At 38.3% G+C, this 72,089-nt stretch overlaps 2 protein-coding genes and 1 long non-coding RNA gene across 3 annotated transcripts; 1 reads left to right on the top strand and 2 right to left on the bottom strand.

Annotated features, from left to right (window-relative positions):
* The first annotated feature begins 26,579 nt into the window (after positions 1 to 26,579).
* Positions 26,580 to 59,737, top strand: LOC146482450 (uncharacterized). The gene is made up of 21 exons (XM_085107298.1): positions 26,580 to 26,805; positions 32,195 to 32,232; positions 33,138 to 33,225; positions 45,983 to 46,150; positions 46,911 to 47,144; positions 47,709 to 48,026; positions 48,585 to 49,115; positions 49,379 to 49,540; positions 49,846 to 50,061; positions 50,461 to 50,874; positions 51,892 to 52,050; positions 52,545 to 52,688; positions 53,634 to 53,795; positions 54,086 to 54,764; positions 55,121 to 55,320; positions 55,679 to 55,718; positions 56,069 to 56,140; positions 56,634 to 56,697; positions 57,211 to 57,303; positions 57,969 to 58,166; positions 59,169 to 59,737. The coding sequence occupies exons 2-21, from the start codon at positions 32,203 to 32,205 to the stop codon at positions 59,307 to 59,309; spliced, it is 4,113 nt and encodes a 1,370-aa protein (XP_084963424.1). The 5' UTR covers positions 26,580 to 26,805; positions 32,195 to 32,202; the 3' UTR covers positions 59,310 to 59,737.
* Positions 35,344 to 42,299, bottom strand: LOC146482451 (uncharacterized). The gene is made up of 3 exons (XR_014864148.1): positions 42,097 to 42,299; positions 41,486 to 42,004; positions 35,344 to 40,709 (listed from the first exon to the last, which is right to left on the bottom strand). It is a non-coding gene; the product is annotated as an uncharacterized LOC146482451 (long non-coding RNA).
* A 1,477-nt stretch (positions 59,738 to 61,214) lies between the features above and the next one.
* LOC146482449 (uncharacterized) lies at positions 61,215 to 64,518 on the bottom strand. Its single transcript, XM_085107127.1, has 2 exons — positions 64,361 to 64,518; positions 61,215 to 63,212 (listed from the first exon to the last, which is right to left on the bottom strand). Exons 1-2 carry the CDS (start codon positions 64,407 to 64,409, stop codon positions 62,872 to 62,874), a joined length of 390 nt encoding a protein of 129 aa, XP_084963253.1. The 5' UTR covers positions 64,410 to 64,518; the 3' UTR covers positions 61,215 to 62,871.
* Positions 64,519 to 72,089: the final 7,571 nt, after the last annotated feature.

Raw genomic sequence — 72,089 nt, 5'->3', positions numbered from 1 at the left:
ACTGATAAGTCCGATAGCAATATGTTTGGGAAGGTGCACAGTTTCTTGTACCGAGCCATGATACTCGCTTGAGGAAATAAAAAGAAAACGAAACACACTGTCCCATAATGAGAAAGAAGCTGGGCCATAGATTAGGCCAAATCTAATGTTACCAGAAACGCCCCTTGGGGAAAAAGACGAACAAAGTAAGCTGTCAGACATCATGACCAATTCACCAGTGAGGGTCAACTTGTGTGAAGGTAAGCTTAATATAATGCAAAATAACAATAACAATAATAATAGTAATAATAACAATGACAATAAATACACCAAACTAAATAATCATAGTTTTCATTCACTCAGATAATTTTTCTATTTCTGATTCACTAAAAACCCGGACTCATAAACATGCACTAACACTAACAAAATTTGGGAGATTTATGTTATTCATTCAATACTAGAAAAATCAATCGACAAATGATAGTACTAATGATGTCAGTAGCACAGCATCTCATGTGTAATATGTCAGCGCATACAGCTTGAGAAAATGGCTGGAAGATTTTTAATGATTAGGGAAAATGAAATAGCCGAATTACTGACTGACAAAAAATTGCAAGAAGACAGGGAAAGCCATTTGAAGGATATCAACAACTTTTGAGTAACATCTAGAAGAAAAGATACCTTTGTATCCCAAAACTATATGTTTTGGAGAAACTCTATGCAGAGAGTAGGATGCTATAACCTTGGAAATATTTTAAACGAATGATACAAATATAAAATAATTATTATTGAATTCATATTATATGTATCTGTGCAACTCTTCGTAACCTGAGATCAAGTTTGGTTTTTGTTTTGCTTGGATTTGAGCTGCTATAATTCAGTCTGCTCTCAGGTTGAATTCTTCAGAACATATTCAGTCACATCCAGTAGTGTGTATTATCTCAAACAACATGCACTATTGATTAGTTGGTAAGTCTATAACATTTCATTTTGAAAGTTAAAAATTTATTTCAATGTCAGTAACTTCAGTTGTTATGGCCTTAGTTTTTTTAGGTCTTTTAACACTGTCAGCCAATCAAGCTAACTTACTTGAAATAAAGTGTTAACAATCAGTTTTAGTCAGACAAACCAGAAGAGGTGTCAGGAATCTTTACAAGTCTTAAGCTTCAAAACTGCAATCACTGGCATTTTATCTGCAAGTATCGCAGGTAGGATTTCCTTGGACAACGGAAAAATTTTTGTTGGACATTGTCCAATGAGCAACTGTTATTTGCAGCTCCGTGGTATTCGAGAAAATGTTTCAGTTGATGTAACATTTTCAATTAATGTGAAATCTGAAGTCTTTCTCCTGCAAGGCTTGCTACATCAATCTTATCCATACAGTATACAAAAAAGGAAAAATACCTTGTTGTAGTGATTATGTCAGGTTTTAGACATAGTTTAACTGAGTGTCCTAGAGTAAAAAGGTTTTTAAGAAGTAGGAATGGTAGAATGGTACTATGACTAGCCCCCTCTCAGGTAAACAAATTATATTCTCACCAAAGAACAGAAGTATATACACCACATCACAAGCAACAGCAACAGTATTTTTTTGATAAAACTCTTTTGAGAGCATTGCCCTGAATTTTTCATCTCCAGTCGATGACTCCGGGCTTCCATATAGTAAAGCAGCCCCCCCCCCCCCCCAGCTTTCCATACAATATTTCTTGATCTTTGGCCTTGCTTTCCCCTATGAAAGCAGCCTCAATTTCCAGTGACCTGAGGTAATTTACCTGGTCCTCAACAATCGACAAGACAGGTGAAATTACAACAACCAACAGATTAAGGATTTTAACACTCCTGGCAACAGCTCGAAAGTTAAGCTGTTTCCATATCCCGCTGGTAACTGTCTGAAAACATCTCCTTTACTCACAATTTTACGATAACGAATTTTAGTTCAGCTTTAAACTGGGCTACAGAAAATAAAGACAAGTTTTCTTCCAACGCTTGATGGAGATCTTCATCAAATTTAGCATTACCTGCAACCTCAGTCATTAAGCTAAGGAGTTTTGGTTTCGCGCGAAAGGAAGAAAGTGCGTACATTGTAGCTGGCCGGTCGTTCCCACGTCTGGATTTAAAAGAACATACCCATCGAATTTCAGCAGATACAACACAAGGGTCACCAGTAGTCGTTTGTACGACAGAAAATATTTTGCTTCCTAACTTCCTCCACCCACCCCACACCCAAAAAACAAACTGCCCCAGATAAACTGCTTTAAGAGTTTTGCTCAGCTAGCCCCATTCTCTCTCAAACGTTTATAGACCGGCGGCACAACGAACTCGCTTTGAATTCGGTGCGCTCTTAGCTCAGAAGAAAAAGATTAGACCTAGCTTTTTGTTTGGCTTCTTGAAGCAAAGTTTTCCTGGGGACATCATGGAGTCTAGTGAGGGAAGAAGTCTTACGAGTGCAGCTTCCTGCCTCGTCTAATATGCTCCCTTCCTAGTTCTCTTTTGAGCTAAACGGGTAATTTTCATTTACTCGGGCAGAGACTAAGGGTTGCATATTGTACGCTTTGCTTGAGGAGGTGACAGTCTTTGGCAGCAGAAAGTAGGTCTTATGGATGATTTCTAGTCGGGAAGCGTGAAATTATCGGGAATTTTTGACCCGGCCAAAGACTTAGTATATTTTCTTGCTTAAAACCGCTGTATGTTGTTTCCCGTTCAATTTTTTGTCAACATCCGGGACTTAAAGTAAGATGGCGAGAAAAAGCAAGAATTGGCAAGGATTTTCTCTTCGAAAAGCGTAAGTTTAAAAAGCAATTCGGTTATTTTTCGCCCTTATAACTGTAGCGATGTTAGGCTAGTGATCGATTACTCCTGAACTGGTATTTTGCGTGGGATTTTCGCTCAAAAGTGTCATCGTGAATCTAGTACGAAGATGAAAAATCAATTTAAAACGCTGTCTTGCTTTGATTAAACCGATTTGTTTTTAGAAAGCTAAACTTGAGCACTAAAAAGACCGGCTTTTGAGATTTTCTGAGTCCTCAGGCGCCGTTAAAAAGTTATTGCCAGACTTGTTTTGTCAACACATAGGCCATGTTTCGATGTCAGTCCAAAGGTCAGTGTCATGTCTAATTGCAAAGACAAGCCTCTTATAGTATTCTTGGACCTTGATTTCTTGTGATGAGCCCTAATTTAAGTCTTGTTTAGGACTAGCATATTCCATCAGCCTATAAAGTCCCAAAATGTGCTTAATTTCTGAGGGTGTGTTCTTACAAATCCAGAAAGATATTACAATAATACAAGTCGAATAATGAAAATATAGGCTTTTTTGCTAGCCCTGCTTTTCTAAATCACGGTTGGTTTCTCTAGCAATGTAACTGATGTTAGTAGAAAGGCTTAAAGCCTTAACCTTACCGGTTAGTTCAGGATATAATGAATGCGAGGAACTAGTTAGCCTTTGCTTTGTGGCACTCATAAATTGACATGATTTCTTACCTAAAATACTTCTTCTGGAGGTACCCTTTCCTGTTTATTTGTTTGCTACAGTTTATCTTAAAGTTATTAATGATACAAAGGGGAATATCAACCCGTTCTAAACAATTTGAGCCCAAACACTCCTAATAATATTACAATAATATAAGTCGAATGATGAAAATCATTGTAGCCTTTTTCGCTAGCCTTGCTTTTCTAAATCACAGTTGTTTTCTCTAGCAATGTAACTGATGTTAGTAAAAGGGCTTAAAGCCTCAACTTTACCGGTTATTTCAGCACATGGTGAACGCAAGGAACTAGTTAGCCTTTGCTTTGTGGCACTCATAAACTGACAAGATTTCTTACCTAAAATTCAACTTCTGGAGGCACCCTTTCCTGTTTATTTGTTTTCTACAGTTTATTTTGAAGTGATTAATGATACATAGGGGAATATTAACCCGTTCTGAACAATGTGGGCTGAAACACCACTAATAATCATTACAATAATATAAGTCGAATGAATGATTTGCATTTCTAGAAAGCGCTGAATTCCATACACAAAGCTGTACAGCGACCGAGGAGAATACCTCTCACCATTCTCTCTGCACAATTCTTCGAAAAATTTAATCAGCCAAAAGCTCAGTGACTCACCCGTCATATTGGCTATATCAGTGTCCAAGCATTGCACTTTAATCTTGTTGATTGCTGGATTTTTGTTTTTCCTACCATTCTGCCATTCCAGAAAAATGTTTAATGACCACTTTGTCACAGCACATGTTGACTTTGGGGTAGCATTCTAGATTAAATTGGGAAAAATTTCCGCACAGCCCCATACATTAATTATGCATGCTGATGTATTAATTATGTATGCGCTTCATTGTTTTAAAAGACAATAACCTATTCCCATGTGTTTTGCATATATACATTGCAAATAATACTTACTGCGTCAATAAAAGAGGGTTTCGTGGTGTCATGACTTTTTCTCCTCTTCTCTCTCCATTTTCCCAAACCCATTTTCTTTATTTCTCTAACCCAGCCCCCTAACGCTTTTCTTTTTCTTTCTTTTTTTTTTTTTCGGTCTACCCACCATACCGTGCCTTGAACTGAAGCCTTACTGTTAGCGTTGGATTCCCTGCCCATCTGCTTTACCAGTAGACTACAAGGGATTTGTTGGAAATTACCCCTCAACAAATATATTTTATTTTTTGTAAGCCTTTAAAAATCTACATAACAATACAGAGGTAATTTTTTCCTGTGCGTTGCACTTGCCTTGTAATTTTCACGGGAAAATGCGTCATTTTCGCCCCTTGATTGGCCAGTCTCGGTTTGTTATTTCTCCTAGTCATAGCCCCATGCAACCATGTTAAAGTGAGTTATAGAGCATTAACGAGCCTTAGCCGACTTCAAATCGTGTAGTTGTTGCTTGTGCTCCGAATCGTCGTCTTATTATTTTTGCGTCCTTTGCTGTTTCGTCCATCGCTTCCCCTACGTCAATGCCATGCTACTACGTCTGTAATTTGACTGACCTTCGCCCATCGTTCCAAGCCTTTAATCACCTTTTAAAGTCGCCCAATATCCTTGCGGATTACGAATGGTGAACAGAATAGTACAAGGGACACAATCTAAACGTGCCGTCCGTGAAATGTCCGCCAGTTGGGTGCAAGAATGTCCTAAAGACGAGCAATATTGGCATATATTGTAAGATGCCAGCCTTTACGAAGTTCACCAGGACTGACAAAGCATTGTAGCGCTCTACGCGCTCTTCGAGATACACCGGAGGTAGACGAAATATCAGATACCGTAACACATGAAGTCCGCACGTCTATGTTAGCGAGAACCTCTGGCTTTATTTTAGAAACGACAGCAGCAAAAATAGAACGTAAAACAAAAAGAAAGGTAAAGAAATACTTTATTTTTGATAGTTTACGTCAGTTGCGATTAAAAACCACTGGTTAATCTGCCTTTATTTTTACGGCCATGCGAAAACATGTCACTCAATTCTAAACATTTTTAAAACGAGGACAAATTAAAATGCCTAAAAATTGCTAAAATTGTCAAATTTTGTTTAGATTTTCCGTATTTTTTCCCTAAAATTCGAAGATTTCGGCAAAGCCCATATAGACTTAGAAAGAAAATATAAAACTAAGAGGAACAAAGCGAAGTAATCCCAACGGCGCACTATTGTCATCCCTATTGTTTCCTTTGAACAAAGACTGTATGCATAATTAATGTATTGGGCTGTGCGGAAATCTTGCCTTAAATTGCCCTCTTCCTCGGCATGTTTAGGCTTCCGAAATGTCTTCTTCGGTTAGTAGAAGAAAAGTTCAAAACACGTGTGAGATTTGATTTTCTTGCATACTAATTTAATACCTATGCTATTCTCGTATGCTAATTTCCAATGTTCACAAAAGCATAATTGTTATGAACTAAATTGACACACGCTTTTCCAGGAATGATTTTGAAGCCGTTCAAAAAACTCGCAGCACGTGTTTTATCGGGTTTAAAACCTCTCGGTTGCGCCTCGTGGTTTTAAACCTGATAATACACTCCTGCTCGTTTTTTATCTTCAAGGATAAGCGGGGAATAAACATCGACGGACGTGGGGGAAGCGAGGCATAAAGAACTGAGAAACACCTGTTTTTAGCGTAACAATGTTGATTGCAGCTCCTTCAGTTATTATCTATTTACGATTAAAGTGCACACATGAAAAGCAGATAAGAGTTGAAAAAAATATCATTATATATCAAACGTGACGCTCACTCGAAGGAAAAATATACATGTCAGATAGCTTGGTTTCACGTTGATCCCACACAGATGTGCGTAAAATGCACTGAGCAGAAGAAAAATCGGATCGAAGAGTTTGCGATCGGTAACTGATTAGCTCTCGCACATTAATACAAAAAAATTACTGACGAAATTAAATGATTCACTGCTGGAGTCTTCAGATTTTACTGCCGTTACAGGTTTTCTACCTTTCCTTGCTCGCTGCCCGTTTTTAAACAGTATCACTTTCAGGTTTTCAAGGTTATATCATGGGTGACAAAATACTCCTTAATTATGGCGCGAAATCTATAATTTCACATGTGAAATTACAACTATGCTTTGGCAACGTTTCTCGATACAGTAAATAAGTCAAAAACTCACCACTGTGAGCGTAATTTGTCACCCGTGATATTGAAAGATAATCAAATGTTATACTCGTGAAATTAAGAAATAATTTCACTTTTGTTTTGTCAATATTTTAATAATTTCAGGAAAAGGCTCGGGAATTTTCACAAAACGCGCGTGAAGTTATTTCCTAATTTCACTCGTCACCATTTGATCACCCATAATAATTTCATCTCAAGTAACAACCAGTGTCGGCGGCCGTTGAGCAAAGTAGGTTTTCCCCGTTTGAAAACTGTCGACAATCTAGAGGTCCAATATCATGGTCATCTAAGATGTATTTAGGATTCAAATTGAAAGAAACGTTACTTTATTGCGAATGAAAAAGTGAAAAGGGTAATTGAATTACATGTATCGGGTTTTAGCTTTTTTTAAATATTAGCCGAAAATTTGCCTTCGTTAGTTCTTTAACAGGGTTGCGCACGCCAAAATTGGTCATTAAACACCCACTCAACAACTACAAACAAAACATATTTATTGAGATATGCTATTGGTTTAGATATTTGTAAGAAAGAAAACGCGAAACAAAACCGACATCAGTGCAAAATTGCGCAAAATTGTTCCAATAGAATGCAAATCGGCAGGTGAACATCACAATCGTTTTCAGTTTTAAGTTGAAGTTGAGACTTCAAAATCGTGTCTTGACGGTTCTCAAACTGAGGGGAAAAAAGATGGATTCCGACACAACTTCGATGGTAGCACTTCTCACTTCGCTGGCCATCTTTTCAGTTGTTGGCAATGGGCTTGTTATTGGTATCATGGCTCGGTTTAAAAATCTGCGCACCTTTCCAAATATTCTGGTAGCGAATCTATCACTTGGAAATTTTCTGAGCGCGCTTATCAACATGCCGCTATTCTTGCTGTACGGGACTGTTTTGCTGAGTTCGTTCACAGGCAAGAAATTGGCGACTGTTGTGATGTATTTTAGCCGGCTGTTCACCCTTCTCAATCTCGCCTCCATGTTGATGCTGCTATTAAACGTGTTTCTGGTGCTAAAATATGACGTGAGATATTTTAGCTGGAAGAAAAATGAAAAAGCCATTGCCATAGTTTTCGTTGAATGGTTCGTCTGTGTTGTCTTGACCTCGTCAACTGTTTTGCCCCATCTTGATGTCGACCTTGAGAACGCACATGTCTATGAGTATCGTCAGCTTTTTTATCGTCAAGATAAATACTTTTTGGGTTCATTAATGGCCTTATTTATGGTATGTGCGATAACGTTTGGTGTTCTGGTCATTTACTTGGTGCGAAGAAGGAAGAAATGGCAGGTGAGTAATGTATGTTGTTGAGGCATCACATTTAATGAAGCAACACGAAGGTTACATGACTGCCCGTCGACAGCGAGCACATGGTGAACCCCGTTGCCCGCAAAGGTTACTCATAGGGATAGTCTTACATAATAGCTAACATCGACCTTCAATGTCGAGTCCTTGTGAAATCAGAATAAATTAGTTCTATTCTCTGATATTAAAAATAACTGCAGCAAGTAAGCAAAGTCTCTAAGGTCTTAGATGAATTGAATGATTAACTTCACAGCCACTAGACTCTGAAACGTTCAGGTGATCTTATCTCCCAACCTCGTTTGGTGGTTCTCCTCGAAACAACAGGTGCAGAGGTCTGTGCGAGAGTGTTTGTCTGCACGCAACTGTCGTTCTTTTTCACAACAGAAGAGGGGCTAGTAGCTGTGCTGTCTGCTTTGTAATCTGCTTTGGGGGGTTCCTGGGAGAAGGTTCACGTGGCGTTTGTTACTCTTTAGCTGGCCGTTAGGGATCTCCACTATGTAAGATCGTGGTGTATCAGCTCTTTCTACCACTGGCATAGCTTTCATTTGCGTCGCAGTTGTTTCTGCAGATCGACACGTGTTGATGCAACTTTAAAGGGTTAATTTGGCTTCTTGAAGTAAATTCTTTCTTGTTCCCGTGTGGCGAATTCCACGCACTATCATGTCGCGAATTAGCTCATCTGTTAGCGGGCCGAAATTGCAGGTTTTAGCGAGAGTTCTCAGGCTTTCTTTTCGCAACTGCATAAGTTGCGTACTAACTGCGAGGATCTTTCTTCTATTTGATCTTTCATTCGCAGTTCAAAGAGGTCTTCAAAATATACGCTTCAAATATTTACATTTATTTTACATTTATTTACATTTATTTCAACTTGTGAAGTTTTTAATACTTTCTTTTTATAACGTATACAGAAGATTTTACCGTGGATAACTAAATAAAGTATACAGTATAATAAAATTAATAAAACAAAGTATACATGAAGCTAAAAGACGTCCCCGGAGCAAAATGGAGGAGGGTGGCAATCCATCGAAATCTCAAATTTTTCTCGCTTGTAAGACACGTGACACCCTCAACTGATTAATAATGGCGTTCTCCTACGTTAAACGCAATAATCCTGTTAGCATAAGGGTCAAGTTCTCTGTTTGTGGATCGTTTCGGCGGTGAGGATTAACCTTTTGTGACCCGGTCGTGCATGTGATGTTTCAATAGCCCGATGACTGCTGTAAGATTTGAGAGTAGCTCTATATAAAGGACCAGTTATTTAAACAGAGTCTAACTTAGGATCCGGCTTAAGACAGTTAGTGGGCCTTCAAATCTGTTATAAGTGGTTTATTTTAAGTAGATAAATAGTTTTCTAGTCTGGGGTGCAAGCCTTCTAGTTACCGTCGGCAGTACACAATGTTTAGATTTGATTTTAATTCTAGGTATCCTATTGCTTTTCATAATTATAATACACGTCAGTGTAACAAACTGCATCTTTCAACCCCCAAAACAAACTTGGGAAAATAAAAACTAACATACCAGGCGTCAAAAGATTTTTACAATCTTAATCCAGAAATTCAGGGAACTGAATAGATTTTATTGTTTAAAAAGAAAGTGCAGCTTTTATCGTAGTATTTTGTTAATATCCAATTATTAACTTTTTAAATTATAATTTTATGTATAGCAATGTAGCTATTTTATCCTTTTATCTTATATCATTGTAATAGTAATGTTATTTATTTTATCCAGGGGCCGTTCTGAAAACCACTTTTGTGCGAACGCACGAACGCACGAACGCTTTTATCGTAGTATTTTGTTAATATCCAATTATTAACTTTTTAAATTATTATTTTATGTATAGCAATGTAGCTATTTCATCCTTTTATCTTATATCATTGTTATAGTAATGTTATTTATTTTATACAGGGGCCGTTCTGAAAATCACTTTTGTGGGAACGCACCCTGTTTAAAGATGATTATTATTACTATTGTTACCAAAATTGAAAACGCCTTAGAATATGATTTTGTAAAACACCGTCTAAACTGCCTTTTAATATTACTGGCCCAAATGTTCTGTCCGCGTTCATTGGTGTCAAGTTAAGTATGTTACAGTCTGCTCTATTATGCGAACGCTTACGCAACTAACTAACGATTCCGCCGGGCAACAAGGCGGCGGCTGATAATACCACTTATTATGACCTACTTACTTCATCTGTTATTTTCAGTTTTAAATTTATACAAGTATAACCCAGCTGCAATACTATGAAACTAGAGGATCGAATTCTACCATTTGAACTTGTATTCTTCAAAACGGCGTAAAAATATATAATAACATTAATATTAAAATAAAACCTCTAATTCTGATCATTTTTTGCAGCAAAAACACCTAAACTTATCTCAGCTTCGGGCCAAGGGTCGGCTGAGGATGGATATCCAGGCTGCAAAAACTGTGGCGATACAAGTGTTTGCATTCTTGGTTTGTTACATCCCTGCGACCTTCCATTCTGCATGGGGTCATCAAAGGTCCCATGTAAGGCATGATAGATGGCCTGGGTTCTTAGCTCAATTCTGCATTTTTATCTCCAGTGGAATCAACCCCGTCATTTATTCTTTCCGAACCAGAAGATTTCGCTTCGCATTGAAACAGCTTCTTAAAGATCCCTGTGGAAGAAGACCCTTCCATGAGCCAAAAGAAGGGAAAACGGCTCCACCGGGCATTCTAGTTAAGATAACAAGAAAAGCTGAAGTAAGCAATACTGAAATTACCCATGAACCCGTAGAGCGCAATATTTCACACAGAGGCTGCACAAAGAACGTACGTGGTAAATTCCCTGTACGAGGTTGTAAAGAGGCAAAAAGCAACGAAAAGAAAGGCCGACTAAGGCTGCATGGAAGAGGTGTTCGGTTGGCGTGGGTGGATAGCCAAGACAAGCTTGTAGACTTTACGGGTGCTGTAGGGTCCGATGACGAAAGCCCACCACTGAGTGGGAATAACTTAAAGCAAGAAGTCACCGTGGAAGTGCATCCAGATCACAGCTATTGTCTTCAAGTAAACTTCAAAAAGAACAGATCGGATGAGCAGGGCCCGCAGGCCCTCGAAGAATACAATATGCAAACAGTAACTTTGGGGGTACAAGAAAATCACGATAAAAGAGTTCAAAATTCCAGCTAGAGTGACAGACACAGTGACGAACATCAAACATCCCAAGGGGATTACATTTGGCAGAACATCACTGGGGAGGCTTATCCAGATCACAATGGCAAAAAAAAAAAAAAAAAAAAAAAAAAAAAAAAAAAAAAAAAACCAAGAGCGTTCCACAACCATTCAGGGATTGTCAGCCCCAGAAAAAGAAAAATGAGCAGCGGAAGTCTGTGTTGGCCTCTTATTTCAAATTAGAAATTTTGGAGCACCCGAAGGGCCCATGACATTCATTGAACCAGTTTAAACATCATTGGCCAGGGGGACCATACCTAGGCGATCTGCATCCACCATCTAAGCCTGTAAAGGTTGTCAATTCCCCTTGGCCTTCGAAGTGATCTTGCAGTCTCGTCACCATGGAAAGCAAGGCTGCACATCAATGATTGTATCATTGAAAAAAAGGGTTGGATGATTTCCAAAGCGCTGCAGTACTTTCTTCTAAATTTTTTTCTTAAAGAATATTTCCTGTTATTATGATAGGCCCAACAAAGGGATCCTTATGTGGTTATAAATAAACATTCTAAATAAATGTTTCTCCCCTGTTTCAAAAAAATGCCTCAGAAATACCTGGCGAAAAAGGTAGTTGCTCATCACAAGAAAGTTCTATAATCTATATTCTTTCGAATCACTAATTATCAGCAATTTGTTTCTCAAAAAATTAAGAGTTGATGGCTAAAATTCATTTCAAGAAATAGCGAATTTATGTTGGAGAAACGCAAGGCCACAAGCTTTCGCTGTGTGTAACTTAGAACACAGATTTCTGATTAAGTAGCTGTATCGGGTGGTTAGGTACTGAACAAATCTAAATAAGTAAACTATATTCTGATTCGAATTTGGCTTGTCAAGCGATCGGGAAACAAAGAAAAGTATGGCCTAAATTAATTGATGTACAACAGGGGGTGTTTAATAGTTTGTAAACTCTCTATCGATGATAAACTTTTCAACAACGGTGATGTATTATTATTGAGTTGTAAAGTATCGTATTTCCCAAAGAACTCAAAAAAGATGCTATTAAGTTTATGAAGTTTACGAAAAAATTAAGATAAAATGTGCCAGAAAATCTATTTGCATATTGTAGAGCTTGTCAATTACGTTCGTATAATCATAGATGTTTCGCCTTGGATAGTGACACCGCAATATCCTGTATATTACAGAATCAACATTAAGGTGCTATCAGTTCTTGTATCTAATCGAGTTTGCTTTAACATTTGCGAGACTTTCTTTAACTGTTTTTGAGTGACAACTTAGTGAAAGCTATTTTAAAGAGCCATTTGGCAGTCTCGTCGAGAGAATCATTGAGACTAAGAAACTTGTAGTGTACGGCGTATTAGAAGTGCTTTTGATCCCCCTCAACAAACCTTTGAATTGAAAAAAACATTCGATCTTGAAAAATATTTAGTTTTTTTTGGGCGAGAGAGAGAAAATCCCAGTGATGAATACTGTTGCTTAGAGAAGACTGAAGTGCAGTTTGATTTCTGGAATTGTCATCCAAATTTCGCTGATCAAGATTTTTGCGCGAGGCAAAACTACCTTTCTCCGGTGTTTTAGCCCTCTTACTCCCAAGAGTGCCATATGGCACAAGAAGTCATTACTTGAATTGCTAAATATTGGGTCAATTCGTATCACATTTCGACAGCAAACAGATCTTGGCGAGATCTGTACATTAAAGGAATAAAATTTTACCCCCCTTCTACACCAGACATGATTAACCATCCCTCCAAATTTTAAAACTTTTTGTTAGTACACTTTTAATACCACGTCAACATTTGACAAGAAACTTTGTAGGGAGATCTCCAAATTAAGCTAAGGAATGACATATTTTTAAGGTTTTTGTATTTTTTCGTTTTGGACACCTTTCAAGCTAATCGGTTATTTCCTTTCTCTTTGTACGAATAATATATACAATGATAAACCCTTTCAAATTGGTATATTACGTTTGGTATATGGTTGCCGTTTTCTAAAAATATGGTATTTCCCGGTGATAGCCGGCGAAAGGGAAATCAGAAGAAATCATGAATGATTCTCCTCGAATAGGACTGAAGCCGTAGGCATATAAGAATGAAAAAAAATCTGTTGATGAAGACTTCAACTGTTTATTACAGTGTCACCAGGGACCGCGGGGCCGGGGGGACTGGGGGGCTTCAGCTCCCCCCCCCCCCCAATAATTTTAGGAAAAATTTTTTTCAATTGAAAAATTACTATTTTACTGCTTTCATAGATATGCGATAATTAATGAAGACTTTTGCCAGTGAGCGTTGTGGTACGCGGTAAATTGATTACTTCATTTAGCACATGCAATATGGCGGCCCTTCCTAGGACATGGTTTCTATGTTTTCTCTTAAGCTCTATCATAGAAGTCGTTGTTTACTTCCATCAGTTTCATCAAAAACCCACAACTCTTGACGGAGACGGTATTGTAATCAGTACGGCACATTTAAAAGGGGAAGCATCATGGGGTGCTTGTCCTCTTTCAATAAAAATGATGAAATAAGACCTTCAATCAGCTGCCAAATAATTGCAGAATAACGAGAGGAAAGAAATCAACTCAATTCTTGAAAGGAACAACTTGTGATCTGTTCTAGCGCATTTTGGAAACAAAAAAGGGAGACGGCTTGAAAAACATTAGCCTAATATTTTTCAAGTTTCAATCCAAACCCGCCTTCCCTGTCTCTGGCCACAGGCACTAATCTGCAGTTTTATCGCACTGGGGTGATAATTTTTAACAAACTTGACAATTATTCCGTTGTTTCTGCTGACAGTCAAACATTTTTGGGTTTTGAAATGACAGCAAATTTTCGTGATACTTCCTTCGGAGCAATGGCATGTTTCCGCTATTTCCGTAAAATCTCGCGAGAAGTACCTCAAACGAAGACTGATGTATAGCTGCAGTCACCCTGGGTCGTACAATCCAACTACTATCAGCAATCAGGAGGCTCACATGATCTACGGCAATATGGATGGCGAAGAGACTGGATTTGATTCTTCTCTATTGACTAGATCTTTTTTCGTATATTACAAAAAGAGGCTTACTACTAATATGTGTAAAGTGCATGTTAAACCAGAAAATTGTGCCTCCTTTATTCTTCTTTAGAGAGAACGCCTACACTTGGTTCAACACCAGGCCGAGGCCAGGCTGAGGATGGATATCCAGGCTGCAAAAAATGTGGCTTTAACAGAACTTGCATACTTGGTGTGTTACATCCCTTTCAAATTGTTTACTCGGTTTGGTCATCTAAAGCCCAATGCCAGTCGCGCTGGATGGCCTGGGTTCTTAGCTCAATTCTGTATTTTTTCTCTAGTGGCATCAAACCTGTCATCTATTGTTTCCGAACCAGACGATTTCGCTCGGCCCTTGACTAATTCCTTAAAGATCCATGTGGAAGAAGTCCCATTCAAGAACCTAAGAAAGAGCAGACGGCCCAATCGAATATGGCAGATAGGATGACAAGAGAGGCTGCGGGAATCAATAATATCACCCATCACCTTGGAGATCCTTGTGTCACACCTAAAAGTCGCTTTGCTAACCCTCAGGGAGAAAGTGGTGTTCAGAGATATGAAGGGGAAAAGTACAATGAAAAAGAAGGCCAATCAAGGCTGTCAGGAAAAGTTGTTAAAACAGCATGAGTAAAGAAGCTCCAAACGTTCCAAGTCTCTGCTGCAGGCGCTGGGTCCTTTGAGTGAAACAACTTAAAACAAGTCCCTGTTGAAGTATATCACGATCGCAAAATGTAAACAAAACAACAACAACAACAACAACAACAACAACAACAACAAGAAAACAAAATTAAGTACAACAAAAAATTTGAATTGTAGCGCGAAAGTTCTCAAAATTTTGTGGCTAAAAGGTCAAAACAATGAAAGAAAGCACCACAAATAATACGAATTAATTGCTTTGTCCAGCTGCACTGCCGTCCTTCAAAACGTTGCTGTCAAATTAGAAATATGCACCCTGGAACTAACCTAGAGCGTATTCTACATCACGTAAAAATGTGACTTAGTCCTGGCGACACTTTCTATAACATCGTAATATATATATAGAGCCAAGCCTAAAAGCGGAGCTCCAGTTTTTTCAGGGCAGTTTATCGAATGAACGTAATAACCTTACCAGTTCCTCATTCTTTCTACCGTTGATATATTTTAAGTACATATGCAGCAAACTACCCATCAACAATAGCAATAACAATGTAATATAGAGGGAAAAATTATTAAATGATGATTTGTTGTAACAGAGGGCATTTTTTCTTAATTTTTCTTTTCACCGAAGACAATATTACTTACTCCTGATTGGTCAAGCGGCGAAAATACTGGCTTCTCATTAGTTGAGCACGCCAGTTCTACATTTTGTGTCCAAAAACAACGACTTGGATCGGATTGATGCTGAAAAACTGACTGAATCAGTCATGGCGACTAAGTGCTTTCACCTCGCTACTTTTTCTTAAACCGAGCATAACACTGTCCTTTATGGGAGGAGAGAGAAGGTCGAATTCAGTGAAAGAAATTACTCCGTAAGTTCTTTCTTTGGATCCACTGTTTGCTATTTTATCGATCTATTTTCGTGTGATTTCAAGCGGTAGGAAGCTTCACAGCTTAGGTGAACAATTAATTGATGTCTGACATTAAGTTTTATCTTGGTTAGTTTCAACTCCTGAATTAGACTTGTATTCTCTCCTAACTACATGTGTATAATGGTAACTCTTCTCGACAGTTTTGGTTATTTTGTACGCTACGAACAAATTAAATAATTTGTTTGTTTGCTTGCTTACGGTGACTGTTTTACTAAGTTTCTTGATGGTTTTAAGAAAATTTTAACCTCTGTGTTATAAAAGCGTAATCGCAATGATTCCTCGTAGATAAAGGACTAATTTCCACTTGTATTTTCAAAGTCTTCGCAAATTGTCCTTGTCGCGCAATTTGGAAAATTAAAAAAAAAGTGCTTGAAAATTAATTCTTAATTCTATTTGGCCTCATGCGAATAAAAATAACACCTGTTATCCAAGGTAGTAAGGTATCCTCTTGAACCCCAAAGACTCATTTCAGTAGAACTGACATTCTAAGCTACATGATTTTTTGAGTTGGGGGTCCCAAAATATTATGTATACTGTAGGTAAATATTCAGGACGGGATCGGCTATTTATCGAATTATGATAGTTTTCTTCACGATCAAAGTGATATTTGCATGGAGTTTTGTTCAATGAACTCCAAGTGATATATTTGTATTTTCTGTTGTTATAAATTCTTTTTAGTTTTTAAGGTGATCCAGGCGAACCGGTTTGTGAACAGAATGCGCGCTTCGTAGCACTGTCAATGTCTAGTAAATTTTGCTTACCAAGAAAGCCATAAAACAGACTTCAAATACATCTTGCAAAAAAAGAAACAAGCTGTGATAATTCATAGCGATTAGAACAGAAATAAACTAAACAGGGATCTTCGAAAAATTCGCACAAACCGTAAGAGAATAAATGTTTTGCGTAAGCTTTGTTTTGATGAAACTGAAATCACACTTTAATTTTACATTCGCTTTTAACGCTCTTTGAAAAGACTTTCAGTGAAAAATACTCACACATCTTAATCTTTACCGTTATATCCTATTGTTTTAAGTATTTGTGTTTGTTCTCTGTCAGAAAAGTAACAAATAAATGCTAAAATTAGGAATATATGCGAGAAAAACTTGTCAGTAGTTTTTGCCAACGATCCAGTGTTGCAGCGAGACGTTTGTTTGACTGGGTATTTTAGCTGAGAATCAAATTTTCTTAAATGAAGCAAAATGGGATGAGATTAAAAAATAAAACTTCAAGGTAAATAACGAACATGAACCGAAAAAATGAGCTCAAAAGACTGTACTGAATTTAGTAGTATTAAACTTAAGTTAAACAAGTTGCAGTGACAACACTGCAAGAAAAACAATATCTTGCAAAACAGCAAACCAGCAAAGTTTTGTCAACAAAATCAAATGAATATACTATAACCAGTCCTTTTATTCCATTCCTGATTTTTTCGTTCGTTTTACAACGTTCAGTGAGTGAAACGTTTCACTTCAAGAGGAAAAATCCAACGTTTCGTCGCGCCGGAACGGAGTAAATGGTTTCACTTCAAGATTCTGATGATGTGCCAGTCGATTTCTTTCTCCCACCGCAAGTCGCCTTGCTCATTTCCCCGCTGTTGGTCACATAAATTGACTTTGTATTTTGTCGTCTTCAAAATTATGTTTTGCTTCTCCTTTTTTTTTTTTTTTTTTTTTTTCTAAAACGCAGTTGACGATGCAACTTCCCGCCAAAAAACCAAAAAAATAACAACAAAAAAACAAAACAAAAACAACAACAAAAACAACAACAAAAAAACAAAAAACGCGTGTTGCCACACAGGTTGAATGAGGCATTTCACAATGGCTTACATAGAGAGGTGGACGTACGTGCATACGGACGGACAGTGACGTCATAACCCAAACCAAAATTTTTGGCATATATGGGTTTACCAAAATGTCTTATCAATGCGGCTCCGCGCGAGGAGCTCCGCTATAATTTCGTATCTTTGATCTAACACAACTAAAAATGTGAAAATAAATATCTAATAGACATCTAAGCATGAGGTTTTAACATTCTATTCGATGGCAACGTAGGGTAACGTGCAGGGTAGCAAGTACAGCTTGTTGAAGGATGAACGTGTAGTGTGGTGGCGAATTGAGACAAAATGAAGCGAGGAACATGTGTTTCCAACACAACATTGTTGATAGCAACTCAGTGCTTCTGTAAGTTTATGTTCCACGTGTAATGTAAGTCATGAGTTGTGAAAGAGTGATCTTTATATCGACTATCGCGTCCCGACAATTGGTATCGACGAGTTTGCAAAGTATTGCTTTTAGTTTGTCACCATTCATAAGATACTGGGCAGTATAAGATTATATCTATTTTTATTGATGGTAAATTAAGCATTAATAAAACAAAATAATGATTCACAGTTGGCGTCGTTATCTGTTACTTCCCTAATATATATATTTAGCCAAGCCTAAAAGCGGAGCTCCAATTATTTCATATCATTTATGGAGATATGGTTATCGTATGAGCGTAATAACGTTACCACCTCCTCATCCTTTCTGTAGTTATATATATTTTCAGTGCATATGCAGCAAAAACTGTCCATCAACAATAACAACAGCAATGTAAGACAGAGGGCAAACTTACATACTCCTGATAGGTCGAGTGGCGAAAATACTCGCTCCAGATTGGCTGAGCACGCCAGTTCTACATTTCGTTGGTTTCTTCATTTTATGTCCAAAGATAACAAGTTCTTTGGAGTTCGACTGTTTAAGCCGAGTTATTTGTACCACAAATACATGGAAATCAAGTGCTGCAGCTAGAAAGAAAATTCCTAAACGTTAAGTTTTCGTGTCTTACATTTGTTTAGCTTAGAAACTGAAATCACTCATGGTGAACAAGTGCTTTAACCTCGCTACTTCTTCTTACAACGAGTGGTAACCGAGCATAAGTGTCCTTTTGATGGGAGGAAGGAGCAGGTCAAATTCAGTGGATGAAAATTACTCCGTAAGTTCCTTCTTTAGATCCACCGTTTGCTATTATCGATCTATTTTCGCGGATTTTCAAGCGGTAGGAAGCTTCACAGCGCAGGTGAAAAATAAATTGATGCCTGACATTAAGTTTTATCGTTTTTAGTTTACTCCTGAATTAAACTTATATTCTCTCTTCATTACATGTGTTAAATTTACAACTCAGTAAATATTACTCCTACTGAAATCCAAATAAACGTCAAGAAAAGGAGAACACGGGGAAATCACTGTTGGTTGCTTGGCACAGATCTTTAAGTGTGTTCACAACTGAATGAAAACCGTGCGGTGCGAACGAAACTGCCCCGAAACAAAATGTTAAAAATTAGTTTCTCTACGTGTATTTATCCTATCGAAGCGATTGAAGTATATTTGTAAAGCTTGAAACACGCAAAATAAAGAAAAAAACATTGAATGTTGCTCAGAAACGCATTAGACTAGTAAACAGCTAGCAAGTTGCCTAAATTGGTAGGAGTTGCGTTCAAGTAAACAGAGAAAGAAAAATTCACCGTCGTTTGCTCATGCTCTCCACAAATCCCTTAAATTAGGTCATTTCACATTGTTGTGTTGCGGAGGACGGCAAAGAAATGTATCAAAATTTAATTGCAGAGAGATTGTTTTTGTTCAAATGTTGTTGCTACCGTCGTCGTTGCTTAACAGGGTTCTCAGACTTATTTGGCGCTTGGATAAAAATGTTTGAAAAATCATAACTCAGTCAATATCGCTCCTACTAAGATAATTCTGGACTGTCAGTTCATTATGAGGTCCTTTAACAACGACAGAGCGTTTAAAAATTGTGCGTGTTTATAAAGCCCAAGCGCATGAAAGCAGAGCGGCGCAAATGCATTGCATGTACACGGCTCCAAAACAAAATGTTCAAAAACTAATTTCTCTGCAAATATTGGTGTTATCGAAACGGGTAAAATGTGTAAAGCTTGAAACACATAACATAAAGAAAAAATATCGATTGTTGCCTGGAAGAAAGCATTTTCGTTTACAAATGATTTGTAAACGACCGTCGAATTACACGTCATGATAATATTTTTGGTGTAAGAGCAACTGAGAGAACCGGGGAAAATGTTTGGAAATTCAAAACTGTGTCAATTCTGCTCCTATAGTGATAGTTCTAGTATCTAAATAAACGTTACCAAATGGAAAATACGGGAAAATAGTCTTTGGCTTTTGGTACAATTATTTCAGAGCTTTTAAACTTGTGTGTGTTAGCTGTGTGGTGCGAATAAAAAAAACACGGCCACGAAAAAATGTTTTTCAAAAATTAATTTCTACACCAATATCGATAATGTCGAGAATTTAATAAACGATTGATGCATCTGTCGGTAAAGCTTTAAACACGTAACATAAAGAAAGCTGATTGACTGTTGCCTGGAAGAAAGCATTCTCCGTTTTACAAATGACCTGTAAACGGCCGTCAAATCACGTAAACATGATATTTTCTGCGAGTGCAAGATAGCTCCCCGGGAAAAATGTTTGGAAATTCAAAACTGTGTCAATTCTGCTCCTATAGTAATATTTCTAGGATCTAAATGAACGTTAACAAATGGAAAATACGGGAAAATAGTCTTTGGCTTTTAGTACAATTATTTCAGAGCTTTTAAACGTGAGTGTGTTTAGAAACACATGAGAGCCGTGCGGAGCGAATGAAAAAAAAAAAAAAAAACGGGCCATGAAACAAAATGTTCAAAAATTAATTTCCATACGAATGTCGATGGTATCGAGAATTTAATAAACGATTAAAGTATCTGTGTAAAGCTTGAAACACGTAGCATAATAAATTATCGATTTTTGCTTGGAGGAAAATATTTTCATTTACAAATGATCTGTTTAAACGGCCGTCGAAATTACGTAAACATGGTATTTTTTGCGAGAGCAAGTTAATAGTTCTCGGGGAAAAATGTTTGGAAATTCAAAATTGTGTCCATTCTGCTCCTAATTATTAATAATTCTAGTCTCTAAATAAACGTTAAGAAAAGGGGAATACAGAAAAATACTCTTTGGTGTTTGGTAGAATTATTATATAGAGCTTTGAAACTTGAGTGTGTTTACAATCACATGAGAGCCGTGCGGTGCGAATGAAAAACACGGCCACTGCACGAAATATATTTTTCAAAAATTGACTTCTCCTCGAATATTAGTGATATCGAAATCGATTAAAGTGTATATGTAAAGCTATTTTAGAGTTCTGAAAGTTGCCATAAATGATCATAGTTATGATATAGACAAATGTGAGGCTACTTTAAACTTACTTTTCCGGCCGGTCTGCTCTAACTTGCTATCTATCGCTCTCTTTCACGTTAAACTTTGCTTAATCGTCCCTGCTTTTCTGATTCCTTTTTCTCTCTTTCTCTTCTTTCCACGTTTGTCAACATATCCAACAAAAACATATAAATTGACTTTGTATTGTGCGTTCTTTAGCATTTCTGTTGTAAACGCATCTCGCCTTGCAATTTCCTGCCAAACAGACACGAGCGCATTAGCATTGTGGGATTGCTTACGGACGGACGGTCGGACGGACAAGTGACGTCATAACCAAAATTTTTCGCTTTCACGGGTTTTCAAATTCTCTTAGCTATGGGGCTCCGCGCGCGCGCCTGCGGCGCGCGGAGCTCCGCTATTATTCACTAAGTTTCAATCACATTTATGATTATTTTTACCCGACCAAGCAGCATAAATGTAAACCTTGAAGGGACACCCGACTAGTTTAGCTCGTCACAGTTATTTCGGGTGCCCTGCTACCAATTATCAGTTGTTCAAATCATAATTGTAATTTCTTTCTGTTTTGCCGGATAAATTGTTTTTGTTGTTGTGTTACTGACAGACTGATAGATAGAACGCAGAGTCGTGACTATCACAGTCAAAATTAGCTGAATTTAGTAGTTGTAAAATTGAATGTACCCATGCACGAAAAACGATATCGTACGACTTTCGAGTCCGCCATGTTGGACAATTTGATGCCAGTACCAGGCTACCGCCGTTAAGTTATGAATGACCCGGAGTTAGGAGATCAAGATTCGAAACACGAATAATAGAATTCAGAACGTGAATAGCAGAATTCGAAGTGCGAAAAATAAAATCCAAAACTGGCACAAAAAAGCAATGACTGAGAACACGGATAACGTAACTTCCGAGCCGGAAGAATTGAATACGCGGTCAGTATAACAGCATTGGAAACATACACAATATTAATAATTTAACAACATAATTCACAACAAAATTAATAAAATTCACAGACTGCAGAACAGCTTGGAAGTGGTCAGAACCACATTGGGACACAGCAAAATAAAATTCCTTACTTAATTTTAGCGAGAGTCACTCCCCATACCGTGAGGTTTACTGACCCACGTTTTTACAATAGAGTTCGAGTTATTGGGGTGAATTTCGGTCAAGGGAAATTATGATTAACTCGAGATATCGGGGAGTATGAAATAATCTAGTTCTAGTTAGCTGATAGTAAATGACTGAAAAAAAAAAGGGGTCAAATCCAAGGGAAATCGGAATTTGTACGGGTTACTGGAGGAGTTGGAGTAGACCTAGTTCGAGTTAGCTGATTTTTACAGTAGTACACGACGACATGCAGCGGTTTGTGGGGAACCGAGCAAGTACAGGCTATTGAGGCATGAGCGGGGACTGCACATCGACGAACGTTGGGGAAGCGAGGCATAAATAACTGAGAAACACCTGTTTTTAGCGTATAAACAATGTTGATTGCAGTTGCTTCGGTTATAATATATATTTTTGAGATTAAAATGCAAACATGAAAAGCAGAAAAAAGTTGAAGACATATCACTTTATATCAAAGGTGACGTTCACCCGAAGGAAAAAGTGCATGTCAGATAGCTGGGTTTCACGTTGATCCCACACAGATGTGCGTAAAATGCACTCAGCAGAAGTGAAAATCGGAACGCGGAGTAAGTGATTAGCTATCTCACATTAATAAAAAGAAGTACTAAAGGAATAAAATGATTCACAGCTGGAGTCTTTAGCTTTTACTGCCGATACAGGTTTTCCGCCTTTCCTTGCTCGCCGCTCGTTTTCAAACAGTATCAGTTTTTTTTAGGTAATATCATGGGTGACAAAATAATTCTTAATTTTGGAGCGAAATTTAAGCGTTAATTTGTAATTTCATATGTGAAATTGCAACACTACTTTGGCAACTTTTCTCGATACAACAAATAAGTCAAGAACTCACGATTGTGAGCGTAATTTGTCACCCATGTTATTAACAGGTAATCAAATAATATACTCGTGAAATTAGGAAAAAAATTTCGCTTTTGTTTTGCCAAATTTTAATAATTTCCAGAGCCTTTAGCCTCGGGAAATTTAAACAAAACACGCATGAAATTATTTCCTAATTTCACTGGTCACCACTTGATCACCGATATTAATTTAATCTCAATTAACAATCGGTTTCTGCAGCCATTAAGAAAAATAGGTTTTCCCCGTTCGAAAAATGTCGACAATTTAGTGCTCAAATATCATGGTCTTCTAAGATGTATTTAGGATTCAAATTGAAGGTAACGGTACTTTATTGCAAAATAAAAAGTTTTGAAATAAGAAGGGTAATTGAATTATCTACAGTTTTAGCTTTGTTTTAATCTGATATTAGTCGAAAATTTCCCTTCGTTAGTTCTTTAACAGGGTTGCGCACACGCAATTTGTTTATAACACCACTCAAAAACTACGATCAAAACATATTTATCGATATGCTATTGGTTTAGATGTTTATAAGAAAGAACATGCAAACCGAAACCGAAATCACTGGATGTTGTTCCTTAATACATTTAATCGGTCATTGTGCAACATTTTCGTTCAATAAATGTGCAGTTAAAGTAACGGCATTGTTTTAACTGAAGGCAAACATGACAATTATTTCAATCATTTTGAGTTTTAAATTGAAGTTGTTACGTTTCTCAAGCTGTGAGGCAAACCATGGATCCCGAGACAATTTCGATGGCTTCGTCTCTCGTATTGCTAGCCATCTTTTCATTATTTGGCAATGGGCTTGTTATTGGTATCACGGCACGGTTTAAGAACCTGCGTATCTTCCCAAATATATTACTAGCGAATCTATCACTAGGAAATTTTCTGAGCGCGCTTATCAACATGCCGCTATTCTTACTGTACGAGGTTCTACAGCTGAGCTCATTCACGGGCAAGAAATTGGGGATTGTTGTGATGTATTTTAGCCGGTTGTTCACCCTTCTTAATCTCTCCTCCATGTTGGTGCTGCTAGTGAACGTGTTTCTGGCGCTAACATTTGACCTGAGATATTTTACCTGGAAGACAAACGAAAAAGCCATTGCCATAGTCCTCGTTGAATGGTTCGTCTGTGTTGTCTTGACCTCCTCAACCGTTTTGCCCCATCTTGATGTCGACCTTGAGAATGGACATGTCTTGGAGTATCGTCAGCTTTTTTATCGTCAAGATAAATATTTTTTGGGTTCATTAATGGCCTTATTTATGGTATGTGCGATAACGTTTGGTGTTTTGGTGATTTACTCGGTGCGAAGAAAGAAGAAATGGCAGGTGAGTAAAACTTAAACAACCATAACGTGAATTTGAAAAAACAGAAAAATAGAAAGTTTCAAGTTTATTTAGATGCGCTTTTCATTCAGTGTCCACGAGTACTGGCCGGCCAGTTGAATCATTTGTAAACGGAATGCATCAATTTGAATGACGATATTTATATGCGATATTTTTTAATTGCTGTAAAATGGCTCACACTCCTCTCAGAATGTGCCATTTTGAAGAATTCGAAGAATCAGTCCTTCATATTCGTACACTCCATTTATGGACCGACCGCTCTGGCTGGCCAGTTCGGCTTACAAATGGAAAGCACTAATGACATCGCTAACGAAAGTTCATGATATTGTCCAAAGGTCTACAACAAGAGGAGAAGCTAGAAGCACAAACAAAAAATATTCATTGAACATCTGCCCTATTATATGACAGGTTCCGCAACTAATTAACGATTCGAGTAACACGGTTGCGGAAGATCAAACCATTTCATTTTTTGTTTGCAGTTTTAAATATATGGAAGTATTTTCCAGCGACAAAACTATGAAACTGGAAGATCGAATTCTACCATTTGAACTTCTATTCTTCGAAACGGCATATAATCACCAGATGTGAAGAGTTGTATGCTTCGATTCTCTTGTCCATGAAAATATAAAATTATATTCAAATAAAACCACTAATTGTGAGCTTTTCCTTTTTTGCAGCGAAAACATCTAAACTTGCCTCAGCTTCAGGCCAAGGCTAGGCTGAGGATGGATATCCAGGTAGCAAAAACTGTGGCGATACAAGTGTTTGCATTCTTGGTTTGTTACGTCCCTGCCACCTTCCATTCTGCATGGGGTCATCAAAGGTCCAATGTAAGGTATGATCAGAGATGGCCTGGGTTCTTAGCTCAATTCTGCATTTTTATCTCCAGTGGAATCAACCCCGTCATTTATTCTTTCCGAACCAGAAGATTTCGCTCCGCAGTGAAACAGCTTCTTAAAGATCCCTGTGGAAGAAGTCCCTTCCAGGAACCAAAAGAAGGAAAAACGGCTCCGCCGGGTATTCCATGTAAGATAACAAGAAAAGCTGGAGTAAGCAATAAAATTGCCCATGAACCCGAAGAACCCAATATTTCACACGGAGGCTGCACTGAGAACATAAATGGTAAATTCCGTGTACAAAGTTGTAAAGCGGCAAGAAGCAAAGAAAAGAAAGACCAATCAAGACTGCAGGAAGACCCTAGAAGAGGTGTTCGGTTGGGGTGGGTGGGTAGCCAAGAGACGTTTGCAGACTTTACTGGGGCTGTAGGGACCGATGACGAAGGCCCACCTTTGAGTGGAAATAACTCAAAGCAAGAGGTCACCGTGGAAGTGAATCCAGATCACAGTTATTGTCTTCAAGTAAACTTCAAAAAGAACAGATCGGATGAGCAGGGCCCGCAGCCCCTCGAAGAATACAATAGACAAGAAGTAACTTTGGGGGCACAAGAAAATCACGATAAAGGCCTTCAAAATTCCAACTAGAGTCACAGACAAAGCGAAGAACATTAAACATCCCGAGGGGATTACATTTGGCAGAACCTCACTGGGGAGGCTTATCCAGATCCCAAAGGCAAAAAAGTTCCTCAACCACTTGTGGATAGTAGGCTTGATTATCAGCCGCTATGCAGGGAAACAAAAGGAACAGGGGAAGTCTGTTTTAACCTCCAAACACAAATGAGAAATTTCGGGGCAAACGAAGGGCACAGGACACTCCATTCATCGGACCAGTTTAAACATCATTGGCCAGGAAGAACACCTATTGTCACGCAAAATCAGCAAGGCGATCTGTGCCTACCAGTTAAAGCCTGTAAAGGTTAACAACTCCCTCTGGCCTTCGGAGTGATCTTGCAGCCTCGCCACCAAAGCGAGACTGCACATCAATGATTGTATCATTGAAAAATATATCTTTGTCCTAAAAAGTAATTCCTGTTATTATGATAACCTAACAAAGGAATCCTTATGCGGATATTAACATAGTTAGTAGAGGAGACTGTCTCCTCTACTATGTTATAAATAAACATTCTAAAAAAATGTTTCTCCACTCTTTCCAAAAGCATGCCTTCGAAATACCTGGCGAAAAAGGTAGTTGCTCATCACAAGAAAGTTCTATAATCTATATTTTTTCGAATCAATAATTATCAAGAATTTCTTTCTACACAAAGTAAGAGTCTATGGTTAAAATTCATTTCAAGAAATAGCGATTAACTTATTTAAATGAAATTCATTTCAAAGACGCAGTTCATGAATTTGAAGATGGTTGTTTTGTTTCCTATTTTTAGCAAATAGTTAACTTTACACCTGTTGGACTTAATTCAACGAATGACAAGCCTCGTTGCGTGAAGCTTTTATAATTGACGTTATAGATAACCAATCAAAAAGTGGTTTTTGAGAGAAGGGGGCTTCAGTATAGCAATCACTCAAGTGCATGCAATTGAATTTTCTGTTCAAGCCCACAACTGCAGAGATCATTTTTGGCAAGAAAACACCTCAGAAACGAACAAACATTGCAGTTTTTGAGCGAGCAATACAATTCGGCGAAAAACGACTTTACTGATATTGTCTGGTGAAGAAAAACGGGTTAAATTTTGGTCTTGGCCCATCACGTCTCAGCGTATTTTTCAGCTGCATGTAAGTGTAAATTTCCTTCCTTTTGTTACGCTTTATTTACTAAAAATTTCAGAGGAAGCTTTTAATATCCCAAAGAATAACTTTAAACAATAAACCTTGCGCTAATTTATAGCCGGTTTATTTTGTCCGGCGGGAGAAAAGGAGCAAGATCCATTGAACATGCACACAGGTGTTGCATAAAAAAGCTTTCTAATGAATGCATGTAGAGGAATAACAAGGCCACAAGCTTTCGCTGTGTATAACTTGGAACAGAAATTTCTGATTAAGTAGCTGTATAGTGGTTTTTAACGACTACACAAAATCTAAATAAGTAATACTATGTTCTGATTCGAATTTGGCTTGTCAAGCGATCGGCGAACAAGGGAAAGTTTAGCCTAATTTAATTCATGCACAACAGGAAATGTTTAATAGTTTGCAAACTCTCTATCGATGATAAACTTTTCAATGACGGTGATGTATTATTATTGAGTTGAGAAGTATCGTATTTCCAAAACGAACTCGAAAGAGATGCTATTTAGTGCGTGTAGTTTACGAAAAATTAGCATAAAAGTTGCCAGAATATCTATTTGCATATTGTAAAGCTTGTCATGCAGTTTCGTTCATAATTACAGATGTTTCGTCTTGGATAGTGCCACCGCAATATTCTATATATTACAGACTCAATGGTGTAACGACATTAAGGTTCTATCAGTTCTCGTTTCTAATGGAGTTTGCTTTAACATTTGCCATACTTTCTTTCAACTGTTTTTGAGTGAAAACTCAGTGAAAGCTATTAAGAGCCATTTGGCAGTCCCGTCGAGAGAATCATTGAGACTGAGAAACGTGTAATGTACAGCGTATTTTGAAGTACTTTTGATCTCCCTCAAACACTAAAACACTCGATCTTGAGAAATACTACTGAAGTTCAGTGTTTTTGGGCGAGAGAGAGAGAAAATCCCAGTAACGAATACTGCTGCTTAAAGAAGACTGAAGTGCAGCTTGATTTCTGGAATTGTCATCCATATTTTGCTGATCAAGATTGCCGTGCAAGGCAAAACTTCATTTCTACGGCGTTTTAAGTGACAGTTTCTGACATCAGAACAAATGATGGATTCTCTTCGAATAGGAAGCCTTACGTAGGCATATAGGAATGAGAAAACTTTGTTGAAGACTTGAACTGTTTATTATAGTTTCACTTAGCTATAGTTGGATTTTTGTGACACAAGAAAATCAATCACTAAGCTTGTCAGAACTAGGCTCACCGCGCGCGCTTTGATGAGAATCACAAGAGTCCGAAAACCAAAGGGGAATGTACTGCTAGTTGCTTCGAATGAAACTTTCGACTAACACTTGCACATTCGGGGAACGTATTCCATTGATTGCTATAACATTCTACCCACTGTTATATAGATTTAGCTTGGCAGTCCAAATCAGATAATCATAAGAAACTGTACATGTGTTAGCCTTGCCTGAAATTCTCGGTTACAAGAAAGGAACTAGATGATGCATTGTCACCTACAAGGTTCTAAAAATGTAACAGGAAACTACAGGACAACGTTTCTCGTTTGGTACACGTGAGGTGGTTGGGTAACACTTTTCAGACCAGACCAGACCACTGACTCGTGACAACTAAACTCAAAACTAAAGATTGCCACATTCACATCCTACAACAAGAATATAAGCTTCTCTTTGAGAGAAAAGGTTTTTGTAACCACTTGAAAAGGCAAAGTGACTACAGTATGGGGCACAACCAACCTTGTTGCAGTCATTGTTGGTTAGTCTTTTTTTAATTTAACGATATTAGCAATGGCTCCAAAAGCTGACGGATAGCTTATCTGGAGAGCTTTTGCCTTTCAATGGTGTTAATACAACTGACGATGTAAACACAGGAAGTAACAGACACGAAACTGACAGGGAAGCTAAGAATAAAGGATTGGCAAGGCTTTAGACAAGTACAAAAAAAAACCCGTTTAAATTCTACAAAAAAATTCTGAATTTCTGATTTTGGTAGGAAATATAGAGTCATCGTAATGATGTTTGTTAGCTGAGGTGTTCCGTAGACACGCAATTTAACAAAATGTCTTTATAAGGACTATCATGAATAACTATATGTGCATTAGAAACGTTCGTTATCAATTAGGGAACTCAAATTAACAACTACTAGTACGCAACTTTATCGGGGCTTTTAAACTATTACCACCGAGCATCTGTTGAAGGCTTTCGACTGGTAGCTTGTGAAAAAAATGTAGCCACCATAGAAACAAACCTAAAACGCTGCACCTCATGCCCCGCTATCGCAAATTGTATTCTTTACTCTTTCTCATATATTTTGAAAACATGGTCCAGCCATCAGTTGATGGCTCTTCCGCTGTTTAAGAGTCCTTTGGCAGGAGCACCAACAAGAACATTAATGCATGATACTTAAAATGTTGTCTCCTGTGTTCCCATATCGTCCTGTGGCCTTTTAAAGGCAAATTTGCGAGCTAGTACATGATCTATTCGGATGCTTTAACTGAAAGTTTAAGTACTAGTTCAGTGCAATACCTTTTACAGAATGCCTTCCAATTAATATTAAAAAGAGTTGTTGTTGACTTCATGAAAATGCCATAGCTGACCTCATTTTACATATTTGGCCCTTCGAAAACGAAAGGAACTAGTTTCCCATGAAAATTTTGAACCGTTATTCTGCCGAACATTTTCGTAACATAGATTTTTGTAAATAGCTGACCTTATTTTGCATTTAAGGACGGTGCCTACTTTTGCTACTGCGCATCATTCTGTGCATCTCAAGATACTCGGGTGTTCTCATGGGTGGTGTCTACTAACACAGGGATATTTTTGCGCGGTTTAAAACTATACGTAGAAAGCATAACTCAGCAAGTGTTCTTGTACCCTGGGTACCCAGGCGGTATGCGTCACGAAATTCGACTAATCAGAATGTGTCATTTGATTAGTATTTTTCGCGTCCACGAATATCAGTCCGGAGAGGTTAGCGTGTTGAAAATTTCGTCGTTAACGAACTCTGTGATATTTTTCCCGGTTGAAATTCATTTTAAAGTTAGAGGAACAATTTGGCTTAGTGATGGTTAGGCTACTTTTCAAGCTGCAACGTTTGTTCGCGTTTGTAGGCATTTCAAAGGTGATGACCTAACGCCTGCCGCCATGTTTTTTTTTTTATTGTTGATGTTGCTTCTTTTCTGGAGGCTAAAGCCACTTCTTGTTGCCGGATTTTGCCAATTTGTTTTGCACGATGAGATAGGTTACCCTTTCTTCTTTAGAATATTCGGGGTCTACCCGGGTCTACTCCTCGTGGTTTTCCGCTGGAAGCCGTTGAACTTATAAAGAATCTGTGAAGAGATCGTGTAAACCAAGTGGATCAACTCCCGGGAAACCGGCTGGAAAAGCCAACGGGCAAATGCTATTTCTTTCGAATATAACCAGGAAGGAAATGTAGATCTCTTTCAACGAAAGATAAAAAAGCAAACTAAAAATGGGCAAAAACAATACAATATAGACTGCGGGCAGACGTACTTTTTCCTCAGCTCACGCGTGCAAAGTGACAGTGAAATTAAACAAATTACAAACGTGAACTCGTGGCTCGCGGCCTCAGCGCTCACTAGATCCACCGCGCGCTACAGAACTTTATGAAAAGAAAGAGCCTGCTCACGGTCTAATTAAAAAAGCGTCTATAAGCAGAATTGACGGCACATAATACTAGTACAAGAATAAACATAAAAAAATCTCTCCTTCGATTGTCTCCGAACCGCGAATAAGTTTAACTTATTAACGAAATCGCCTTGGGTATCTAACAAGAAGCATCTACGACTGCTACTAGACCGTTTAAATTTGCCAAATTACTGTCTTCAGAGATAGCTTTAAGAAAAGAAAGCAAAGTTTGAATGCCCATTTCAGTGCGACTGTAAGTCTTACGTTCGGGAGATGTTTACTCGATCGTGAAAAGAGACAAATGAGCGATTCCACATTTTTACCCAGCACCCTTTCTGGGTGAGTAACGGAAAATTTTAGAATATTTTGTATCAAATGCAAGCAATGCAAACCGCAAAAAGTTCTGATAGTTATTTATAACAGAAAAAAAACTTAGTATGTGTCGAGGAAAAAATTACAAAAAAATTTTTTTTTGGATCACATGCATCAAGCTAAATAAATTTACACCAATACTATGAATTATACCGAAGGAAAAACCGTTTATTTGTATTTTGTATTTTCATAGCTAGTTTACAGGTGCAGATATTTCATTTTGGATCCTTTGGCAATAAATTGCTTTTTTCTGACTTCGCTTGATTGACAGCCAGTAGGGTGGTATAGCTATATTTCTTTGCATATAATTGGTTTGTTTTTGAAGGCTTCACGTCGAGTGCCGCCTACAGTTAAGTGGCATCTAAAACAAACTGTAGTCATTTTCATTGAAGATACAGCTGCGAATAAAGGGAATTAATTTCAGCAATAGCTCGCTAGCCAGTTATTAGGTAAAATGGCTGAAGTTTCAGATGGCGTTTTTTAAAATTGATTTTGACATAAGTCAGGGGAGCAAAAAACCCTAATGTAAAAATGGCTAACAGTTTTAGTATTCAAATAAGACCTACTAGCCTCGCTCTTGAGTTAAAAAAAATCAAAATAACATTTTACCTACAACGAAATTAGAAAGTATAATTTGAATGCAGACAAAAGAAAATTAAAATGGTAACCATATTTGCAAATGGTCCATATGGTTGAATTTTCATGAAATGCGGCAAGAGGAGATTAAAAAAAGTAAATAAAAAAGAGAAAATATATTTTACTCATAGCCCAAGGTAACTAGGCCACCATCACGCAACAGCACTGCGTGTTATTAGCAGCTGTTTTGGTGCCTAGTTATTAATTATCAGCCTCGAATTTTAATTTTTTTATTACCTTGAAATGTTTTTTTTTTTTTTCATTTTCCCTAAAATTCACTCCGTTCTGCCTTTCTATGATCTTTCTAATATATCATGAACAAAATTGTAAAAGGATTCGTGGCAACGGGCACGAAAATTTTTTATCTGTAGAGCGTATTTTATAAAGAAATGGTCACATGATGGTCATGATGATGATGATGATGATGATTGTGATGATGATGGTGGCGTTGGTAGTCATGACGACGATGACGTTGATAATAATGATGGTGATAATGATGATTATTGGGTTGAGCAGTATACGACTAATCCAATCAAAGGAGAATTTTTAGCTCGGAAGAAGATTTAGGATGAACTGCAAACAGACTGGACACAATTACCCTGAAACAATCATTCTGACAAACAAAAAAAACAGGAAACTACTGACAACCTTGTTTAATTCTGAGTATCTGATGATACACAGAATATGATGTAAATTCTATTTCAAACTGTATAAAAATTATTTTTCCCTCTTACAGAGACTGAGATGATTCAAGGCAAGTTGGTGTTAATATCGGTGAGTATCAAATTAAAGCCAAGTTATTGTAATACTATTGCTATATTTACTTTTTCAAGTCGATTTGCATGAGGCGCCTGATGTAAACTGCACTGTAAATTCAAATTTTGTTTTAGCCGCCAAAATTGGGGACGATTCGTTGAGTCACATACATAGTGCTTTTCTTTGGCTCTCTTAAATTTTTGGCCAAAATAGCTCAATCTCAAGGGATGAAAATGCACCCAAGGGCTAAAATGAGTCCCGAAGGGGTTGAAATGGTTTTTGCGGGCTTTTTTCACTCTCTTAACAAAGGGCCAAAATAGTTCTTATTTTAAGGTCTGAAATCTGAAGTGATCTTTGCCCTAAAATGTGACCAAATTGAATATGGCACAGCACTAGAAGGGGTTGAATTAGTCCTTAGTTCACCAGTGTTAAATTGACTTTTGAGGCTTAAACAGCTTCTTTTAATCTACAGTGTAGCTTGGGTATCCAGTGCACTTCCACTATTAAACATGCAGATAATATAAATTTCTTTACATTTACGTATAAATATATATAAAAAATAAAATAACCTTTATTTACCCTCGGCAGGGTTAATATTACAAGTGCTAGTGGGGCCGAGTATTAAACTTCATAAAGAAATAATATAAATTGGAAATAACATGGATAAAACTCCCAACTGGCAGGAGGCAGACCAGCTGGCTATTTACAAGGGCGACCGAGGAGTTTAACTCGGCAACACGATTTAGCGGTCAGAGCGGAACTTGAACCGGCCGAAACCTCCGAATTTCAAGTCCGGCGCCCCAACCACTCTACCACGCTGCCTCTCATATATCGATATATCGTTTGAGCAACTTGTAACGTAAAAATAAGAACCTCAAACTCATGGGCATAAAACTGAGCATAAAAATTCATTCTCTTTTCAGTTCATTAGCATCATTTTCCTTGATGTGGCGCTTAGTCACGAACCTGGGAGAGACTATGGAGGAGGCCAGCATCACCAAGGAGGCAGAGGTAAGAAAAATAAGTTTGATATCAATGAACGTTTCGACTTCATCATTTAAGAGCGACTATCCCTAAGTACCTCATATTCAATTTTTACCTAAAATATAGATTTCGCTGATAACTTTTCCATTAACTTCTCTTGGCAAGAAAGTAACAACAATGAAATACGAACGCAGATATTTAATTTTCTGAAAATTTTGCGATTGGAGCTTTTCACACCCTGAGCTGTGTTCGAAACCAACTGGCGAGATCATAAATTTTCCAAGACTTGCAGCTGTTAGTTGTGGAGAATAAAGATATTTCAAAACGTCACATGGACAGTGAATTCGCTTCAATCTGATGGACTTATCTCGTGACATGACAGTTTTAATGAAATCTTCCAGCGTTTTTATTACAACCAATTGGTATGGAATGTTTAATCTTGCTTCATGAAGAAATTTCAAAGCGATAGTTATCTTAATTCCTGGTTGTTGCGTAACATTTGTAGATGACATGTTCGATGGAAATATGGCCGTGTTAGTCGAATTTTACAACTTTCACCTCTCACTTGTGGAACAGAAACTGGATTGCGGCCAAAAGTTTTAACAGATTATATTTTGAACAAGCACCTATTTGAATTGCCTCTTCTCGGGCGTTCTTTCTGCAAATTGTAATCAGTAAGGGGACCTTAAACAACAACGACAACGAAAGCATCGTGAACTGACATCACAAAACAATAGCTTTCAATGATCATAAACACTGCGTTACTGGCAGAAAACGAATTGGATAGTTCGGTTACATGACAAGTAAACAAGAATGATTAAAAGAGTTTAGAGAATAAGAATTTGTTTTTTAAGCGACGTTTTAAGTTCTCAACAGCTAGAACTTTGTTGAAGAATCTGGTGAAAGTAGAGAATTAGGCTTATTCCTTCACAAAAAACGTTCTAACTGTTGTAAGAACAGTCGGAGCAACAAGTTTTCCATTAACACAAGGCTGTACCTTGCTGGCTATTAGCATTTCGATTATAAGGTTGTTAGCACTTTATCACGGACACTGTGATCTCCTTGCCGGAGTTAGCTGCTGAGCATCTAATCCATGCGAGAGAGTAGCAAAACGGCGCTCGTTTTTCACAGTTTAAACTTCAAAACAACAACTGATCTAATGAAGAAAAACTTTTCAAATCAGTGGAGTACTAAAGGTACAGCGCTATCTTGTTTTAGCAAATGTTTTAAAGATTCAAAGGATTCTTTCTCAACAATGACAGCTGAAATATGATATATTATGTATATTATATGGGAGTATCCCCCTATCCGCCCCCAAGAGAAAACGGTCTTCGTTTTCATGAGGTGGGCGTAAAAATTAGTTGGGCACCCGTCCGGGGTATTGTAAAACAAGCCGGTGACAAGATCAAACGGCAAATGAATACTTTGATCAATGAATATATTCTCACTACTAACATCGAGAAGAATTGTATGGCATTCATTAAAGAGAATTGATATCTAGAGCTCAGGAATGTTTAGGGGCATGCGCTGCTTTGGCATGAAGCGCTGAAACACGTTTCGTATCTGAACGCCATGGACATCGGTTGTTTTTATTCCTTGATTTATGTCTTTATTGATGTAATTAGGCAAAAATATTTGCAGAATCTAGCATGAAAAACTACCTTTTCAATGAATAGTATGCAAACACTTTACAAACAGTATACAATTGTCAGTTGAAAACGTTTTTGTTTACTCTAGGTCAACATTTCGACCTTTATTGCCGAACCTCTGTTGATCGAAAGTGCCAAAAATTGTCAAGGAAGAAAAAATAATAGAGAAATTGTTAGCTTACAAAGTACGAAAAACAGAACTTATCAACTAAGGTGTGAAAAATAGGAGAAAATTTAATTGTTTGAGGTTACAACAGTACGGAATGTATTATGGTAATTGAACACGAGCCTTTAAAGCAACAACGATAAAGGAGAAGGATAGTAAATTAGCACATGATCTTGGTCATAAAAGAAGAAACTTTATAAGTAGTTTTCAGCCTTTCCAGAACATGGGACATAGGAGTCAGATTTTTTTTCTTTATGCTTGTGAAATGCTGAATACTACATCAGCTTCTTTTTAAAACCAAGAACGAGTAGATTGAAAAATATGTTAAAATGAGGCTAAAATTTTTAATTCCATCATTGAACTTTAAAATTACTTGAAATAGAAGATTACAAGATTTAAGATTTTTTCCACTGTCGATCCTGGTTAACATTAATATATAGAGGATATTACACGGCGGCGCGAAGATATTCATCAATCTTATTTTCGGATGACAATATATCGTTTTTAACACGAGGAAATCACATTCATTTCTTCAAGCCACCGTGTAATTTTCTTCTTTTTATTATATAAACAGATCTATCGCTCAGCATTTTTTACTGACTCTTTGTACAAACCACCATGAAAAAGCGGCAAGTGACGTCGTCAATATCTTCACTAGTGAGAACATGGAAAATACACCACTCGGGTCCCGGATGTACGTAGTCTCGAAAAAATTTTACGAGTGATGTATTTTCTAGTAAAACAATTCTGTCTTTATGATAAAGACCATCTGAAAAATTAATATTAGATCATCTGAAAACAAGGAACGTTTAAGTAGAATGTTGGGTGTGGTATCATAACGCAATTAATGACGTGAAGGTGACGATGAGATCGTTTCAGAGGCCTGTTGAGTAGAATTAATGATGCTAATGATTTTGGAAAGATAATAAATTATGTGTTATGGTTGCGTTTGGCAAGTTAGTCAATGTGCAAGTTTTTTTTTTTCGCGTATGATCATCCCTTCTATCTTTTACAAGTCATTATGCATTGCAGTTGTTAGATCAGCTCTTAAAATCATTATTCCGGTTTTAGATCAGTATGTACAATTTGCTCAATTAGTTTTTAAGACTGTTCTACTTTTATTGAGCATTTAGCAAGTATTAGCTCGAGTTCTAAACTTGTTGGTATCTTTACAAGTGCATGATTTCAGAAGTGTAGAACTATTCAGTATGATCAGTATGGCGCAGCGTTTCACTGAACAATTATAGGTTTATTGGTTATGTAGACACTGGTGTGGTGAATTTCATTTAGTATAAGTATGAAGTTAGTATGAATTGGTATAGCATAAGTATTGGTATTAATTGGTGTTAGTATCAGTGTTAGTGATATAGTGCTAGTATTCGTATTATACCTAACATTTGGTACACTGAAAGTCGTTCATTCTTCGTTTAAGTTTCATTACATAGCAGGACTCACTGTTAACTACATAATCTTATTGCTATGCAAAAAATAAAGAAAATTCATAATTCCATTGCGACTGTAAATCCACGTGATCCACTCGTCCCAAGCAATTTCCTATAACTTCAATACCGTTCCATGACTTCCGTCTGTCCATTGCCAATATTTTTCTTGTAGATTGGGAATCACCCATCGAAATCCCTGGCTGATGCCTCGCAAATGGCTGTCTGCAAAAATTAACTAAGTGCTGGTTAATGCTGTAATATGAAACGCTAATGCTTTGCTAAACGGGTGGACAGAAAGAATTCACTGTACAAGAATGTCAGTGATGAAATGTGCTGTTTATAAACTGGCATTAGTGACATTGATATTAGAACTGGAATTAATGAAAGAATTATCATCATTAGTTATTACTGAAGTTAACAGTATATTAGTTTACTTTTATCGCTATATTATAAGTTTAGTAACGTTAGAATTAGTATTAGTGTTCAATGCGAAGTAAAGGAAAACTAAAGCAAACGCGAAATTACTTCTGACACTCAATTGAAATTAGTGTTAGTATTGTATTAGTATTTAAAATAAAATATCATTATTAGTAGTAGTATTAGTATAAGAGTTAGTGTAAGTATTGGTACTAATGTAAGTATTAGTGTTAGTATTGTTGTTATCGTAGCATTGCCCGCGGTAAGCATTAGTATTTAGTTTAAGCAATGCATCAGCAATGCATCAGCATTACCATTAGTATTAATATATAAGTATTAATATTAGTATTATTTACTTATACATGTAGTTACTTGTACAAGTCTACTGAGATTTGAATGAAATTGTTATTTAAAAAATACTATTAATATTAAATCTTAAGTATTAAGTATTAGTATTAGTATTAGTATTAGTATTAGTATTAGTATTAGTATTAGTATTAGCATTGCATGAGCATTAGTATTTATGTATTAGTACTAACATTACTACTAGTATTATTGTTAGTATTAGTATTACCATTAGCATTGGCATTAGCAGCAGTACTAGTACTACTGTTAGCGTTAGTTTCAATTAAGTATTAAAGATTTTTTTCAAATGTTAGAGTTACAACTATTATTAACTGAATTATTATCCAATAGAGCGAAGATTTGATACATCAATGCCATTAATTGAATTTGCCTAATTACAATAAGTACAATGTTTGCGTTGATACCCTTGGCTTTAAAGTTATCATTATTGTGGATATATGTTTCAATTAGAACTGTAATTGTTATAAGCGTTAATGTGTGTTAATGTCAATTTTAGTGCCAGTGAGTATTGCGATTACTAATGAACTGAACTGACTGAATGATTAGAGTTGCCATCGATACAAATTAATAGAAAGTTAGTTATAGTTATTAGTATGTAATCGAAGTAGCATGGTTCATTAACATAACCCAGGTACCGACAAGTAGGCACACTCGGCAATCTGGAGCCATTGATTCACAAACTTCCAAAGTTAAAATGTTTCCTAAGTATTCTTTCCTGGCAATTAGCTGATTAGCTACGCAAGGGTGGTCAGTTAACTTTTAGTAAGTATAACGGTTTGTACAAGCGTTAGTTCTACTGCGTTTTAGCTTAGCATGGTATCAGTATTAGCATTAGCATCAGCTTTTATTAGTAGAATATTAATGTATCAACATTAGGTAAAATTAATTGGATTGGTACTAGCAGCAAATGACATTGGTGTTAGCATCATATGATATGCGATGTTGTTATTGTAATATTCTTTTCTTTTCAATACAGTTCTTGTATAAGAAAAAATCATGGGCGCTAAAAACTTTTTTTTAAAAAATTAAAAACCTGTGTGCTAGTTTTAACTAAATATTGTTATCCGATCAGCAAGCATTTAGTATTAGTAGCATTACTAGTAAGAACATTATTGCCGTATATGGCAATTATTAGTGTGCATCACTGTAACAAGCATATTAATGTTAATCATCAACTGTAGCGCGTGTCGCTCAAAAGTGTTAAATTCTGAGTTTTCAGATAACTAGTATATTAATGATAATTACTGTCCGCAGGGTGTGACACTGAAAAGTGTTCAGTTCCTGAGAAATGTTAAATGTAAATTTTCTTTTAGTACAAATGTATTGTGATGATCGTTGCTTAAACCGAGACCTTATCAAATGACCGAGTTATCAGATAACTAGTATTTTAATGTTAATTATTTTCTGCAGCGTGTTAAGCTGAAAAGTGTTAAATCCGTGATAAATGTTTTATGTAACTGAAACATATTGTCATGAACGCTACAAAATGACTTAATGCAGGTCTGACATCCAATATGTAGCACATGAACAAGATTCATTGTATTAAAGAAATACTTATTTTATTATTAGAAATGTTTTTGAGTGACTGGATCAGTGTAGCAATCGTTATGAAAATAGCCGAGATAACGAATGTTTTGAAAGCAAGGAGTGTCATTTCTCTGGGTTTTTTCAGGTAATTTTTTTTGCTACATAAATTTTCTGGTTATCGTTAGCAAAACTGATTACAGTCGTATTAGTCATAAGCATTAGCATTAAGCAAGAAACGTCAACTTAAAGCACTAGAATATATTTGCCATTATCATCATCAATTTGACATTAGAATTAGCATTATCATTAAAATAACAGTACACATAAGCATTAGCATCATCAACTATGGTGTTAGGAAAGCATTAGTATTATATTAGCGAAACATTAATATTACAATCCCTATTCTGAATATAAACGTTAGAAATACATTAAAGTTAGCATTGCCATAAACATCAGCATTATAATACAATTAGCCTAGCATTAGTGTTAGTGTTACCCGAATAGCATTGGCATAAACGTTAGCAGAGACAGAATTGGCATAAGAAGTAAAAGCGTTAGATGTGAACGATTAGTCTGAAGTATTTTAGCATTAGATTTTCTGATTGCAACAGCCAGGCAAAGTTTAGGTAAGTATTTATACAGTATAACGTTTTTTTTTAGTAATTTTGTAGCATTGCTCTGAGATAATTGTGATGCATAATGTTTCATAACGAAAAAGGTATTTGTGTTCTTAATGAATTAATTTGTAGGCTAAGAAAGTGACTGTTCTATGATGGAGGATTTACGGCATAAGTATTTATTGACGGTTATTGTTATTTTGTCACTTTTCTGAGAGTGACATTGTAAATTTCTGTTGCAAATGTTTGTGTTGCTTTGACGTATATAATTTGCAAATCTTTCGCACAATGCTAACAGTGTTACACTTGTGATGGTATATTTACTGCACGTTACTACTGAACGATATACCCTGCAAGCAGAGTTCCCTTTGAAAGTCACGTGGTATAATCGAACCGTGATTTGTTAAGATTGTAAAACAGCCAGTTTGATAATAACTAGAATATTAAAGGGTTAGTTGTGAAACAAGTTCTATGGGAAGAAAATGTTGATTGAAAGACTGAGCAAGTAAGATAAGGAATGCTGTGTTGGTTATTGTATGATGTTCACTGGTTAGTAATGAATGAGTGATAAAATGTGAGTTTATTAATTATAATGTCACGCTATACGTTGGATGGTTACAATTAGGCAACGAGTGACCGTTGTCACCTTTAGTCAATTCATCCTTGATTAGCACACAGTGTCAAGTGTCACACAGATGATTAGCTATTTACTTATGATTTAGTTAGCTTGTTACGAATGTAAATGATCAGTTAGTTTGGGCGATTAAGCACGAAGAAACCTACAGTTGAAATGCCTTTACTTCTACTGTAACATCATGCACCCGTGAGATGTTACTACTTTAATGTCTAAAGGATGAAAATGATCAGTTGCATGGCTACCTGTGAAAAGCTATGAATACAGCAGATTCAATCTGCAATGGATAGATTAGATTAATTATAAGCCAGTAATTTAAATGTTGAGAACTGTAGCAAGCACAGTCTTCAGGAGGTTAGCAGATCATAATGACGTTGAATTTAAAGAAAAATACGTTATGTTATCGAAAACGACACAGTCTTTACTGCTTTAAATGCATGTGTGCCTTAATTAATCAATAAGTGAATTAATTTGTTAGTTAATTAAGAATTAAGAGTGAGGCATCAGCAGCTGGAATAACGCCAAGAAACTTGCATCAAATAACAGGAAACAAAATGAATCTTGAACTCAGTGCAATTCAGAATAGCTGTGCATTCATCTTGCTCAAGTGTAACTTCTTTGTCCATCTCCAGTATCATAGAAGTCATCTGGGTTAGAGTTAACGTTTCGTGGGGATCCTTGGGTGTGGTCATTCTGAAACGGAATACAAAGGAAATTAACATAAAATTTAAAGCGATTGTATTCCTTTGCAGTAGAGCTCCTTTAACCTACGGTTTATTCTCAGAGTTAAAACAGCGGTGCTAAAATTGAAAGTATAAGCAAGTTACCGACTTGTTGCTTAATTTTTGTAAATATTATGAATGTGTGACTCATTTCTGATGTAGCTCTTGTAACCTAGGTATAGAGTGTGTGCACAGCGGCCATGTTGGAGGACTAAAACAATAGCAGATATTTGCATAAAAATAGAATATATTTCCCTAAGGAAAATCATTGTATTGTTTCGGTCCTCCAACATGGCCGTCGTGCACACACTCTATAGGTAGGACTTTTAACGTAGAAGAGAATTTCGTTCCTGAAATTTACGAACTGCCTCTTTCCCAAATTCTAGCTAACCTTTGGTTTCGCTTTCAAAACGACGGTTTTATCTCTCTGATGTCAACCGGTATTAACTTTCTCATTACATGGGGTTTTGGTGATTGAAAGTGAACTATATATAGTGATGAACTATTTCTGAACGTTCAATACATTATATCTTAGAAATTAAGAGACCAAGGCCTTCCAAAATTATTTCACTAAACAAAATGAGAACCTCTCAGTGTTTTGGATTATTATAGAGAAACTTAAGGTTTTAAATCTTGCAGCATCCATACACTGACGTGCAAACGTCCTAACTACAGTGAACTGATAAAGCTGTAATTGAAAACCTCAAACTGATTTTCAGTGAATTTTAGTTATGTTTTCTTTCTCACCTGTCGGGTTGCTAAAAACCGCGATTCCAAACATGGCCGCTTTTCAAGTTCCACCTGTCGTTAGTATTAACGCTCAGCCGAGTGCTAACAAGCTGTCATGGCCTCTTGAATTCTCACTGTAGTCCATCCATTGTAGTTTTTCGTGTTGTTTAACAACAAGCAAATGAGCAAGGATAGAATCCTAGACTACCCAGTGGTTGTCAGACACAATAGGATTGCCTTCCGACTTATTTTCCCTTGTGCCGGGTATCTTATGTATGACTACATTTTTGCTCATTCTCTAACAAAAGAAATAGCCATAAATGCCAATAAAATTTCTGCTTTTTCAGCTAAGATGGTGGCTGACAGCTCAGTGCATCTTTGTTTCAAGTTCAGGGTTGCCCTTTCTGTTCAAATTATTCTCAATTCAATCCAGTTTCAGTAGAGTTCCAACGAACACATTTATCCGCAAATTTTCAACTATTCTCTTTACCGTTGTGGCTGCCTCCTTTGAGGTGTAACACTCCGTAAAATTACATCCTGTTGATCAAGAGCAAATCATTTATAGCACCTATGTTTCTGTTTGTATATCAGACATTTTCTGACAAGTAAAGGTGTTTAGTGTAAAATACCTTTCTTCCTGACGTTGTATTTCGGGCAATATCGGTGACCCTGTTAAAACAATCTGAACGCTCGGTGGCCGTTTGAACAACTTAGTTAGTAGCGTTACGCAACGTTTGTCAATAGCATACGTGAGATGAAATCATTTTGATACTCTTCCAAATCTGGTCTTTTCATTGGACGGAGCAAATCTTGCTGAAATCATAATCCATTCAGGCGTAATTGTTTAACCTGCAGTGGAGAAAAATAACACAGGTGGCTGGGTTTCTATTTACCAACCGACTTAACAATACCTGCCGCAACCTTAAGTGCATGGTTATTTTTATCAGGATAAAGTAGTTATTTCCTAGTGTTTCTAAGCGTATGAGATTTCTTATCAAGACCGATACATGGAGGGTTCATTGCCATTAACTTTTCTCCAGTGTAATATCAGGTATTTACTGTTGAATCACCGGAGCTGAACATTTTCTGGCTGTGATGACGTATGCTTCGTTAGGTGCTAAGCGGTTCACCTCTAAAGTAGACACAAGCAAGTCATGTAAAAAAAAAAAACTGACAACATGACAAAAATTAATAATATTTTTTCAAACAAAATTGTATTTAGACAACAATTCGATCCGTTGAACAACGAAAAATTTTTAATCCACTGAACTGATGGAATTTTTCTGTAATTTTCTGATAGAGCTTCTAAATGAACAAAGAGTTTACGTTTCCCTGTAGACTTTAAATTTCACAACGGCGCGGTGCATCATGGGCAGATACTTATGTTGAAAATTCACCCACAGAGATAATGTAAACATTTCAGTTCCTATTTTTTCGCCTTTAAGATTCTACTTCGATAGCATGAGGAGTCATGAATAACCCCAACAGAAATTACCGTTTTAAATGTTTCCTTTCAATGATCACAGTTACCGGATTTCATCCACAGACTCAAAATTAGAACCACCTTCATTGCGCATCTTGAAAACTAGGACCACAGAAAACTAATATGACTCAATAACTTTCGATTGGATGGACGCAATTTTCAAACATTTCACCCACAGACTCACAAATTAGTCACCTTGTAAGACATAACAAACGGCAAAACAGGAAATTAGTGCTTAATAGTTTTCTTTTCGGATTTCATCCACTCAGTCTCAAACGTTGTTAACACGGGAGGTACAACAACCGCTTTAATTGAATGGCCATTGACTTAAGCCCTTGTATAACCTATAGATAATACTACAGGAATTTAAAAATACTGCTCAGCAATCGTCATTTCTGGTCGCACGTTCGAACTCCATCCTGGCTCAGGCTATCATCGATGACTAAGAAGGCGAAGTCTCGGCCTTTTTAAAATTATCATTTATTGTGAATGAAAATTCTACCACAAAAACAAAAACCTTAAGAGAAATCCTGAATACAAGAATATAAAGATATATTGTTGTGACGTTGTAAAGTAAATAAAACCTGTCAGTCGAATGGTGGTTAAAAGTATTTTGGTGGGAAATGAAAACAACATTCTCATAGAACGGCCTCACTTTTGTCTAAAAAAATTTACAAGTATTACTCACAAAATTCTAATCGGCTAGCATCTAATTTAGCTCACACAAATTAGGTGTTCCAAAGGTAGACCTCTTTTCGCATATTTTGAAAACATTGCAATAAGCAAAGCCATGGGATACCAGTCATATTTACCTTGGATACCGCTCATGCGTAGGCCGAGTCTCTCAAAGAGATGCCACTTGAATACATTCGTTGTCCGATGATTAGTTTGTTTTTAAATTTACTCTGTTGGAAGTTGAAAAAATTTTCAGCGTAACCTTTGAGCCTTGAAATTAAATTTCGATGGTTTCTCGTATGTGTCAGTGGAATATTTAAATAAAACCATTCAAATGAAAGCAGAGTGCCAAAAAATCTGCTCTCCTGTTGAACTATTTATTACCGATGCTTTTTAGTCTCGAGGAGCTGGGTTGTTTGTCGTTATGAAGCTGTTTCTTTCTATCTGCCGACTTTCAAAAATGCAATATATTGGTACCCTCTGTCGTATACAGCTATTTCAACTGACGATATAGGATCCTAAACCCTCAAATTTTTAGGGATAAGACCAAAAGGTTGTAGAGCCGTAAACAGGAGTGCTCAACAGAGCCGATATGTAAAATATCCGCTCCTCAGGCTACATAGTGTTGTCACTAACAAGATACTTGCTGGGAAACGGGGTTTCTTCGGCCATAATTTCAGGCTTTTCAGTTCCACGTAGGTTGGGTTAAATTATTAAATGCGTTAACATTTCCCTCCGTGATTTCTGTTCTGTACGGGTGAGTCAAAGCTGAGGTTTGTAAGCTTTGCTACAAGTGCTTTCTCTTCACTAAACATCTTCATTCCAATAAGCGCACCCTGCAATGAAGAGTTTGAAGTTAGTCTTTGTTCACTGTCAAAGATCATAAATCGGTGAAGATTCAAGGTGCCGTAAAAGCTCTGTTAAGGCCGCTCTTCTCCAACACCTTTTTTTTCAGGCCTCGCGAGAAGCGGGCTCATTGCACATCTTAAACTTTGTCCAAAATTTTAACTCGTAATTAATTGACTGAGACAATGCTTCCTATGTTACAAGGTCATTTGTGCCATGGGTCTACATATTGGAGACCAGGTTTCCCTATAAAAAACGAATTAGTTGACCATGAGTTCGCTTGAGATCTTAAGTATCGTATTGAAAAGGGCGAGGGGTGGGGTGCATAACAGAGACGGGGAGGGGCGTTCATTCAAAATCTGATCTCAAAACGGGAGGCTTATTAGAGAGGTCCAAGGTGCCGGTACCATGAATTACAACTAATTACAGTCGACTCCTGATCACTCAAACCTTCAACGGAAAATGAAAAAAGTTATCGGGAGTTTAGAACAAAAGACCAGAAATAAGGAAAAAACGGTGTTAACGTGTACCTCTATTCATACAAAGCACATTTTAATCAAATTTAATTACAGAAAAGTCGATTGAAAATAGAACAATATTTTTAAATTATAAATCAGAACGTAACGTAACGTGAAACAAAACAAAGCAAAGCAGCAGGAGAAGACTAGGTGCTGCGAAATTAATACAGCAATAAAGAGAGAAAGAAGCTTACCTTTCTTCCGCTCTTCCCTCGCTTCGTGCACACGCCCAATTCCCTCTTCTCACCCCGCACGCTATCTTGGCCGTAAAAGGGAAAAAGAAACTGTTCACTTTGGTGGGTGCGAGACAACTGTAAAATGTAAAATTATATCCCTGTTTTGAAGGCTCTTTCTGTGCGTAATTTATAAAACTGAGATAGGGGTAAGGACAACATTTTTCTCAGGAATTCATCCTGCATGGCCAAATTACAACTGTCTATTCTCCCAATGTTGTTCGATATATTTGTTCAAACTGAGAGCTTCAAGACATGACCACCTGTTGACAACATCTTCTTTCCTGTAAATATCGTGAACAAATTAAAGTTTTCTGCTTTTAGCCAATGAGGGAAAATTACGAAGAATTTAGGCCATTTTTGGTGTTGGTAATTGAATTTCTTCTAAGCTCAACTCTTATCTGGAAATGTACGGTCGAAATTGCCACCATTCACCATCTTGTTTGAAAATACAACCACACGTGGCAAGTGGAAGTATAACTACTGACTCGAAATACGGCTACCCAATTCTCTTATTCCACAATGTCGTCGTCATAATGGATCTATTTTATTGACCAGTCACATTTCAGAACTTTCTCAGTCTATACTGTTCACTATCATTTGTCTGACGATTGCGTCATATATGAGTGGTCATCGCCATCCATTAACCTAGCCTATGTGATACAATCGTGAGACAAACGATTAATTTGAGCAATCATTTCAAAACATTCTGACTAACATCTTTCATGACATTAATTTAATCTTTTTGCTATTTTCATAGGAAGACATGGCAGTCAAGAAGGGTCACATTCAGGCCGAGGTGAAGGACCTCCTGGAGGAGGAGGCAATCCCGGTGGAAGACACCGGGACCCAGGTCCACCAGGGCCTCCACCTCGGGGTTCGTCGGAAGGACAACAGGGTGGTTCAAGGGAATCAGCCTCTGACCAAGGTATGTATTTTCCTCATCAGTTAGTCACGTGTAGTATAACATTTCAAGTGGGACACCCGACAATCAATGCCTGGGTACGTTAACATATGAAAGAATCAGCCCGAGACGATTGAGCGGGTAGCTCCCTGTGGAGAGGAAGGATTCATCGCTGCTGGGAAGAGGGTGGGGCAAAGCAAAAGATTAGTAGTCTAGTCGAAATGAATGAGAGTGCTAAGATACGAGATGCAGCTTATTATACCAAACACGATTATTACTGTTACGTAATATGTCCCTACGGATTACATTCCAAGCGCTAAGGACATCTAATAATTAGGAAGAGCAGGGTATTGTTTACGGTTCATTAGTGAAAGTGATTTCTGTGGTTAGCTTGGCTATCTCCTAAAAATATACTCTTTTTGTAAAAATAAATGTCAAAGTTAAGTTTCGATAATCTTGCTTGTGAAGACATACATCTAATACTAATGGTAAATTTTAATATGAAAAAAAAATACGCATATTGCAAGAAATAAATGCCCTGTTATTACACGGCTTTCTAATTGTTTTTACACCACATTTATTTTTCACTGATTTAGGATCTTAAGATTTTTTAATTTGGCAGAGCGCAGTCTGACATACTACGACTCGTCTAATACAATTTAGTATTGACACTCGTTGCAAGTAGTGCATTTTTACAACGCTGTAGTAAAATAGGTTCCTTAATGTGATGAGAAGTTGCAATGTCATAAAACTGATCTTTCAATGTACATTCTCCAAACCAAAGGACCAGTGATTCCAAGATGTTTGTTGGAAAAGAAATCAGCGTTTTTAACTGAATTCGCTGTTCTTGGATCAAGAAATAATTTCACCTCGTTTGTTCCGCACTGTGCACAAGATGATAGCTTCAGCAGTCATCAAGAGTGGCCAGCGCTCGGTTTATCATGGCAGGTAAACGGTGAAGGGCGTATGGTGGACAAAACTTTGACCAAGGGCAGGCCTAAGTGTTCCCTGAAGAAAGGTGAGACCATTTCTCATTCCTATTGGGCCGATCGGAATGGGAAGGTGTTTTCCACTTCTCCACCTTCTCTAATATGTGCCACTAAAAAATTAAGGAGAAAAGCGACTTAAAAAGAAAAACTTGGAAAATTAACCCCCGGCGTCGCGAGAACCAAAACCGAGAACCAAAATACAACAAAATACAACATCGTCATGATCAACGTCATGATGATGATGATAATGATGATGATGATGATGATCGTCATCAGGATGTTCATTATCGTCATCATCATCTGTCAGGTGACCAGAGCAATGGGCTTCTGCATCCGTCCTGTTTGTCCGTGGATGTGCGTAACGGAGGAACTCCCCTTGGTCGGCATTTGCTTTGTTGTACTCTGATTTAGGACAAATGTTCCAACCAAGGTTGTTTCTTTGTTTTTTTCACCGAACGTCACTAGATGATGCACAACTTAGTGTTCCACTGCAATCATTTGAGGGTTGTTTAAGTCGTTAATGGAACTCTCTTACTTTGCACCTTACTTAACTTTAGCTGTCACAGTCAAACTAATTATGGCTTTGTGATTAGATTTCAGGGAAATGCTTGTGTGCCTCCATGAACCAAAAGTGTTACAATGCCAGATGAGAACAACTCTTTCCATTAACAAAATTGACTTAAGTTGTCGTCCAGCGCAAGGTGACAAGTGCCGACAACATTCTCCAAGCAATGAAGGCCATTATACAACTCCAAGCCGTAACCAGTGTAATGTTACCATGGTGATCAACAATATCCGCAGTCGTTGCCAAGGGCGACGGTATTGCTTGATAAACCCTAATGAAGGGCTTCTTGGACGAGAATGTGTGAGGAAAGTGAAATACATTCTGGTTAACTTCACTTGTGATCGAGGTGAGCATTAGCTAAACTAAGACGCACTCGATCATATCTGGCCCACACGACCTGATTAACCTATTTTCTGTAGTAAGAAGCAACTAGGAGTTTGCTTCTCCCAAAGGGATGGGATGCTATTCCATCGCAGGTTTAATTTACGCCCAACAGTATGTCGCCGGTACCCATTTATACACCTGGGTGAAGATAGGCAATGTTACGTAAAGTTTCTTGCCTAAGGAAACAACACAGTAATGTAGAAATCCACCTAGCCTCGAACCCACGACTCGCCAACCACTACACCACGGCGTCTGCACCCCTGTCAAAATAATCATATTTATTTGGATCAATGATGACCAAACGCAAACGTAAACTTCAAGCTCAAACTATATTCTTGACTGGATGAGAAACGTACGATAAATTCTAAAGGCACATTTGCGTCCCTGTTCCCAGTTTTTACCTGCTTAACGTTTTAGGGAAAGTAACCATCGTTTGCAGTCTAGTTTACAGGAATACCCGGATAGCTCTACAGGTGGTGGTTAAGGAAAGTATCAGGACTTTACGCTTTTTTGTTTGCAGAAGAAACAAGAAACTACCAGCGATGGCGAAGAGCCGCCATCTGCCTTAATACTGATGATGATGATGAGACCTTCAATACTGAAGACAGTGGTGACGAATTCAGTGCCCGTGGAAGTGGTGTTGGTTCTGATGACGTCGACGGAAACGATGACGATGGCGATAATGATGATGATGATGATGATGATGATGATGATAACATTGAGAACGTCGACGACAGCGACGATGGTGACAATGATGATGACGATTTCAGTGATGACGTTGGTTTCTTAGGTGAAAGTGATGAAAACGACTTTGACACCTTTGAAGACAATATAGCTCGTTTCCGTCGCATGGGTTTCTTAACAGCTTGCGGCCTGCCGGGTAGAATGAACAGTGGCCGTAATCATCACTGGAGACCTGGACCCAGTCACCATGACCATCACCGACATCATCACCACCATCATCAACATCACTATCGTCCTCACTGTCGTCGCATCAACTGGATTCGGCAGCCTGACTTGTACAAGGAGTTCAACTTTAACCCTCCTTCAGGTAATCATGATAGTGTTTAAAATACCGATTGGCGGCTAAATGAAAGCGATCCTAGAAACAGACTACACTAATAAAGAACATTCATTGACAAAAACGGCTCAAAGAGTTAAATTGAAAATCAAACATACCTAGCATTTATAGCTATCTAAGGTTTCGCAATAGAAGGAATATTGGAGGAGGAGGAGGTAACGTACCAGGCACATCATTCTGTTTGGTTGTTTGTTTATCTATTTATTTATTTATTTATTTATTTATTGACTTAGTTTGTCCAAGTAATCAACCGATGCAATCGAATTGTAACCCAAGGCTCTGTCACCTTGTGAAGTGTGAAGGAGGGGAAGAGGTTAGTTGTAGAATCAACCCATGTGGTACCTGCCGACCGGAATGCTATAGCGCCAATGGAAACGAAGCACGGCCTCCAAGAGGTAAGCTAAGCTAAAAAAAGATAATTCAGCCTACGCTCTAGGTGAAATCCCCTTCTTGTGAGATAGTAAAGTTAACGCTCTTAAGGTCCTGTCAGTGAAGTCGAGAGAGGCGAGAAATTAGCGGTCATTGGTCAGTCTAGACTGAGGTACCTGATGTCATCAAAAGAACAAGCCATGAAAAGGGCGATTTTGGTTTGACCTTATAGTTTCCACATCCATATTAGCGGTCCTTTTTTATCCGCCACTAGCAATGCGTAGCAACGATCATCGGTGTGACCCATATGATTTTCTGTGATATTTTTCAGCACTTACTAAATGTGAGTATAAACGACGGCTGGAAATGAAATACCTCTGGTTCGATGACATCAAACTTGTGCCAAAGTGCAATGAAGACGGAAGCTTTGCTGAGATCCAGTGTTTCCCCGACGCAGAAGTGTGCTGGTGCGTTGATGAACATGGACAGGAGAGGAAAGGGACTAGGCAGAGAGGAAAACCAACAAGCTGCAATTCTACCGGCGCAGGTATTATTTATACACCATACAGTTAAATTACGTTATCTCGCTAGCACGTCATAGGACATTTCCAACCTCTCTAGAATGGAAAAACGTTCCTCGTAAACACTTGACAATGTGTAAAGTATTTTGCCACTGGATGTCCTGAAACCTTGCTTTTTGGAAAGGCCTCTTTGCCACCGGAGATGCTGATGCTGGAGCTATGCTAATGTTCGCCACCGTATAGCGAGTGAATGAACATTGAGAATAAAAGAAAGAAGTTTCCAATGTTCAAAATTGATTAGTTTACATACAGTCCAGTTCCAATGTAGGGCCGGATAAGGAGGAGATCGACCCTTTCAATCCCCCTATCACAGAGATTATCGCTATATTTTAAAATTATTTGTTTTTTACGTTCATTTCATTTAGTTTTGTCGCCCTGTCAATCGGCCCAACTAAATACCAGGAGCCTGAAGAAACACCTAAGAAGAATGGCAGCCATCTACAACGATACAGCAAGTGATTTAAAATCTAAAGCTAAAAATTTAACCCAGCGGATGCAACACCACCCTGTGGTTGTTCCACAGAACCAGAGTGGCCAGCAGCGGAACGTCGCCAAACGTCTCATGTCCCGTGCAAAGGTCTGCCGCATACTTTCACGACAGACACGATGGATGGAGAGGTATTTTAAAGAGCCGAAGTGTGGAGCAGATGGAAACTTCGAAAGAATGCAATGTGACCCTAGGCCTTCTGGAAAGAAATGCTGGTGCGTTGATAAAGAGGGGAAAAGGATAGGATTCAGGGCAGATCCTGACAGGCTTAACTGTTCCAAGACTTACGGAGGTAGGAGAAAATGTTAAACCCAGGTAAACGACACAGGACTTTGAGGGCCGTTGTTTAATTGGTCTTAAGCTCTCATGAGTTGTTTGAGACCGTCCTGGACTGTCATGAGCTCTCCAATCTCGTTTGAAGGGCTTGTTTTGAATCGATGAAAAGTTCAAAATTTCACCGTTGCGCTTTCCTTTGAAGAACTTATGTTGCTGATTGACACTGAAGTATCCGAAAGATGTCTTCTAAAGTTGAACGTTGTGTCCTTGTTTTGAAATGTCTGATATCCATTTTATCGATACGAAAATTCGGTAACACTAATTAATCTATTGGGATCTATTGAAATCCAAACTCTAGACTTCATTTGACTTTAACTGGAAAACACTCTTTGTAATCCACTGTAATCATGTTGACTACTGGAACTGAGTGTTGCAGTTGTTATTGTTGTTGCAGAATTCTTACGCGCTCTTCAGATCTCGTTTGATTATCGTCAAGTTTTCAATGGAATCGAAGAACACTACATATACTGACTAGCTCTTGTGCTCTCTGTAAAGGAATTAAAATATCTTCAATTCAACGGGATCGACTGCCGTCCAAACTCTGGCTCTCATCTGACCTTAACAGTCATGCGCCCTCAATGACCCTTAAGGGATGTCGTGCTCTCTCCAAACCAAATCTCATTCGAATATGAATTTAACTCAATGAAAATTTCAAACTCGCCCTCTTGACAAGCTCTCCTTTGAAGGGTTTGAATCTCTAATTTATTGAGATTAATTCAAGTCCAACTCTAGTCTCCCGCTTTATCTCTAACATCCGGCGATTCCCATTGGACTGATTAGCAATCGGTGTCTGAGCGGTACTCACATAGGGCTTCGCAACATTCGTAACCTGTAAAAGTGTATGGATTTATGATGTAGCTATAAATTAGGTTTGAATAGTATATTTTGACCTGTTAGGTTTTACTCATGTTTGGTAGCACCTACTGTAGTAGTTATCTTTTAAGATATATCATGTGCATTTGCATGCAAACAGGGCGACAACGTAATTGCCCTCCGGTAACAGCCCATGATGCAGCCCAATCGCGAGTAAAGGCGTGCCAACGCGATAACGACTGCTCAGATTCAAAGGTTTGTTGTAAGACCCGCCATGGAAAAAAACACTGTGTGGATCCACCTCCAAAAATGCCACCAGGTATGTTATACCTCTAACGGTACCAGAGTGCGAAGTTATGATTTGTTCTCTCAAAACATTTAAATTCAACTGCTGCCACATGTATATGAGATTACCACGCAGTTGCTTTCATGTAAGGAAGAAACGTTCCATTTTTAACAGGTATTTAAAAGTTGAACGGCCTTCGCAACTGACGACAGCATTAAACTACCTCAAAGGAAATAACTACTACCCTGGCTTTAATTTGAATCGCCAGATTTTATCCACAACTTGATTTGAAACTTAGCTTATACAGAATAATGAACTCAGTACCCGAAGACGGTGAAATTAGTGTGTTATACCTTTCATTTCTTTACATAGTAGGAATTATAAAGTTAAACCTAGCACATCTTCAAACATTACAACAACCATTTACATCACAATTAATTCTCACCACCTTTCTCTGTTTGGGGATGAAATTATAGCTTCGTGTGACTCATTGTTTGAAAAATTAAAGGCATTTCCTGTTCGTTAAGTTAAACCAGGAAGGTGTCCTGTTGTACCACTCTCTGTCAACTTCAACTGCACCTCCAGCTGCAAGTCCGATGCAGACTGCATGGGTAACATGAAGTGTTGCTATCTAGGATGCGGGAAGAAATGCATGCGTGCCATTATGCCAGGTAAGAGCTGCTTAGCTACATGCCCATCAGTCAGTCAGTCAGTCAGTCAGTCAGTCAGTCAGTCAGTCAGTCAGTAAGCCATCCAATCAGTCAGTCAGTCGAACAGTCGATCAATCGGTCAATCGGTCAGTCGGTCAGTCAGTCAGTCAGTCAGTCAGTCGATCAATCGGTCATTCAATCAGTCAGTCAGTCAGTCAGCCAGTCGGTCGGTCGGTCGGTTGGTCGGTCGGTCAGTCGGTCAGTCGGTCAGTCGGTCAGTCGGTCAGTCGGTCAGTCGGTCAGTCGGTCAGTCGGTCAGTCAGTCAGTCAGTCGGTCAGTCGGTCAGTCAGTCAGTCAGTCGGTCAGTCGGTCAGTTGGTCAGTTCAGTCAGTCGGTCAGTCAGTCAGTCAGTCTGTCAGCCGGTTAGTCGATCAGTCGGTCAGTTTGTGAGTCAGCCTTTCGGTCTAGTTAATCAGTCTGTCAGTCGTTAAAATGTTGGTGTACATGCCTCTCACTTCGTAAGTCCAAATGAACGAGGCCGTACGAAAACATTATTTGTAAGCTTGCGCTGCGTGTGAAATAGCGTATGGCTGAACGCCCGTATAGCGAAAATCAGCCTACGTTGGGATTCGAGCCCATGGAAAATATCTTGACTGAAACTCCGTCAGATCCCCAGTTAGTCTGTCGGTCTCCCAGCCTTTCAATTTGTTGGTCTGACCCCACAGCCTTTAGTTTCTCTCTCCCCAATCTCCCTTCATTTTCGTTCCTCTCGCGCGCTCCTTCGCGTTTCCCGCGGTACACTGAGACCCTCTGGAACAGCCTCTACAGCCCTATGAGCCTCGCTCATTCAGTCTATAATTGTCTACCGATCCGTCACTCTGCCAGCCTACCAGTTAAAAAGAGATCGTTCGCATTGTTTTGTTTGTTACTTTATTTGACTTTGCAATTGGGTTCTTTATTAACAGTGTGTCCCAAAGACAAGCCATTCAAGCTGTGTATCTATGACAAATGCCTTTCGTCACCCGGTTGCCCGAACCACCCCTCGGCCCGTTGCCGCATGAATTACTGTGGAGAATGCAGTGCCGAATATTTTGATGAAAATGATCGCAAAATAGACTGCAATAGTGGTAAGCAGGTTTTATTTTTGCGACTATGCTACTTGGAAGGGGGGGGGGGGGGGGATTTTCAATCTCATTCAGTTATGAAATAAAAAAAAAAATGATTTTTCGGTTTTTAATCCTTGTTAATCTGTTTTAGCCATCACAGCGTTCCCAAACGCCGTGCAATGCCGACTAGGACTGATATTTTTCACCGTAGACTGATTATGAGAACCAAAGAAATGAAAAAGAGAAATGCTCAAAACAACATGATTTCTACTTCTATTAAAATACACATTTGTTTTATTTTGGCCGTGTAGCAACCAAATGCCAGAGACAGAGGCATGCGGCGATAGAAACCTACAAGAGGAAGTTCCTTCAAGTCTTCAATACTATGCCAGAGCGCCTTCCAGGAGCACGACACAACCAATCCAGAGGGGAAAGGCAAGGCGGCCAGCATTGGAATAGCCGTGGCGAGGGTCCAAGCAGGGAACCAGGCGGTGAAGGCCAAACAAGAGGGCGTCGTCCAAGTGGAGGAAATCAGGGAAATGGATTTGGAGGGTGGCAAAATGGGTTGCTGAGGGGTAGTCAGAACGCAAGGCAACGCGGTGGCCATGGCGGTGAATCGGATGGCGCCCAAGGTGGAGGACATGGGAGAAATCATGGCGGGGACTCTGGAGCACATCAAGGAGGGCAGTTATCAGGAATGGGAACGCGAGGTGCAGGCAGCCATGGTGGAGGGGGTAGCCATCGAGGAGCAGGTGCAAGTGGAATGCAGCAGGGTGGTCAGGGAAGACACAACGGTGGAAATTGGGGAGGAATGGCGGGGAGAGGTGGAGGCAGCCGCGCTGAAGGACATCGGGGTGACCAAGGTAGAGGCAATGGAGGACATCAAGGTAGTGGCCGCGGAAGGGATGGTGAAGGAGCAGGTCCATGGCAGCGGGGTAACACAGAAAGGAACCGATTTAGACAACAAGGACAAAACGGAAGACACAGAGGGTAATTTATAATTCCAGGTCAAAAGTTATTTCCCCACTTTTATGCTTCTCAGATTGCTATTATTCCACTCCTACCACAATGCCTACTTATCTTCTAAGATTTTTGTTATAAATTCTTGCTTAAAAGTGTTTCACCATTGTTTTACTTTCCACGATTTCATTTGTTTCATTATCATACCATTTTATTTTTCCTTGTTGCAACCAGCTAGACTAAAAATGTTTTCATTCTCCTATTACTTTGCTAACAAATTTTAATTCATTTATATTTTTGCATTCATTCATGCTACAATTTCTGTACTCCAAGTTTATAATCTGGTCAAATTTTGATATTAGTACTTCTCTTCATCCCATATACAGTCAGCAGCCGGACCTCGGTGTATTCATTCCTGAATGTAATCCGCAGAATGGAGCCTTCCTGGCAGAGCAGTGTAACGCCACATCCGGTGTGTGCTGGTGTGTGGATACAAATGGAGAAGAGAAACCAGATACGCATGCGTTAATGAACCAAGAGAGAAGAAACTGCAGCAAATTTGACAACAAGTCTAACGTTGCCGGTGGTGAGTTGTTAACCCCGCGTTAATGTTCCAGCGCGGAATTTTGGCCAATATATTTGTTGTTCCAACCGTGTTGAAACGTTTACCACCCTTTATTGGATGATGTGGGACCATCCTTTGTTTGCTTGAATGTTTTTTTTTTAATTAAATATTTTCGTTGACTTAATGATGTTAGAAATTTCATCGTTTGAATCAAACAAAATTATATTGTGCATTCTGGCAAACAATTTGGAGACGTTCAGCCTGGATTTTTATTCATTGTGTTTTTCCAACTACAAGTTTTCCAAGTTAACTCTTCAGTTAAAGGATTACATTAAAATGAACTACGTTTGATTTTGTTGTGGAATTTCTCATTTTTAAGGTGAACTCGGGGAAGAGAAAAAAGGACACAAGAAAAAAAGGCAAGTATAAAATTCAGCTGTCCCGCCTTTAATTTTAATTTCGTTTCCATTTTTCTCATTCAGTCACTTTAAATTTGTCTCATGTAAATTGGTTGAGGTGTAAGTCTAGTATCCACATACTTATTGTGATAGCATCTACAGTAAAGCTTGGGCGAATTTTCAAAATTGAATCTGGATTTTTTTTCTTTTCTAACAAAAGCGTCGTTTGCGGTGGAAACGTTAACTCAGATTTAGGAAAGGAGTCAGTGATAACAACAACTAGAGAAAAGCTCTAACACTGGAATATTCATTTGATCTGACTATCTTTGCGCCTAACAAGTTTCTTTTGCTTTTTTTCTCCGATCCTTCAGGGTGGCGAGATTGAAGATCACTCTGAAGGGAAATTTTGATGACGTAGAGGAGAAGAAGGAACAATTTATCAGGTAAGAGTCCACATTCGTCTGTAGTATAAAGTAATTATGAAATACAACAAGGAACTCTACATGCCTGGATGTGAACCTTGACATACCCCCATTTTTAAACTGTTGCTAATTAACAAGCCGGAACGCAGCCAAAAGTTCAACCTACCGTAACTTATGTGTGGTTCCCACCATCGTTCCTACTTAAAGTTCTGACCTCAGTTGTTCGATTCAAAGCCAAGATAACTTTACACAGTGAATAACTCGCAACCCGCGTTGGAAAAATTGTTCTTCAACAAATTAATCCGTTGGATAAATCGTGCCTGTGCTTGGAATAAAATGGTGGTAGATTGTTTCATTGTGTTACTCCCGTTTTCGTGATCTGGCAGACGACAGGTTACTTAGATATTTGGGCAGGCATCGAATCGTTACCCTGGTTTAACGTTATTTATTAGATAACAGCTGCAATAAGTTTTCCACGAAACTAACCACGGAAAATGTTCCTCTTTACCAAAAGCCACCTGAAGGAGAAAGTTGTCAGCATCTGTAACTGCAAGAAAGAGCAAATCCAGAATGTTGAGGTGAATGTTTGTTTTTTTTCCCTCATTTTCAAAGACATAAAACAAAAAAAGTCGTTTAATGTCTTTCATCTCCGTGGAACGGCGGTGGTGTAGTGCCTCTGGCGTTGGACCAGTTCGAACGGATGATCAGAGTGTCAGTGTTTGAACGAAAGTTTTTGCGGACATCGTCGTGTTGCCTTCTTAGACAAGAAACAGTTTCTCTCCCAGTCTACCCAGTTGCATGAGTAGGTACCGAGGGTAACCTTGTTTTAAACCAGTAATACTCCGAGTAGTTGTCTCATTCCACAGAAAATGGGTTACGGTCTGCCGCAACTGTATATTTGGATGCATCAGTCTCGCCAAGCTAACTGTTAATCGGGGTTTCATTCATGATATATCATAGAGAATCAGAAAATTCCAGTGAATTTAAGTGCAAGTTAAACAGATGTCAGCGGAAAGAGAGTTAACGTTAACGTTAGAGGAAACGTTAACTTACCGATTGTTAATTTGCATTCCTTAATTTTGTATTGTCAGATCTGGCGAGGAAGCATCAAAGTCAAATTTGAAATTGTCGAGGACGTCGAATCGGGTTCACTTGAAGAAAGCGTGGAGCTAATACACGGAGAGGTTTGTGGTTATGTTTGCTTAATCTTGCCACATGACCAGCCTTTATACATAGTCAGACCTATGGGATATTTCCTGTCTAAAACGTAAGGATGCAGCACGTTACAGGGTTGGTTCCAAACTCAACTCTGGAGTGAGGCAAGATGACTATAGATCTTTCCTTTTTATTGTACTTGCAAGAAGAGCTGTTTGTAAGTATATGCTTTACAAATTAAGTGCCTCAAACCAGTCCTTTACGTCTCAGTAGATGTGAACGTTCACAAAAATGAAAGCTATTAAGAAGCACTTTAATTCCGCTGTTCAAAGTATGTTTAAGTTTTGTGTCTTGAATGAAAGCTTTAGCATTTAACAGTACCAGCCTCACATGGTGATGTTTATTGCGTTGTTCAAGGTGGTTCTAACTCGACGACATTAAAGCTTAATCTAGCAATACAATCTGCGGTACTGTTTATTGTTTTATGAAGTGTTTCCAACTCTTGGACATTCTGTTGGCTGTTTTCAGAATACCACGTATTCCACGGTAAAAAGTCTACAGCATTTGAATTGTCCATTTGTTCCTTTGTCACACTTAGAAATTTAACATGTAACGCACCAATCACGTCCAAATAAATAATCTATTTTTTTAGTCATTTTATCTTGCTTTAGTTTCGTATTCACTGTTTCATCAGGTGAAAGCTAAGAAGTTTGTGATCAAGTTTGAGGGGAAGGAATACCATTCTGATGGCGCTTTTGAAGCTCACCTGACCTATCTCCATGGCAAAGAGAACGCTGAACACACTCGCCTGTCACTGGCTGAGATCATTGCTATTGGTTCCTCCGCTTTCGTTTCGCTGTTGGGGTCAGCAGTGTTCATCTGGAAGTGCTATGTATGTACAGTAACATAGTCATGTATTTCAAAATGATAGCACCGTTGTGTAGTGGCATTTAATTTTTTCTTTTGACCCTTCTTATAATAATTACGTTTTTGGTTGAAAACCATTCCTTTTTGATACTGTAGGGTAGAATTCCTAGACGGTGGACTCAATCTGGAAAGGTTAACGGTTTTCCTGGAACCACGCGAAGTTTTACTAGTCAATTGCTATATACGCCAAAACAATCAATACGATTTTTCACATTCTCTGATTGGTCAATCCAAATAGCTTTATTGTACTACATTTGAGAACGATTTTCGTCTGCCTTTTCCAATATAGACGCATTTTTAACCCTTGAGGCCCCAAGATCAACCTAGATGCTGTCATTTCTGTTCTCTCTAATTGGGAGAAAATGAAATAGATAATAATAAAGACACGATGAAAATTTTTCCGAGAATCGAACCCACGACTTCCAGTTACTAGTTTGGAATCACCCATAGCTCATTGGTTAGAGCATCCAGACTAATTACTGAAAGGTCGTGGGTTGGGTTCCTGCTGGGGGATCGGAAATTTTAGTTTTTCGGCGAGAATTTTCATCTTTTATTATTATTATCTATTTTATTTTTATAGCATTGGGTGGTTAGCTGGTCTACTAGTTGGGAGAACTTACTTTTGAAAATAACGAAATTTCATCTTTGGTGATTATCTTATTTATTCTCATGACCTGCACGGCTTGAACAAGAAATTATACTGTAAGAAGAAATTAGATGGTGGTCACTGTTGGGGGCGACCTGAACCCGGTTTGCAACGCCGGGAGGGTCGAGAGGACAAAAGAACGAACAACAGAACAATGCTCCCATCCTTAAAAAACAATACAGCCGCAGGTTATCGGAGTCCAGTGAAAATAGAGCTTTTGAAAGGTGCAGGTCTACTGCACTGTTGGGGGCTGAAATGTTGGTGACTTTGGTTTGCCTAGCTGATTAACCAGAATGTCTTTTTCCTTGCCACGTCATAAAGGGCCGATCAAAGAAGGAACAACCCGAAGGCTGGTCAGACATGGTCAAGGAGAAACCTCCTGAGGTGCAGTACAACATGCCGGAGTCGAAACCGCCGACCAACGGTGTCAAGATAAACCCGCAAACTTCGATCCGTATTTAATCATTTGTAGTTTGTACGGTGTCAGTTGCACAACAAATGTTACTGTGTTAAGTAGATGTTGCGCCTTAAGTAACGTAAAATAAAGCTACCCGCAAATATATTGTTCTTAGTTCAATCCTGTACGGTTGTCAATACAATTTGTAGGCTGTAGTTTTGTAGCGTCTTACATTAAATAGTTCTGTAGCGCATCTACATTGGTTTCAAGACATGTGTGCTCGACATGTGGGTGGCTAAACCACTCGCAACTTGGCCTCATTAGCCATGTGTGCGCACAAACGTTAAGGCAGTGTGAATGCTAGTAGTGCAAGTCGATTACGAAGGATAAGAAAAGGATAACAGTAGATCTTAGTTTTTCATACTATTTAAGCTGAGTGTGCTTTTTGTGACTAGATTTGTTGTTTGTTAAATAAAATGTCTTCAGCAAAGAATCAAGTTTGCTATACTCTGATCAATTTCACAGCCAACAGGAAACCACCAAAACTGGTTTCTGTCTCAAGGTAACCAACAAAAGGACTCCACACCTGTTTTTCATTTGTTCAAAGTAACCCGGCCATAAAATTGATACTTTGCTTGACGGGAGGAGGGGGCGTGCGTAGTTGCTTACCACGTCAAGAGCATTAGCAAACAAAGGAAACAATTAGAGACAGACAGAGGAAGAGAGAGAACTCCAGTGCCGATGACTCTTAAATACCACAATAGACCGATTGCCTCTTACACGACTTACCAACACCTCACTAAGGATACCATAGGTTTCGATTAACACTGCAAGCAACATATTCGTTCTTAGTTCATCTGTTATTGGTGCCTTATGACAACTGTTTCCACAAGAGAAAATAATAATGTCAGTGTTCTCTTGCATTCCATTTTCGCTAACTTTTTTTCAAATATCTCTTAACCCTAGCTAGACCGAGGAGGGGGGGGGGGGGGGGAAGGACGTGGGGGCACACCTTTGCACCTGAATATCATTTTGATATGTGAGCAAACGACATGAGACTTCACGACTTTTTCAGACATTTATCTGATAACAACTGGATAAGGTTGGTTATTGTTCATTAACTTTGATGTTACTATAGTAAGCAATTTTTGACAGGCGCTTTTTCCACAAAAAGGAAAAGTTCTTTTTTAAGTGAAGAAAAACTATTTTTCTTACGCCGTCGTTACGCTTTTAGCTGATATCAGTTCTGGTTTATTGGTTTTGATAACTTTTCGCTTAATTTTGGCGCTTTCCTGAAGTTCTGGGGAAGTCCAGAAATCCAAGATTGCTGCCATTTGGCAATCATGACGTAATTACCACGTAATATGATGTCATCACTTCTCGTTGCCGATCCCAAATGAAACATCTTTGGATGTACTATTTATTCTCAAATTGTTATTGTCATAGGTTTAATGGAAGGCCCCAGAAGACGAAAAAAGACCAGATTTAGAAAGGGTTCATTCAACGTTTTTGCCGTACTCACATTAAGTAGTTAAAATGAATCATGTTGGAGCCATTAAAACAGTCAGTTATTGAAACTTTTGGAAGTGAGAAAATATATGTTAAATTTAAGTAAAACCCTATTCATCTAACAAAGTTGTCTTTGGCTAAAACGTAACAACCACAGATTGAAACTGTTTTGAGAGATTGAGTCATGTCTTGTTTATTATAGAAGCATTGTTCTTAAACTGAAGTTTACAATTTCGCCAAGAAAATTTATTACCGTTGACCTTAATTCAGAGTCAGCTTATTCTGACCCCCAGGGGGATTATTATTATTATTATTATTATTTTTTTTTTTTTTTTTTTTTTGCTTTGCCTAAATTATTAGAGAGGGGGACTTCAAAATAGTGGGGTGGGGGGAGGGCTTATTTTAAATCTTTTTACAAATTTACCACACAACTAACTCAAACATAGCACTAATGGTATACCTAACACAAATGCAATGTCATGTTTACTAGAACACAATATTACGTCTGCATATTGAAGAGCAACAGACCAACTGTATAATTACCCAAATCATCCGGTACGGGTGATGCTTTGTCTTTCATTGTCCTTCTGTTTACATGTTTATATAGTTAGAGGACAAAAGAATGTTAACTGTAAATTGCAGATAACATCGACCTGATCGTGACACATTGAGACGGCTTAAAGAAACGAATATACCAGAAAACCTTTCAAGCATTGCAGCTGTCTCGGTGAACAGCGCTGAGACACCACCCTCAGAGCAAATATAACGTAAAAGTGTGAGAAGAATGTAAGATAAACGAATTCTTTTATTAAAAATCCCATCCTTAGAATGTTCAATGAATGAAAAGCTCATTGTTATCACACTGATCACACAAACGATATGAAATATTAGACACCACTGATTTCTTTAAAACTTTAGCAATTCATGATCAGCTCAATCAAAATGAATTTTCATCCCGATATGCGCACACTGATTTACATTGACGCATGAACTGATCGGGAAAAGTTGCACGTTAAGTAATTTCTTGTCGCAAGGCACGAAGAAAAAGAGAACCTGGGAGATCACGGGAAACGTCATGCGGTGTTGTCTTAAACCAAAACTAGATCTTTCACCCATACTACTTCAAAAATTACGTCGGTCAGTTCTACAAGTATATTTAAATTAACATATGCGATGCATCAGTAAACATACTGAGGTAAAATATCCAAACAATGTATACTGGCAAAATATTTATCTTGAAACGGTTGGTTGATGTTGTAACTGAGACATAATGAGGCCAATTTTTGGGATTCTTTCTTAGACTTTTTTTTTCTTGAAAAGATCATCTGATGACGAGAGGCGTAACTTGTTAAGTCATTGTGGCGTAAGCTGTACATCTAGTAATTAGTACAAACCTAGGCTTCGCTCAATGTCGTTATAATTGGCTCAATTTTTGTACTATTTTAACATAAAAAAAAACTTTGGAACGTAAAAATGTAAGACACTTTTGATTTTACAACACATGTTTCGGATGCTAACTACATCATATAATAATAATAATAATAATAATAATAATAATAATAATAATAATAATAATAATAATAATAATAATAATAATAATAATCTTTTATTAGGAAACTTCCGGTCACTTAACGTGGTTTTCAGAAAAGTCCTATATCTATCATCCATCATCAAGATAAGGGGGATTGCTCCTAAGATTAATTGTGTTGCTGAGTCGGTGGGAGAGTGGAAAAAATACTTGGTTCTATTAACTGGGTTGATAAGGTAATTTGACCACTACAAAGAGATTCGAGAGCTGACATTTCGAGCGAAGCTTTGGTCAGAGCGAATCGAGGGATTAACATCCATGATCAGTTGTACAAATACAAAACCACTAATGGTTGTGATATAAAGGTATAGTTTAGTATATTTGACTGAGTAACAATAGAACCCTAAAGAAAGGAAGGAAAACACTCGCGTTCTTATATTAAATTTTACAATTTCGATAATTTCTTATCTATTAATGTTCAATTGTTACAATTTTCGAAACGAACCGTCCTTAAGCTATAATTAAGACCTTAAAAAAGGGTGAAGCCCATCTTCAAACACCATCCATGCCTCTAACCCTGAGAGCGCTATTTACTTCGTTACAAAAATCATCACCACGAAACCGCTTGCTGCTACAAGCCTGCTGAGTCCAATATATGAGCCTGCGTTGCACATGTTTTCTTCACAACAATGTACCTCACAGTCTGATGGTCCGAGATGAGACTTGCAAACAGGGTTGTTTTCCTTTTGGCAGAAGGATTTCGGTCCACAGCCCTTTGCATATAATTTTATGGTTTCGTCGTTGGTCGAATAGTGGGCCTTGTAGCACCTTGCATCACTTCCGGAACAAGTTACTGTTGTTGAACGTTGAGCACTGTTGCACTGTTCCCATGACTCTGTACTGGAACATTTGTGGCAATTCAAGCCAAGAACTACAGCGAATAATAAAAAATATAGGACATGTCAGTTACGGCTTTTTGTCTTTTAAAAACTACATATAAACTCGTGTCAAGGCAAAACAGCTCTGTATCTTTGTCTGAAGTAAACCAACGCTATATAATTATGTAATTTTAGATAAATCTGCTTTCATCTCAATACTGTTAATCTTTCGTAATAGACCACCTTTCCCGGAAGTGAGCCTGGAGTTCATCCCGACTGCATTCGCTCTCCATAATAAACTGCGTTTATTGCCTTGTCCGGTGAAGTCATTTGCCCAAAATCAAGGCATAGTTCCGCATGAAGTCCCTCAAAACAAATGAAAATTGGCGAAAGAACGCACGAAATTAAAGAGCGACGGTTTCTGGCTTGCCTCGGTACTGACAAATGTCGTCTGTTTAAAACTATGAATACCAAATACAAAGCTACTGTTTGTCTTAGTCAACAGATATTGACCTAGCTAACGCGTTGAACGTTGCTTTCGATTCTTCTAACTGTTTACATGTTTACATTACATGTTTATTTTAAATTTACATCGACCATAAACTGCAGACGGGCAAACCATCACTGAACCATGTACGACACGACAAAGCAACTAATATGGCCCGGTCCAGACGCCGTACTTCACATGAGCCGAATCAAATGCATAAATTATAGCAAATCCGCAAGTTTCTTCAGTCATAATATGCTTCAGTGCATTAATTTGGCTGAATTTAAAAGTTCAGCCGGGATTAATAATTTCTGTCAGTCTAAATTCGATTTCGATTCGGCTCATGTGAAGTACGGCGTCTGAACCGGGCCTTACATGAACCACGATATATGTATAAATCATTTGGAAGACAGCGATTTTTACATCGCATCAGTCAATCGCCTGAGACTCGTTGACTCGGTGAGCAGCTCAAGACTAGCTACAAAGCAAAGACGATGCAGAATGAAAATACCTTAAAAGAAATTCCTGATCATCAGAACTTACGAAATAACGATAATCAAGGCATAAAAGCTCATCTTCATCACTTAAAAAGTCCTTAAAGCGAACGAAATACTGCTGAACGATATATGTAAGCAAATGAACTTTAAATTTACTGATTATAGCTAGACTCGTCTGATTTGCATGTCAACGCATTTTAGTAATTAATCGACTTACCGCAAGGAATGAAGACAAAGAAAAGGGAAACAGTCACGGGGAACTTCATGTTGATCGTCTTGACGTGAAAGCACAAGGCGCAGCCAGCACGGGAGTAAATTTGACCTGAATTCTGTCAAAATGCAGCGTATATCGATCTTGTTGGTTCAACACGTTCGTGACTGCAATCTCGTACCCAGAGTCCTCAGGCTCTTTTGTCAGCGGTTGGTCCGAGAGACTGGAGAATTCGAAAAACGGGTATTGAAATATTTTATTGGCTGCCCCTTTACGGTTTGAATTGTTTTACCGCAGAAATACTGCGGTAATAAAATTCCAGTTCCCCCATGCCGGAGTCTCTCCTGGCGACCAACCGGTGGCCAAAGAGCCTGAGGACTATGGGTACAAGATTGGTGTCGTGAGATATTAGGGAACCTAAGCAGCGAAGACGGCAACGGCAACGAAAACGTCACTTGAAAATATAACGTCGTGTTACTCTACTACTTCGCGATTATTTCAATTGATTCACCTTCTACAATGTGGGCGAAGTATCCGGGAACTAACGGCGCTTCAGTAAGGAAGAAAAATAAAAAATTCACCGTCGTGTGCTTACGTTCTCAAAAAAACCTTGAAATTGGTCATTTTACGTTGTTGTTTTGCTGAAGACGGCAAAGAACTGCACACGAACATATGCCGCAAGTCCAGAGGGATTGTTTTTGCTCATTAAACTTGTTGTTTTGTGGTGTTGTTGTTGCCGTTGCCGTCGTCGTTGCTTACCGGTTGCCTATTGTAACGTGTCTACGTAGTTCTCAGGGTCTGGTGGACGGGAAGCTGGGAGACCCTGGGAACGAGGTTTGAGTTTTCCCGGTTTCTAACTGACACAGCTGTTGACCTGTCGATCTGACCGTTCAGGAAAATTCTCAAATTTTCTGAATGGAGGATTTCACTTTTATAATCCGCCGTTTAAGACTCAACTGATAATGTTCACTTATCACGGACGCGTAGATCCACGTTTCTAAAGTTGAATGGGAGAAACTATTCAGTTTTACTGAAACAATGTCACGTAACAGAGAGTTCCCAATAGGGTTCTTCAATTCCGCCATCCCGGACAAAATTTTCCCTCAATCCCATAATCCCGACTGCTATTTTAGCCCAATCCCGATCCCAGCCAGGTCATAATTTTTTTCAAGCCCCTTATGTCCACGAAAAAAAGGATTTTCAGTTGGATGTAAATTCCCACTGCAAATCTGAGCACTGGTCTTTGGTCACCGAGAAATTAGCTGTAAGATTATTTCTTCTATTTCTTTCCACCATAACGACGACATCGTTCATTTAAGACCGTTTCAAAGTTTCCCGCGAATCACGTCAGTCAATAAGTCAGTTTGCAATTTCTTTTAAAGCTTGTTCTTTTTCCTTTTTTCTCTCTCAATTGACGGAATGGTGAGGGCTGCTTTTCTAATCACGTTGATCCTTGGAAAATTTTTCAGTCAGGGATAATGGCCATCAAAGTCTGAAGAGCATTGCTACTCACGTACCACAACGTGGCACTGCAACAGATATTTGAAAAGATGACTGGCCAAAAACCACTTCCGCTGGTTGCTTAATGTATCTTAGACTTCCGGATTAAGTGCTTAATTTTCTGAGTACGTTTTAGAGATTTTCCTTTTCGATCAAAATCTCTCTGTCGACTTTTTGGTTTTGATCATGAAGGAAACTACTCAAATTTATCGAATGGAGGTTTTCTTATCATTCGGAGCTGTTTGAATTAGTTGCTTTATGCCGTTGTGTACGCTAGCTCTGTGCCATTTGTTTAGGCTTATCAGCTCAAGTTAACTGCAAGGTCTCAGGGAGCAATGACGAAATTTTATCTGTTAAGACATAGAACCCGTAATGAATTTCTTTTCTCTTCCAGCACGGTGACAACCAGATTTTCATTGAACATTTTCCACACCGGACTTCCCGGATCTCGTTTCTTTAGGGTAACATTTCCCGCATCCCGCTTCGTAAAAGCGTCAAATCCCGCGTCCCGTCACTAATTCTAATCCCGAATATCGTCGGTCTTTTCCGCTAAAATCCCGAATCCCGACCTTTAAAAAAGCCAAATCCCGGATCCCGAAAAACCTATTGGAGACCTTCGTAACAGTTCCCGCTTTTAGACTTGTCTCAAATAAGCCCTTTGCAGCTAACGCCGGGTCATATGGTACAAAATCCACCTCGCTGGAGAGCAGTGCAATGGGACATCTGAAACAAAGCGACTTCTTCCAGTCACTTTTTCGATTTTCTTAGTTTGGATGTCCCAGTGCCGTAGCTTGCTCTCCAGCAAGGTGGATTTTGTACTATATGGCGTCTATGACCGTCAGCTGCAAAGGGCCCATTGAGACGATTCTGTTACAGGGTGGTATTAAATTAGATATTGCAGTCGACTCTCGATAACTCGAACCCTCGCTAACTCGAACCTCGCGCTAACTCGAACCAATTTTCCTTTCCTTTCAGGTCATTTTCTATATAATTTTACCCTCGATAACTCGAACTCCCGATAATTCGAACCTTTTTCAATTTCCCTTGAAGGTTCGAGTTATCGGGAGTCGACTGTAATTACTATCACGGCGTTTTTTGTTGTATGTTGGTCAAAATCAAACGGCTCACATATTTGACTAAGAACCTCCTTTCTAACGTGATTTTAATATCTCTTGCAGTACCGGGAGGAGCACATGAAGTGACTTCTCCGAGGAAGACTATAGTATAATCAGTTTTTAGCAATTTTTCCAAAATATTCAGAAAGTACTTGAAAAAAATTGGCCACATTTTTCAAGCTGCAATCCATTTCCATCCTAGCCATCCGCAGCCAAAGATGAATAATACTAGTTTCTGTGCACTAGTAGGGTTATTGTTAACAAAACATGGACATTATTTGAACATTTACAACCATAAAAATATGTTTTTTGGCTGTTCAAAGTGACACTAAAATTAGGTGACACTTCCCCTTTAAAAACAAACGAACCAAGGAAATCGAACAAGAAATCATAACCCTTGGATAATTGTAAGGCGTATATATCTCATCAACTAAGACAGATTTTTATGACGAAGTAACTGTATTGGCGCTGAGCTTCAGCAACAGTAAAAGAGAGACTGCAAACATGACACTTGTTAAAGACGTAATGAAGAAAATGTCTAAAACTTAAGAGCGGCTGACTGTAAGAATCGAGAACTGCATTTCAGGGACCACTTGGTCGAATTTCTGATATTTCGCCTGAAGATACCCTTGGATTTACTATTTTCGAAAATCATATTTTAAAGTTCCAAGGTATATATTTTTTGAGAAAATTGCGAGAGTTTGAAATGCGGCCTAGGTGCGGTCACGGGCCGATGAAAACCGCGAAATTTTAGGGTTAAGGACGAAGCCCCGTTCACGGTGTAAAATAACCCAATGAACTTGAAACTTTACACAAACCTAGACCAACCATCTCACAAGAATATTAATACAATAAACATTCCAAACTCGCTGGCTGCTTTCTAAAGCATGCAGATTTGTATACGCTACTCAAAATGGCCTCGAAACTAATGCCTATTTTCATTAAAATAAAAGTGTTTCTGGTATGTCATTTTCTCTAAATTAAATCTCACATCTCAAAAGACGAAGAAAAGAACTATATTTGTTCGAAGTTTCAAGCTCTGATTCAAACTCTTTCCCACTCAAGCAAGATCGAATATGCGTGCGATACTTGCGGCTCGCAATCACGTCACAAATTATGAGATCCGAGAACCGATTCACAAACACTTGACATCTGGAGCCCATGAATGTTTCCAAACATCACATATTGGGCCCTAAAACTAATCAGACTGACTGAAGACAGCCATTCAATGTTTCTCGATCCCAGATTTCTTTCCTATTCTGCTCTAAAATAATATAGTTATTCCGGTCGGTCAATTAGCCTACGAAACATGCGCAACAAATTTGCATACCATTTCGATGTCACAGGAAAAAGTAGTGCAAATCAAACTTTACAGCTCCTTTATCTTCTTAAATGAAGTAAAATCAGTAAAATGGAGAAAAAACGTGTGACTTTGTTCCTGCCGTGTTGTTTTGAGTCTTCGTTTTTAGCAGCGACGGCTCAACTCAATAAGCCAGTGTGACACTGAACAACTGTCACTCGATATTCACTTCGCTAATGTGGGTAACGCGCACGTGATCCTGGCCAGGCACTTGCGCGTTCAGGGCGCTTTTAGAAAAGTACTGCTTGTGGGTCAAGCTATGACTACCCTGGTGATGATGACCTTGTCAAGCTTAAAGACTGTACAAGAGATCTGAGAGCCCACCTTTCCAGCTTTGTTTTTTTTCCTCGAAAAAACTCGACGTTCAAGTATTAGTGTCAGTTTTTGGTTTTTTGACTTACAGACATGCAGATCCTGGAACGTCCATCTATCCATAACCACCATCCCCACAATTAAAAATATAAAATTTGTAACTTTGAGGGTATCAGAGTAGTGAATAACCCACCGACCAACCCGACCTCCCCCACCCCCATCCCGATATCAATTGCGGTTATTGTTTACTTTCCTAAATCGGTTGTCTCGTTGTTCCTGCCAGTTTCTTTCCATTTCCGAGAAGATAGGAATCTTGCCAGCCTTGGTCTGTCTGGTGATGGCCACGAAAACTAACTTATTACTAGCGCAAGCGTGTGAGGGCCGTAACTACCTTATTACTAGCACGTGCGGGTGAGGGCCGTATTTCGCCTATACATTTTCCAATTTCAGATTTCCTTTTATTATTTTTTTCACGGAGTTGAAAAAAACTGGCAGGAGCAGCGAGAAAAGGGTCTAGAAAAGTAAACAATAACCACAATATTATTGACGCTATAGCTAGGGGGGAGGGGGAGGTCGGGTTGGTGGTCGGTGGGAAATTCACTACTATGCTCTCAAATATACAGATTTCATATTTTTAATTGTGAGGATGGTGGCTATGGGTGTTTTTTTCTTTTTTTTTTTTTCGCGAAAAGATCGTCGTTCCAGGGTCTGTATAACTGTAAGTTAAAAAACGATATGACACTAATTCTTGAATTTTTTTCGCAAAAAAAAAAAACAAAACAAACAAACAAAGCTGGCACAATGGGCTCTCGCATCTCTTGTACAATCTTTTAGCTTGACAAGTTTTCATCACCAGGGTAGTCGTGGCTTGGCCCACAAGCAGGGCCGTCGATAAAACCCGGAACATGGAACATTCCGGAACATTCCGGAACATCCCGGAACACGAAAAAAAATTAAGATACAAAACAAAAAATAAATAAATTAAACAAAAATAAAGGAAAGAAATGAAAAAAGTGTGTATATTTAAATAAAATGAAATTACATTGTATCCGAAAAAAATTCATATAAGAAGTACGGAGTAGGTGGGACGGTAGTACAATGGGGTGTTGTAACTGACCACACTGGATGAAGGTAAAAAACTTAACACGACAGCCGGCATGCCGCATTCTGTTGATTCTCGGTTTGGTCTCTATCATGTCGCTGTCGTGTTAAGTTTTCTACGCAGTCCGATCAGCCTTGCAGAAATTTGAGTCATTTATATTTTTGGCTGATTAGATCTTTCACAGATCCTGCGTATACTTGCAGCATTTTCGTTGAGCGGTTCCTTGCAGATCGCTTGCTTTTACAAAGCTGTTGTCTACGCTTATAACTATTTTTCATATGAACAAAGTTTCCTGTTAGGCCTGTTTGCCTTTTTAAGATAAAATCCATTGAAAATAGCATGGAAGGGCAGAGAAGTTTTCGTGGCTTTCGTTCTAGAAACGGGTCCAAGCTCCCGAACGACCAACAAAGGAGTACAAATACGGAACGTGAGCCCCTAGGCGAAGACGCGGGAAGCCCAGGAGGGTTTTGGTAAAAAGACTGCGCAAACGACTTTTAGTTCCACTCCGAACATCAGGAAATCGATTTTTTGGTCAGCCGAGCCGGAACTGATCCATTTCTGGTGTAGCAGACGATAAGCACGTGCTGCAAATGGCGGGAAAGTACATGCGCCTTCATTCAGTGTGGTCAGTTACAACACCCCATTTATCGTAGGTACTTCATATATCCCCTATTAGAATAAGGGACACATGAAGTACATACCATTGAAGTACATACCCCATTTATACTACCGTCCCACCTACTCCGTACTTCTTCTTATATGAATTTTTTTTGGATACAATGTAATTTCATTTTATATAAATATACACACTTTTTTTTTCATTTTTCCTTTATTTTTATTTTTTTTTTTTTCGTGTTCCGGGATGTTCCGGAATGTTCCGGGATTTTCCGGAATGTTCCGGAATGTTCCATAATCCGGGTTTTATCGACGGCCCACAAGCAGTACTTTTCACTATTTACAGTTTCTAAAAGCGCCCTGGCCAGGTTACTCGCATCAGCGAAGTGAATATCGAGTTACAGTTGTTCAGTGTCACACTGGCTTACTGATTTGAGCCCCCGTTTGAGCCATCGCTGCTAAAAAACGAACACTCAAAACAACACGACAGGAAGAAAGTCACACGTTTTACTCTATTTTACTGATCGACTGCTTCATTTAAGAAGATAAAGGAGCTGTAAAGTTTGATTTGCACTACTTTTTCCTGCGACATCGAAATGGTATGCAAATTTGTTGCGCATGTTTCATAGGCTGCCGTGATTGACCGGAATAAGTATATTATTTTAGAGCAGAATAGGAAAGAAATCTGGGATCGAAAAACATTGAATGGCTGTCTTCAGTCAGTCTGATTAGTTTTAGGGCCCAATAAGTGATGTTTGGAAACATTTACGGGCTCCAGTTGTCAAGTGTTTGTGAATCGGTTCTGATCTCATAATTCGTGACGTGAATTGCGAACCGCAAGTATCGCACGCATATTCGATCTTCCTTGAGTAGGAAAGAGTTTGAATCAGAGCTTGAAACTTGGAAGGAATAAAGTTCTTTTCTTCGTCTTTCGAGATAAGGGATTTAATTTAGAGAAAATGACATACCAGAAACACTTTTAGTTTAATGAAAATAGGCATTAGTTTCGAGGCCATTTTGAGTAGCGTGTACAAATCTGCATGCTTTAGAAAGCAGCCAGCGAGTTTGGAATGTTTATTGTATTAATATTCTTGTGAGATGGTTGGTCTAGGTTTGTGTAAAGTTTCAAGTTCATTGGGTTATTTTACACCGTGAACGGGGCTTCGTCCTTTACCCTAAAATTTCGCGAAAATATCAGAAATTCGACTAAGTGGTCGCTGAAATGCAGTTCTCGATTCTTACAGGCAGCCGCTCTTGATGCACCAATAACAACTTTCTCAAAGCGCAAGATCAAACAATTTTCCAAGCCATGGATTACCAAGGAATTACGGACTTCAATTCGAACAAAAAATAGATTGTACCAATCCGATGATATTGAGAAATATAAATATCACAGAAACAAAATTTGTACTCTGACTCGCTTAAGTAAAAAAAGTTACTATCACGAATTTTTCAGGAACAACTTGAATGATATGCGGAAAACGTGGCAAGCTATAAATGCGCTGTTAAATCGTTGGAGAAGAAGCTCTAAGCCAATCAATAAACTTAAAGCTCCACAAATTAATAATAACATTGTTAATGACCCATCGCGTATACCTAGCATGATAAATAAGTATTTTTCATCTGTTGGTATCGATTAGCTTAGCAACCAAAATGCCTCAAGCCAAGTATTCTTATATGGAATATCTCAATAACTCCGAATCACCAGATACTTCATTTTTCTTTAAGCCT

This window comes from Pavona decussata, unplaced genomic scaffold (genome assembly GCF_977016875.1).
Source record: "Pavona decussata unplaced genomic scaffold, jaPavDecu1.1 SCAFFOLD_46, whole genome shotgun sequence".
Lineage (NCBI taxonomy): Eukaryota > Metazoa > Cnidaria > Anthozoa > Scleractinia > Agariciidae > Pavona > Pavona decussata.
Note: the sequence above shows the minus strand (reverse complement) of the source record. Positions and strands in the feature narration are given on the sequence as shown.

What these genes read in the sequence shown, in the direction of transcription:
- LOC146482450 (XM_085107298.1), top strand. Translation starts at nt 32,203, where the DNA reads ATGATTCAAGGCAAGTTGGTGTTAATATCG. An exon ending in ACCTCCAAAAATGCCACCAG is followed by an intron (nt 52,051 to 52,544) that starts GTATGTTATACC and finishes CTGTTCGTTAAG; the next exon opens with TTAAACCAGGAAGGTGTCCT. An exon ending in AAAGGACACAAGAAAAAAAG is followed by an intron (nt 55,719 to 56,068) that starts GCAAGTATAAAA and finishes CCGATCCTTCAG; the next exon opens with GGTGGCGAGATTGAAGATCA.
- LOC146482449 (XM_085107127.1), bottom strand. Translation starts at nt 64,409, where the DNA reads ATGAAGTTCCCCGTGACTGTTTCCCTTTTCTTTGTCTTCATTCCTTGC. An exon ending in CTTTGTCTTCATTCCTTGCG is followed by an intron (nt 63,213 to 64,360) that starts GTAAGTCGATTA and finishes TATTCGCTGTAG; the next exon opens with TTCTTGGCTTGAATTGCCAC.